The sequence below is a fragment of the Rosa rugosa genome, chromosome 2 (assembly GCF_958449725.1).
Source record: "Rosa rugosa chromosome 2, drRosRugo1.1, whole genome shotgun sequence".
Lineage (NCBI taxonomy): Eukaryota > Viridiplantae > Streptophyta > Magnoliopsida > Rosales > Rosaceae > Rosa > Rosa rugosa.
This window is the reverse complement of record NC_084821.1, coordinates 26,259,685-26,331,773: the sequence shown is the minus strand read 5'-3', so window position 1 is coordinate 26,331,773 and position 72,089 is coordinate 26,259,685. Positions and strand designations below refer to the sequence as shown.

Genomic DNA, 72,089 nt, shown 5'->3' with positions numbered 1-72,089 from the left:
CCTATCAAAGGAAACACACAACGTCAGAGGGACAGACCGAGCTGGTCGGTCTATACCTCTCCGATGCTTAAGTGAAGTTATGTATGTAATTTGACAGCGTAATAGTAAGAGACAAGAAGTTATTACCTTTAATGGAGGTGGTTGTTGACTTATATACTCTTGACAAGGGAAGAGGTTTCCCTTTTCTTCAATGTGGGATGTAATCCCTTAGGCACCAATGAGATATTTTTTAAACTTAAGGTATCGAAGTCACTAATGGGCCAAAGATTAGACATTTTTTGCATTTTTTTCCCTTATTTTTATGGTAGGCTTTGCCAAAATTATTGTAATCTTTCCCAAAAACTATTTGGAAACCTAGTTGATAGATGAGACGTCAGAAACCTTATTAGAAATGAGAAACCAATTTGAACTGGAAGAGGTTTCTGATGTAAGGACTGATTTCTATCACTGATTAAGATACGGTAAATTATTTATAGGGAAATGTCTCAAAAGTCTAATTCTACCACATTTGTTCCTCTTAAATTATACTTAAATAGGATTTTCCCAATATGTCTCTTTTTTTTTTTCAAAAGTATTTATTTTCTTTTCAATAATCTTAGAAGTCAGTGAGTATTAGAGATATTATATATTTTCAGGGATATTTCAACAACATATATTCCCCTCATATGATATATTGGTTGCTTTGAAAAGGGAGATGTCAGCCGATATTTAGAACCTCGATAATATGTATAAAATATGAAGAAAAAAACATTAAAAACATGTAAAATACATGTATTTGGCATATAAAAAAATTAATTAGTCCTTTTCAAAACTATGAAGTACAAAAATATTTCCAAAAACTGGGGTTGAGAAAAGCTGACGGAGGTCGTCATGATCGACCTAGTATTGGATCTAATTTTGGTCTGAGATCGGCGTCCAAGGCGATCCGGCCGGCGATGTCAGTGGGCGGCCAAGAAACGATGAAGCGACGTGATCCGCTGGCGATTGAGAGGCAGTTCCGACAGCACCGATGGACAGAGTCCGACCCGCACGATAGGCTTGCTGGAGATGTGGGTTGTTGGGCCTGCCTTAGGCTACTGGGCCATCTTTGGTGGGCTGGTCTCTTTTTTTATTTAAGTATTAAGTATATTTACTTTTATTTATGTTGTTTTACTACTTTAATTCGACGTGGCTTTATGCCGGCAATAAGTCCCTACCCTGTTATGGTAGGGCGACGTGGGCTTTGTCTCGGACTGCACACCTTGTGTGCCTTGTTTGCCCTAGTTAGGCAGCGGGTCCATTGCTTTGTCAAATTGTCCCAACCTCCTAGTGGCAGGATGAAACTAAGTGTCACCGGATGTACTTTCCGGTGGCAACATAGTGGGAAAGCTGATCTTATTAGTATATTATGGCTTCGAGTAAGCATTTACTTTCCGGTATGTCACCACCCTTGTAAAGTGAATAGAGTAGGCATACGTGCACTCTTCGCTAATTGGCAAGGGCGGACGGACATGGAAGGCTATATGGGCTCAAGCCTAGACAAGATTTTGGGCTAAAAACCCTTAGGTATATATATATCTCTACCTTTCAGCCCAAAGAAAAAAAAAATTATCCATCAAAGTGCCCAGATTCTGCCTAATGGGCTGAGATGGAGAGTTGGATCTGGGTGCAATATATAGGGCTTTTCAGCTTACTCTGCTACAGCGGACCGTTAGCAGGGTGCCGCGGTTTGTGGGCTTGAAGGACTCAGCGCCATGACAAGTGGTATCAGAGCGCGTGTATTCCCACTTCCCAGTTTCCCACAGCACTGACAGCAGCTCACAGGTTCACACAGTCACACTACCTTTCGCCTTCTCGTAAACGAGGTATGAAGCTCTATCGATCTCCCCTGTTTTGAATTTTTGATACATCTCTGTTCTTCACTTCTTCTTCCTGCTCTGTTTTTCCCAATGGGGTTTTCTCAAAGAAATCTCAGATCTCCTCTCGCCGATTCTATTTGCTCCCAGTGGCGGATGTAATTGACTAATTGTGAGTTGGGCTTTTCTGTATAAGTTGAGGATTGGGGGAGAGAGAGAGAGAGAGAGAGAGATTCCATGTTAGCTGAGGATCTTGAATTCTTTATCATGGTCGGTCAGTCGGTGGATAGCCTATGAGGCTATGATGATTGTATATTTAGTTAGAATTACCGACTGATGTCTTTGATGATAAATTACTGGCTAAAAAAAAAGAAAAAATAAAGTAACAATAAGTGAATGAGCTTTTGTTGGGCTTTGGGATTTCTTGATGCTTTCTTTGGCTTCTGATTATGTTGTGATTATTTTTTAGGGGAAATGATCATTTACCCAATTTCAGCTTAAAAATTGCCCACTTGCACAACGAAGAGTTTAAAAACCCCATTTACCCAAAACACTCTAAGGGATTATTTCCCTATTACCCAATTAATTCTTTTTTTATTCTTTTTATTTATTTTTGGGACTTTTTTGCCCTCTCCTTCTTTCTCACTTAGAGAGAGAAGTCGTTGGTTACCTTGCCGGACTCCGGTGACTAGTGGCCGGCCTCGGACTCCGGTGACCGGAATCCGGCCACTGGTGACCAGAATCCGGAGACCGGTGACAGGAATCCGGCGACCGGAGACCGGAATCCGGCCACCGGGGACAGGAATCCGGCGGCCGGTCCTTTCTAATACCCAGTAACCATATTATTGCCCCCCAGTAATCATATTATTGCCTCCCAAAAAACATATTATTGCCTCCCAAAAATCATATTATTGCCTCCAATAATCATGTTATTGTCGTCCAGTGAATTGTATGAACTCCCAAAACCAAAATGAATACACTACAGGCACAATTGATCAATTTATAATCATATTATTGACTCCCAATAATCATATTAGTGTCTCCCAATAATCATATTATTGCCCCTAATACAAAGTCCAATGTCTCTACTGTCTCCCAATAGACCACCAAAAATGCACCATTTTGTAGGATTCACAGATAATTTGACTTTAATACACAGAAAACAACAGGTAACTTATCAAAACACCACACTATAGTGATCTCTGTCCCTCGTATCAAAATCTAATGGGGGCCAATAATGTGTCTACTACCCCCCAGTAGACCATCAAACAAACCCCACAGTTACATTGCAATCTCAGGATACCGAAAAAAAAAAAAAAAGTGCTCTGGGCACCCAGAAATTGCTCTGGGCACCTATTAACGTGTGAGGCCGGCTGGTTTTTTCGCCGGTGCTTCCCTGCGGCGGGTTGGGGTCTCTTTGTTTCGGATTGGGCTTCCCCTGTGGATACCCATGCTTCTCCAGCCTGATTCCGGCACGATTCCGACCGGACCGCCTTCATCTTCTCCAGGTCCTATTCTCCAGTCACTCACCTGCAGCCCATCACCTGCAGCGCATCTCCGACCGGTCCCATCTCCGCCTTCGTCTTCCCCAGTTCCTCTTCTCCAGTTGCTCACCTGCAGCCCATCTCCGACCGGTCTCAGTTTGGTGAGGTTACGGCACCGCAGCCGGATGGGAGCTTCAGATCGGGGATCCGTGATTGAGGATGGACGGCACCAAATCAGTGATCGGCACCAGAACGGTGTTCGGTGATTGGCAGAGGTCAACGAAGATGGGGCTTGGGATGTGCTAGCCGGCGCCGAGATCGAGGTCGACGAAGATTGGCGTGGTCGCCACTGCCGGCTGGAGAGAGAGAGAGAGAGTGGAGGTGGAGATCGGGGGGAGACCGAGAGAGTTTGTGAAGGAGAGAGAGACTGAGAGGAGAGGGATGGGTTTTAATTTAATTAGTAGGGGCTAAAATGTCAAACACTGTTAGATTGGGTAAATGGGGTTAAAAAACTCTTGGTGGAGTAAGTGGGCAATTTTTGGGCTAAAATTGGGTAAGTGGTCACGGCCCCTTTAAACTGGGTTCCAAACCTCAAAAAAAAAAAAATTTGTACACTTCTGATTAGCCTAGACAACAATTGGATCATGGATGGCGGAATTGGTGCAATTTAGAATACATACTCTATGTCGAGATTCGGTATTATTTCGGAATATTCTCCCTATGCTTATTGTAATTTGAGGTTCAGATATCATGTCCCCCCCCATGTATTCTGCAGTTTCATTAATGATCAATGCTTATAAGAGCAGCCGTATTGGCCCTCTTTCAAAAAAAAAAAAAAAATTCCAAAAACCATGTCAATACATATATTATTCCCGTATTATATAAAAATTACTAATAACATAGCTTACAATTTAACTCCCAAGTTAAAGATCAAAGTTTTGGCAATGCAAACTAGCTCACAAAAACAATCAATTATACCATTCAAAACTGCAAATTATGTCGCCTGGTGTAGAAATAAATTGGTAAAGAAAGTCGAACGAATTATTACAATATGTCTGTGCGCCTTTTTGCCCCTTTCTAATCCCTTTCGATATTACCTGACAAATGATGGAGAGCCTCTAAGGGAAACTTAAAAGAAAGGGCGTAAGTAGGGGCAGAGGGACTGATTCAGATTGCTTTTAGACCATGATCATCATTGGTCATAGTAAGTACCAACTGCTATGTGGTTCCTCCTACCGAGTACTTGCATGGATGACTGCACCTGGTTCTTCGAAATCTTCTCCAGAGATTAGTAGGTAGAAAACTACAGATGGCCATCCCCCAGAAGGTTGATCTTAAGTTCAATTCTCCTAGAAAGCTGACATGAAAGATAAGCCCACCATGGCTAATTTATCCGTATAAAAAAGCCTGCAAAAGTAGTATTAACCAACTTGGTATAAGATTCAATAAAACAAGACTATGAAAATCATCTCAACGTCATTACCTCAAGTCACACATTTCAAGTTCCTCAACGCCTTCTCATCCCAATGAACAGTTACCATATTTGCTAACTTGACAGCAATATTTTTGAGCCTATGGTAGGGAACGAAGGATACCAAGTGGCAGACCCGAACCACTAACCAGTGAGGATGCACCGGCCAACTTTCTTAACAAGTATAGATAGGTTACATTATCATCAACATCCAGCAGCTATTCAAGAATATCCCTCAGCTGCAAACAAATACTGCAGAATTACACTCTTGCCTTGATTTGCACAAGTAAAGAGGACACAGGCATGTTGTCTTTATTCATACTCTAATCAAGAAAGTTGGTCTTAATTGCACTCCAAAAATTCTATTGATATGTCTTACCTAAGAATTCACAAAACAAAACAGAGAAATGATGGAAAAGTTATGTCCTACCTAATAGGTAAGCTCATCTAGAGCCAGATTAGCAGCAATCGCCAGTTCTGTCGTACGTCCAGTCCAGAAACGAGCCATTACATTGCATAATCTAGATCAATCAGATATCAACGAAAAAACAAGAACTCAGAATCATGAAAGAAGTTACAGGTACAAAGATAAGCACATACTTAACGCACACTAAACACAGACACTACTCTACAATGAGAAACTTTAAAGTTATTTAGTCATACCATATTCACCTGTGTCAATATCAGTTTGCCCAGTCGGAAATCTTTCCCAAATGTTTGACTTTCACATGTGGAATTCACATGGAGCAACCATCTTTGAAGCTCTTCAACAAAGTTGGTTAACATTTTCCTCCAATGGATCCTGAAGTAGCGCCTATCCCATAACAAACTAGCAATCATCATCTGCAAAAGAGCCCCAACTCACAGTAAGTTGAAAACAATGCTTTTTTTTTTTTTTTTAATTCTTCCTCTAGAATGCTGAGTCGCCTTTTTAGGAAACGAACTTTCAATGCCCTGAATTCGAGACATATAAGCAGTTATTCCTTTGACTTAATTCCCCTTGAAAAAATAATAAAACCAATGTTCTCGTAGTAGTCTTAAAACTCAAGTATTACTTCCTCTCTTAAATCAGCAAATCTTTAACACCACAACAAAATAGAAACTTAATACTAATGTCTCTACAATTCAATATCTATGATTGCTCAAGATCAGACCAAATAAATTCAGAAGGAAAGGAAAGTAAAATAATTAATTTACAAAGAGCAAGATACTAAACCCTAAACCCTTTCAGCAGTGGTTATTGCTTTACTATGTTATCTACCCAGAATCAAACAAACCCAACATCAACGAACGAAACTAAAGACAAACAATTGCCAAACATTCAAATGCAAAACAAAAACCTGAAATCCAACAATGGAGAAAAGAAATAAGTACCCAAAATTCAAAACTATAGCCTAGACATGGCTGATATTGGTGGAAGGGTTTGAGAGAAAAGAGTCGAGAATGCGAATATCATGAGCACGAATCTGGGACGATGTGCATGATTGCTCCAATACTTATCTTGTTATGAAAATGATAAAGAAATGAGAAAACCAGAAAGGAAAAGCCAATATACTACTTGTACTCAAATACGCAACTGTTTGGTAAATACAGAATGCAACTACACCATTACTATTGAAAAACTATTCACATATTTCTTTTTGTATGAAGACAGAATCAAAATAGCTATATACAATGAACCTCCTCTTCAGCCTTGCACTGCCAGGCCCTGCAAGTGATCTAAAAATACTTGCAAGCTCAAATCATCAGTCAAGATAATATCCGAGCCATCCGTGTATGTTGAATTCTGGGTAACCGATGGATTCAACTTTGCAAGAAGAAACCTTGCCTGGCTACCATGCTGGTCACATTTAATGAGCTTCGGTGCAGGAACACGGTCAGCCACCAACTGCTGTGCATCAATTTCTGGGGCTTCCAACAGCTTCCTCAAATTCTCATGATTTGGATCCTTATCATAACCAAGCTTCCTCCATTGAGCAATCTTGGACCCATAGTGAATAACCACATGAAAGTAAGAATCAAAGAGCAAGATAACATCTGGAGAGATAGAGCGAACATCCAGGAGGACTGGAATGGGTGGACCGTCAAAGGAATATTGGAGAAGTGTAGGCTGGATCATGATAAGAGAACCCACCACGCCCTCACGGTTCAGCATCAGCCGAAAGAAAGCTGTCTCATCAGGACTACTATTAAAGACATCAATAAACTGAGACCTCCTCAAGTAATACATGAATTGGGGAAAAAGAGAGAAGTTGGATGCCAAGCGGAAAGAAGATGGATCTTCCTCCACATAGTCTCCAAATTTTGAAGCAAAATGGATCAACGTGTCATCCAGCCATCCAATAACATCTCGAGCAAAACAATTCTCAGCTCGGTGAATAGCAAGCCTGGCTATCACAGAAGCAGCTGTTTCTTGATCGAACCCAGCAGCAATTTCTGGTGAACGGTTACCAACCCATCTTCTTGCAGCAGTTGTCACCCGTTTCCGGATTCCCATGTTCCCATGTCGGTATCGTGTTATGAACTGTATAAAGAATGCCGAGCCAAGTTGAACTTTCTGCTCATCACTAACTTCAAAGAAAAAGGCGATGCATGTTTTATTGGTAATACTACCTAACTTCCATATATAGGTACCACCCTCACCAATCTCAGTGCTACTCACTAAATTGTTAACTTTCCGAAGAGATACACAAGGACCTAGGGCTCCACAGATTTTAACATCTTTAGTGGTCACTATCTCAATAGTTGCATCAAAATACATCTTCAAATACCCCTCTTCATCACGAGTAAAAATGTGCCGCAAACATTTTCTGAACTGATTCGACTCAAAGGACTCGCCTAGCATCATGAAACCACCCGATCTCTCAACAGGATCCTTAAGCTCTGCAGAGCCAGCTTGATCAAGAGAACAAGCAAACAAATCGAGGACAATAGATGCATCAGTTAACCTCTGTGACACTTGTCTGTAGAAGCTGCAAGATCTACTATAGTAAGGAGCATGACCATTGATGAGATCTCGGTGAGTTCTGATGGAATAACCAAGATCAGAGTCTACAATAATTCCTGGGCCTACAGTTGCAGGTCCAGATGTGAAGACCATGATTCTGGAGCCAGTGCTCACCAAGCATCCTTCCAAAAGTCCAAGTGCGGCTGAAATTGCTGCTCCTGTTGACCTTCCTGGGCGATGACCAGGCTTGACTGCCGAAGACTGGATTTCTTCAATTGCAGTTGAAATGTTGAACTCACACTCAGATACTGGTAGCAAGAACCCTTGCTTTTGGGAAAAAGGCATTTTTCCGAGTTGCTGCTGCCTAGGCCTATTAATGCCCAGAAATTGTTGAATCTAAGAGTTTAAGGGGGATAAGTTAGACTAAAATTACATTCTATAGGCAAACTAAGAAATTCATGAAAGCACTCTTAACACAACTCTATCTGGAAGAAGAAAAGCAGAAGTAAACTCAATCAGATGGCAAAGAAAACTCCTGGACCTAAACTAGCATACCAGCTGGGGATTCAACCTCTGAGCAAAACATACATAAAGTGCCGGGAGGAGGTTGACATTTGATCCATTTGCATTTGCTACACTCTTAATGTACCTGATTACCATGGTTGTATTCTCTTTTGAAAATGTGCCTCTTTTATCCCGTACTTTAGATTCATAGAAACTCAATCTTTTGTCATCTAATAACTCGATAGCATTGTTTCCCAATTGGTTTTGTAAGAGTAAACATCTATCAGGTCATTTATCTATTAAAGCGAACGAAAACGAAAACTGAAGGAGTGCCTGTATCATCCTTTCTGCCGACAAAATATTCCTCCTCTCTCTTAGTGCCGATTCCTATAGGTCACACTATCTGAGCCAAACATGTAGATTTAGAGTTTTCGACTTTTCACGGATATTCAAAAACCTGGAAGCCTGATATCTATAGAGTTACAAAACCACATAATCAGTTGAAACACAACTGCATTCTCTAAGTAAACTCAGATCTATAGGATGAGGACTTTTAGGGTTTGAAAATGCCTGAGGTGGAAAACCTATTTAGTGTATCAACCATTTGCCTTCAAATTTAATCTCCAAATTATACATTGTATAATTTCTACCTAAAGCAACCCATTCATAATACAACAAATACATTCTATAGAGCAGATAAAGAAAGCAGAGAGAACTAACCTGAAGCGATGAGAGCTGCCGATCTCCGTGAAGCACAACGACTCTGGAGCACTCGGAAAACTCGAGATCATGAAGGCGCACCATGGAATCAAACGTGACTAAACCCACCAGAGCAGTCTCCGGCAGTTGCTCCAGCACAAGCAGCAGCTCATTCTTCAGAGCCGCCAGCTCATCCCGGGGCGTGGCCACGTCGACGACCAACACAAACGCGGGTCGGATCCCTCGCGAATCGTCCGACCCGGAGTTTGGCGACGACGACACCATCGAGGACAGCGAGGACGAGGACGAGAGGCCGCCGTTGGGCCAATTGTGGGCGGGGGCGGGACTCGGGGCGGTTCGGGCGTACTCGACGGCGCTGTAAGTGGGGAAGAGCTCGGCGGGGAGATTGGTGTCGCCGATGTTGGAGTAGGAGTGAGGGAAGGGGTTCTTGTGGAGGCACAAGGAGCAGAACCAGATGCGGGAGGTGTAGTCGACGCGCGCGTAGGGGTTCAAAACGGCGCCGCATTGGGAGCAGGTGACGGGGTCGTAGGGGAGGAGTGGGAGCTCGGCTTGTTGCATCAGCGGCGTGCACATGACGCTTAGGGGGATGACGAGAGCGGCTTGGTCGGCTTTGGAAGACGGCCAGGAGTTCCAGGACCATCGGAGGCCTTCTATGGCTTCCAATTCCACGAAATCCATGGCTTTTGAGGAAAGAGAGAGAGAGGAGGAGGACCTGGTTAAGGTCTCTACTGCTCTCTGAATTGGGGAAGAGTGACACTGCAGAGGCTTTCGAATTGGGTCTCCTCAAAACTATGTCGTTCTGATGATCTTTTTTTTTGTTTTTTTTTGGCAATTTCTAATGTAAAAGTGAAACTACCCGTCTTGCGAGATTTTTCACATATAAAAATACAAAATGTTTTCTTCATTTTGGTGAAATTGAAAGTTACCAAAATCGAACTGCCATTTAGCTATGAGAAGAATGTTGATTATATTGATAAATTAACATTTGTAAGTTTGAATTTTATTGACTTCTACGGATGGATAGGGGGTGGAAATCCAACTTGAAAATTTGGTAAAGAAAACTGTCAATATGTCTAAGGCTATGCAGCAGTGGAATAAGAATACTTGTGGCAATTATTAAGCGTGAATGCACTGTTACACTGTTCTAAGTACAGTGAACAGTCGTTGTTGTCCTCGGATTTCAAGGAAAATACGAAGCTGTTATTCAAGGGGTTGAAAAGTCGTTTTTAACCCTAGTAATCATAAAAGAAATAACATTGGGCCCACCATTCGCACTTGTATATGTTAAAGGAAGAAACTATTGCTTGTTAGAATTGGAGGGGTTTCCATGGCGAAGCGGAGGCCTGTAGGGCTGGATTGCTTATGGCAATACATCAGGGTTGGAAGCAGGTGGAACTGGAAACCGACTGCGCTATCCTAGTTACTGCCCTTAACCAGCAAATGGAGGATAACTCTGAGGTTAGTCGGATTCTCGATGATTGTAAGAATTATTTACATGATTTTGATTGGATTAGAGTTCGACATGTGTATCGTGAAGCAAATAGTGTGGCGAATAGGTTGGCACACTTTGCTAGTCTAGATCATGTTGTGGATCTTTGTTTAGATGAGGCTCCTGCTTTTATACAGGACGTTCTCTATGAGGATAATTGTAACGCAACTATGCTTGCTCGGGGTTCCGGTATTACGTCCCCCCCCGATGCAGCAAAATTTATTTAATAATATAAATAACGGGCGTGGGGCTGAGCCTCCCAGTTAGGCTGGGTTCCAAACCCCAATTCAAAAAAAAAAAAAAAAAATTGGAGGGGTTTAGAAATCAAGAGATAGATCTAATATAATCATTTTCTTGTCAAATTTGGAACTAATTCATTATAAAATATGAGATTTTCGAGGGAACAATAAAACATCTTTTGGTAGAAAAAGTTTAGAGATAGATGTCTTGTTTAGAAATCAAGAGATAGATCTAATATAATCATTTTCTTGTCAAATTTGGAACTAATTCATTATAAAATATGAGATTTTCAAGGGAACAATAAAACATCTTTTGGTAGAAAAAGTTTAGAGATAGATGGCTACAGGGAGAATATATAAATACTTAAAGTTTTTTCATTTAAATATATATTTAGCTGAAACAACCAAACCTAGAACGTGATGCACGCGCCTAGGAGTTTCTCTCAATCGTTTCGTGAGCTTGTCCGACGGCACGTCCCTGCGGCGTTGTCGTCGGACGGGTTGCTTCCTCTCTCGTCGTCCCTCTTCAACGTGCGAGCGTGCTTTCAGTTAGCAGGGAGTGGTGGTGTCTTGTTTTGTGGATGGTTTTGACGGATCTGATCTGGATCGCGGCTTCAGCTTTTGTTAGAATGATTCGACAACGGGGCTGGGTTGGAGGCGGGGTGGTGCAGGGTGGCCAGATCTGGACGAGATGGTCGGTGCATGGTGATGGCACAGTGTCGGCGAGGTTGGGCTCCTGGTTACGTTTGTTCAATCAGTGGTTGTGCTCGCAATCCAGATGCAAATTGGATGATGGGGTATGGCGATGATGGTAGGACAATGGAGACTGTCTGGCAGGGCTGGTGGTGGTTTGGAGGAGGCGCGACCAAATGGGTGACGTTACGGTGGTGGGGGATGTTGTTCTGTTGAGGATTGGCCGGCGATGCTTGGTTAATTACGGCGACAGTTTGGGCCTTAATCTGATTGTGGGCTCGGTCTGGGCCTGGGGCAATTCTCTAGGTCCATTAGGTGTTGTCATATGTTTTAAAGCTTTTAGTTTTTTGTTTGCTTGGCAGTTGGCGTGTTGTTGGTAATAAGACACTACAAAGGGTGTGGCAGAGACAGTCTTCTCTCTTGCCGTCTTGAAGGTCGTTCCTATTCTGAAGTTGGGTCAGCAGCGGTGGCGAAAATGTCTAGCTGTAGCATAGACAATCATCCTTGGCCTTCTAGTGGGTCGTTCCTGTCTGGGTTCAGGTCCAAGGAGATGGCGATTTGGAGCAGTTGAGGATTAACGGTGTTGACAATAGGGTGGTGATGGTGTTGGGTTTTCTTTAGTCCCAGGTCTGAATGTCCGGAAATCCTTTTGGTCGAGTTTAGGTCACAACGAGTGTCGACTTGGTCGATCAAAGCTGGTCAGGAGGATTCTGGTTGGTGAGTTAATGTTGACACAAGTGAGTCGTCTAGTTTAGAGTTCTTACTGGCTGGACGAGAGGTGAGATGTCAAGGATTCACTGCTCCTGTGCTTTTTGTCTTTGCCATACAGTTGTAGTGCAAGTTTGGAGTCAGTCATTATAGAGTTCCAGTGTGAAGTCTAGTGGTCATTTCTGTGTAAGAGATGTCGCCTAAAACTCGTTGTAAGCAGTTCATTATTAATGAAGTTCTTCTTTGATAAAAATAAAAATAAAAATATAAAAATAAAATAAAAAAACTATATATTTTGCTTTTTGAAATATTAGCAAATCCAACCTCCTAAATTATTTTTAGTAGACTCGCTATCTTAGCTTCTTAACTATTTTGGAGAGCAATTGCACCAGACTCCTAAGTGGCTCTACCTATCAAGCTCCTAAATATAGAGAGCAATGTGAGACTCTTAATTAATTTATTAACTTAAAATATTCATTTTAAGTTGTTTGTAATTTATCAATAATTTAAACTATTTTTTCATTCAAAAAATAAAGAAGTCTCCCATTTGTAAGTGGGAGGTCGTGAGTTTGACTCACAATAGGTTAGTTGTTATAACTGAGTTGTTGATTTGATTAAAAAAAAATTGAAAACTAGTTTTTTTTTTTTTTTTTTTTGAAAACGGGAAAAGGCTCCCGTTAAGTTTGAGTGGTAATTCTCCTCCCTATATTATTATTAATATTTGGACAGTAAATCAAGGGGGACATAGAGCCTGTACCTCATAATGAATTACAACCATCCTCCAAAATGACATCTTGAATAATATCACGAGTATTATCAACTCAAAACTAATTCATATAGAATGTTCTAGCAAAGTGTGCAAGCCTATGTGACACACCATTTGCTTCCCTATAAACATGTTTAAGTAAAAAAAAAAAATTAATTGGAAGCTTTTAAGTAATACCTACAATCATTCAAAATAACACCAACCTCAGACAAGTTATTGTCATCTTGTGCCAAGGCATTCAGTACTATAGCATTATCACCTTTGAACTCCACCTTCACCCCATTGTTGATGACAGGACCGCCCCGAATTTCACTCCAAAATCCGAAGTGGCCATGCGGGACCCATCTTAGAAGAAATTCTACCAAAAATTTGGCAAAACATCCCTTAAAAATGGACTACCCAAAACCTGTAGAAAAACATTTTCACTTCTAAACCATCCATCCTTATTCTCATGGAGCCACCCTGCTCCCCAAATCACAACATTCTCTAATTCACATTACACAATTCCCAACTTAATAACATTAATCCCACAAGTTATCAGAGCAATTCTAAAACAAAATGGTATACTAGAATAAAAAGTAAAGAGGGTAACGGATCGATAGATTCTACAATGCGGAAGCAGTGACAACTATGCCTCAACTCCATGTACGCCCGACCTCAACTAATCTAACCTGCAAACTGGGCATTTGAAACCGAAGGGCCCTGGGGAAAAGTATTGAAAAACACGTTAGTGTGAGTGGACAAAAATAAATAATTAAGATGATTTAAATGAAGCAAACTTGAATACTTTCCCACTTATTTAAATTTATAAAACCTCGATGCATGCAACGTTTATAAAACATATTTTTTTAAACTCAAAATCTCGTGGAAACATACCAGCCCCGCTGGTTAAGAGAAATCAGACTAGCCCCGCTAGTCAAGTAATAATAGGATATGGGGAACAAATATCACCATACGGGTAAATGAGCCCCTTAGGCTCTACCTACCCTCGACTGCCACTCACACATAGATTGTGTGAGGAGGAGAACTAATAACCTCGACTACCACTCACAGTACTATTTAGATGATCACGCATAAGAGCTTCTTCGCCAATTAGTAGTTCGATACGTCACCCTGTACAATTATAATCCGTAAACGAATAAATATAGGACTGAAAATTAAATAGGAATTGAATTTCTAATCCTCTCCTCTACGTCCAAAGCCTTCGATTCTCATTGGATTCCCTCCAAATTTCACCAATAATATCAATTTGTCAATTTATAATTTCTAGACAAATTCGAGAGAAATCCAACGATTAGATTCTGGTAAATTGATAACCGAAATTCTACATCTTCGGAAATTCATAATCGATACAAAACTTCTCCAATCTTTACCAATGAAAACTCTACATCAATTATGTGCTTTAATTAGCTAAAAGTAGAATTTAAGTTACTGTTCACGCGCCGCACTGTTCACGCGGCGGCACTGTACATGCTGCGGCCAACTCCTCCTCCAGCCACCAAATTTCATCCACAACATCATCTCAACATTCTAAGCATCTTTCATAACTACAACATTGATCAATTTTGAGTGTATAGGGTCGATTTTTTCCTGAAAACCGAAAAAAAAACCCTCAATTTTGCTCAAATCTCTGATTCTCCTTCCACAGCTCAAATTTGATGATGAAACTTGGTAGGTTGGTAGAGCATGGCAAGATGAACAAAGCCCAGTTAGCCTTAACATCCGATTTGGCCGGAGTTGGCAGGAATTTGAAGAAATAGCCGAAAAACCCAATTTGCTACAGTAAACTTCTTGGCTTCGATTCGTCGTCTAAGGTGCATGATAGGATGCAAGGCATATATTGATGGAAAGCTTGTTTCAAGACGAAGAGATTTGTACTAATTTTATGGCCATAGGTGGTCGGAAGAAACGGTAGTGACGTCGGGAAGTTAAGTCGGCGGGAGGGGAAAAATCTGGAATTTTTTGGGTCTTACCCGAAATGGCAAATCAGACTTGCTATATATAGCATACAATGTCAACAAAATTACCAAACTGCCAGTGACTTGAAACCCCTGTAACGTGTTTGTTATAACTCCGATTTTGTCGTACCACATGTTTACAAACCCGGTTTAATGTCCTCTACAACTTTCATGAAGAAAATTTCCTCAAATTTTTACCCGAACAAAAAATCAACTTTTAGGACCCCCCTAAAAGTGCCAGAACGACCTTAAAAGTAAAAGTAATTGTCGTTTACCGTTCAAATAATTAGTAAATCGATAAATTAAGATACGGGATATAACAATCTCCCCTCCTTATAAAAATTTCGTCCTCGAAATTTCATACTGTCGAAGTAAAAGTGGAACACATATACTCGTTTGAAATACAACATTCTTAAAAGAAGTAGGACGCCAATTACAACAAAGTGAGGATGATAGTGAACTTGTTTCGTATGTTCAACACCTGTACAAATTAACTTCAAGACTGATCCAAGAATTTGCCACTTAAAACTTAGAAGGAACAGTCCCTAAAGTAAAGTCTGGTCCTCACTATAATCTGTCGATTCTCACAGTGTTTCCTGGTGCATTCACTGTCACAGACTGACAGGAGGCTAATTTACTCCAAATCATTATTAAAGGTCCTTAATAATTGACTGAGAAAATGGTCGAAGCATTAGATTCAAGCAATGACCTAATCCACAATCAGGAAAAATATCTTTCATGGCCTCCAAAAGACTTATCGAAGCAAGACATCATTTAATGTTAACCCTAAAACTTATCAACTCTTCCTTGGATTAAGTTTTCTTTCACCACCTTAAGTCAACTACTTTAGTAACTAATAAGTTCTTCAACAATCTCAACTACACAAGCAATTAAAAACATGCTTATATCCCAGAATTATTAACACTAAGATCGACACACTTTGCCTTACTTAACAATGTAGTACTGCATACTCGTAAATACATGAATTTCAGCATCAAGAAATTCATGTCAACTATTAGTTCAGATGACGCAAGGTATCGACGTCACAAACCATTCAGTTGGAATAGAAGTATTCATAACCTTCTCATAAAGGTCACATGGTGAAAATCCACCCAGTTTGCCAGCAACATTGTGACAATGCATCGACCCCTCACGTAAAACATTTTTAAATAAAACAAGAGTTTAAGGAAAATCCAACCACTATTAAAACACCACAACATGGTTACCCATAACCATCAAATCCAAAGTAAATATTTTTCCTTAGTTACCACAAAACAACACTCTTTTGCCTGTTTGTATTTAAATTTCTGATCAAATGTCATTCACGTAGAGGTCCCACAGTTGCCAAGTGTATCGCATAATAGCCTCGGTCAATCTCTATAAGTCCTAATCATGTAACTTCTTTGGCCTGCCACAAGGCAACACCCTTCGGATACTACTCACCCCCCTATGCTCATATTCTTGTACAAAGACTGCTATCATAATGTTTCACTCTTTTCTTCATGTTCCTTGATTGTAATATTCCAACAGTCAACATCAAATTATAAAGTACTTAAATATAGTCAACTCTCCTTCCTTGATTCAAAATCAACACCACCAAGCAACAAATGTTTTACTGAGCTGGGGAGAAGGTAGCTAAAGATCTGCTCTCCAAACAATATTTAATTAACATGGTTACAGCTACATCAACAATCTCAATTACCATACTACATGAACAATTATTGCACAGAAATTCCTCAAATCTCATCTTGCCAAAAAGTAAGCTCACCACACAATTTAAACCATAGAAAACTTAGAGCAATTTCACCATAATTTTCTCTGGAAGGAATTTCAAACTATACAAGAAACAACGAGATCGAAATTTTTAGCGTTGACCACCCCTTCTCTAAATACTCACAAGTCAAGATAAGAAAGTCTAAATAGAGAGATTCCACTTAAACTAGAAAGTACACTCAAAGGTTTTCCATCTTTCGAAGTAGGTTGCCCAATTTCCTCTTAAATGAAAATGGCAGCTTATCAAAGTTGATCAACTGTTCTGCAAACTATTGTGGACATAGAATCACTCAAACCAAAGTCACACGAAACGCGGAACGCTGCGGTACGCTAGTCTTCAAGGTACGCGGTACGCTAAGATATATTAGCTAATTTTAATTAAAATAAATTACTTATGATAAATAAAATTATAAAAAATAATAAAGAGATAACCATACCATAAATAAAAATCTCAAGAAAAATTATAAAATAAAAATAAATTGTCACTACTATTCAAAAATTAATTGAGTTTTTCAATCCAACAAAGAAAAATAATGCTTAAAAGTAATTTTTTTTTTCAATGGCTGGAACCTAGTGGGAGGCTTGGCCATCACGCCTGTCTAAGTTCTTATTTTGAAGTGCCGCTTGAGTCTCTTGCTCTTGCAAATCTAGATATATGAGTTTGATGTGTTCCTGGCCGAATCGGTTGTGTATTGAGAATGGGTGGACCAGGTCTGCTTGAAGTATTCTTGGTACGCGATGATTCTTCCTCATCAACATAGTCTTCGTCTAACATTCTCCATCGCAAGTCCTCCAATCTCATTGGCGAATCATCTACTTCCGTTGATTCTGGATTAATGTCCCATCTCTTATAAGTTCCATTATTGTAGCCTTCGGAGAAACGTGAAAGCAAACGAATATTGGAATGAATAAAAACTAATTTATCAGCTCTTTCAGCATTCAACCTATTTCTCTTGACACTGTGAATGTATGAATACGTACTCCAATTCCTTTCAGCAGATGAATTTGATATTGGTTGAGCTAGTACCTGTTTATTTGTGATATCGTGTGAAACAAAACATACATATATCAAGTTAGTAATTAAACTAATTAATATACTTGGTAAAATGGAATTCCTTTCAGAAGATGGTGCCTTATAACCCCTGGGTCCATTATTTATAGCTGAAATCATCTCATGAAATTGGGGATTTCTTAACACATTAAATGGAATTCCATTAGCACACAATCCTCTCATCACCTTCATATCAACACTATTTTTGTCCATAATCTTGAACATATCATCAAGAGCACCTGCAGTGGATTTTTGCGGTTGTTGCCTCAAGATTGTTGAGCTTTTCAAAGATGAAGAAACCCCTTTTTTTTCAGCTTCCATAACCATTTTGTGAACCCTCTCATATTCCTCCCGATTATTAATCAATCATTGACATCGACGAATCTCTGATTTTTTCCCAGGGAGATTACCAAAAAAGTGGTAGTGAATGCGAGTATATGAACTCTTAAACTCACTATTACAATGTTTGCAGGTCCATGTCTTTGTTCCACCCGAATTTTTTCCTTGCGCTCCAGCTGTGATAACAACTTCATTGAGTAATGGTTTTATGTTAGAATTCATCGGAATTTCTTGAGATTCTTGAGTTTGTTCATGGCTGTTTCTACTCGATGATTGGTCTGTATTACTCGATTGAGTTTCTTCGACAATATTATTGTCTTCATGCTCACCAACATCACCTTCATAATTTTCTTCTAAAATTGGTTCTTGACGGGATGGTTTTCTTTTTCCAAACGCCATAATTGAGTTGAGCTAAAATAATAGAGTTCTGTATTGTGCTTTGTAGTCTGTATGTACCATTATGAATGCATGTAGCTTATATAGAGTTTGTTTTCAACTTTGGAATTAGGATTCCTTATCAATCAGGAGATAGGATTCCTAATACTGATCCCTTACCCCTTATTTTACCTATATACCCCTTATTAATATACTAGGAGAAACACTTTACATATGAGGATAAATAAGTAAACTAACAAATAACAGAAAATAAATAACAAAGAAACTGCTTTTATTTTTTTATTTTTTATTGGAGAATCTTGGAGACTTGCGTGAACAATCAACAATGAGATTATCTCTAATTAGAGATGATGAGTTGACGACTGACGACAGAATCCTAGAGATTCAATTAAGATTTTGTAATCCAAAATCCAAATCGAAGATTACGGTGGCGTTTGACGATGCGGTGCAGCTGAGTTCGACTTCCTTAGACTTAGACCGGAAACTCTGCAGCGCCGGCGACGAACTGAATCTGCGGCTCTGCAGTCTGCACAATGAAAATCACACAAATTCCTACACCCACCTCTAGTCGCATTCCTATTCAGTCTGCCCAATGAAAATCACACAAATTCAACTCCCCTAACATCTCTGTGGCCTCCCGCACCAACAACCTCACCTCCTCTGCCCAGAAAGAATCAGTGGAATGTTTCCCCAGCATCATCTTCCTCCGCAGCTCCTCATTGAGATTCACAGCGGAACGCTATGTTTGGCGATCCGGATCGCGAACGCCCCGCGATTGGGTTCGTACGATCCGAAACGCGGGTCGCCGGCAGGTGCAGCGTTTCCGGTGACTTTGACTCAAACTATCATTGTCCAAATCCATAAGATCGATAAGGATGAAACATCAAGGAACAAAACTAGACACATTTCTTCTTCTGCTAGGATTTCACACTTCCCAAAAAAAATCTGAGTAGAAACACTATAGGTATACAAAATCTCATTTCTAATAAACAGGTTCTGCTGTAAGTGAATTCTGATATTGGCGTACTTCATCGGTTATTGTGCAAACTAAAGAGCACAAAATTAAAAAAAAATTCTCAAGCATATGTGAAACATGTTTGTCTAATTTCCTGCAAAGTTTAGGCTCCATATTCCTGCTGATTAAGGAACTATGAATTTCCAAAGTCAACCTATAGTAATTTCTTTCTGCTCTGACTCTCCCGCATTCCAATCAATACTCCAAAATTTCTAACATTCCAAATGAAAAATTCTTTTACAGGAGAATACTAGACATAAAGAAGTATAACCCCACAAAATTTCTGAGTTTATGCTCTCCTGAGGTGAGAATTATAAATCCTCAAAGTCAATTGATATCTCTGACATAAAACTGTTTGGTATGAAATGAGAAAAGCTTGGGAAGAAATTTGGCAACCTAAGATTTTTCCCGATCAATTTAACTTTTTGGGTCCACCCCTATGGATGCCAATAATTTCATGTCAAACTCAAAAACAAGCTACAATACATTTCATCCAATAAAATTAGAAAGCTAGTCAAGCCGTGACTTAAATTAATTACAGAGCCAACTAAAAAAAAACTTATTTCTGTAAAGTTACTCCACTAATTACTATTATAAGATCACAACTCATCTATCTAGCAACAGCTCCATCACGAACTTATCACAATTCAACCTTCAACGCTCCACTATTCAAAACTCGAATCATACTTCATATTACATAGTAATTCCGCTTGAATTACTCTATATATCCAACAATGTCTCAACCTAAAATCTCTAAAAATTTCATTCAACCACATCATCGAAACGAATAACTAAAGACACTCACTTGCACAAAATCGCATACGAAGAGTTAATTCTAACTCTCCTAATTAAAAATATTGACCAAGGTCATAACTTTGTTGTAAAACTTTAAATTATCCTTCTGATTCCTTGAATTTCTACCACATATCAACTTCAAAAGACAACTCTTTGTCCGTCTTTCTATACATTACCATCCAAAATTTAAGAAGACCCATTTTATAGATCAGTGTACTTGGAATCAATTCCCTTCACCTCACAGAAAATTTTGCCTATACACCTTGGTCAGCTCAACAACCCAAAAATGACAAATTTAAAAAAAAATTTATTCTACTCACAACTTCATCACTTCCACTTCTCGCTTACCATCATCAGTGATCAAAGTCACTTGAAAACACCGCATCTAGCCATAACAACTCAAGATATTTATTCAATTTTCCTTTGTTGTCTACCGAAAGGTAATACGTTCATGACTCCAACATAAAGTGTCCAATTCAAGAAATTTCAATCTGGATTTCTCGGCAATTAATTTCCAACACTGAGATTCACAAAGAATCTCCAACAACTTTCAGTAATCTTTCCAATGTTACTTAACAACCGATCAAATCACAAGACACATTTACTGAACCTTGGTTCAAAATCAGAACCACCATTATTACCAATTCCATTTCCACCAACAATCCTGATTTCAAAACAATTATAGTATATAGAGATAGCCCAAAACTATGGTTGCCCACCTCTAACAATTAAGCACAAAATCAAACTTCAGTCTCACACCTTAAACCATGTCCCAACAAGCCTGTTGGCATTGAAGAAGAAATAATCACAATATTTCCTCGAATCACATTCCGTAGCACTACTCAAACATGTAGAGTACTCTTACTCTACCATCACCAGAGACAGGTGCAACACATGTTAACAATCCGATACGCAGTGGAATCCTTATGAGGTCAGTGTACATGAGGCATAGTACTTGAAGGAAAAACCAACTAGACATCTACCTTACACACTTGATGAGTACATCAGCACCAAAGAGCATATGATGCGGAACCGCTGCAGTCGGGCCATCGCTCGGGAGATACTGAGAAACATCAAGCATGCAAGGTAACAAAATAGGAATGAGTCTACAGAATCTGACAACCTACTGCTCTGATACCAAGTTGACAGGACCCGCCCCGAATTTCACTCCAAAATCCGAAGTGGCCCTGCGGGTCCCATCTTAGAAGAAATTCTACCAAAAATTTGGCAAAACATCCCTTAAAAATGGACTACCCAAAACCTGTAGAAAAACATTTTCACTTCTAAACCATCCATCCTTATTCTCATGGAGCCACCCTGCTCCCCAAATCACAACATTCTCTAATTCACATTACACAATTCCCAACTTAATAACATTAATCCCACAAGTTATCAGAGCAATTCTAAAACAAAATGGTATACTAGAATAAAAAGTAAAGAGGGTAACGGATCGATAGATTCTACAATGCGGAAGCAGTGACAACTATGCCTCAACTCCATGTACGCCCGACCTCAACTAATCTAACCTGCAAACTGGGCATTTGAAACCGAAGGGCCCTGGGGAAAAGTATTGAAAAACACGTTAGTGTGAGTGGACAAAAATAAATAATTAAGATGATTTAAATGAAGCAAACTTGAATACTTTCCCACTTATTTAAATTTATAAAACCTCGATGCATGCAACGTTTATAAAACATATTTTTTTAAACTCAAAATCTCGTGGAAACATACCAGCCCCGCTGGTTAAGAGAAATCAGACTAGCCCCGCTAGTCAAGTAATAATAGGATATGAGGAAGAAATATCACCATACGAGTAAATGAACCCCTTAGGCTCTACCTACCCTCGACTGCCACTCACACATAGATTGTGTGAGGAGGAGAACTAATAACCTCGACTACCACTCACAGTACTATTTAGACGATCACGCATAAGGGCTTCTTCGCCAATTAGTAGTTCGATATGTCACCCTGTACAATTATAATCCGTAAACGAATAAATATAGGACTGAAAATTAAATAGGAATTGAATTTCTAATCCTCTCCTCTACGTCCAAAGCCTTCGATTCTCATTGGATTCCCTCCAAATTTCACCAATAATATCAATTTGTCAATTTATAATTTCTAGACAAATTCGAGAGAAATCCAACGATTGGATTCTGGTAAATTGATAATCAAAATTCTACATCTTCGGAAATTCATAATCGATTCAAAACTTCTCCAATCTTTACCAATGAAAACTCTACATCAATTATGTGCTTTAATTAGCTAAAAGTAGAATTTAAGTTACTGTTCACGTGCCGCCACTGTTCACGCGGCGGCACTGTACATGCTGCGGCCAACTCCTCTTACAGCCACCAAATTTCATCCACAGCATCATCTCAACATTCTAAACATCTTTCATAACTACAACATTGATCAATTTTGAGTGTATAGGGTCGATTTTTACCTGAAAACCGAAAAAAAAAAACCCTCAATTTTGCTCAAATCTCTGATTCTCCTTCCACAGCTCAAATTTGATGATGAAATTTGGTAGGTTGGTAGAGTATGGCAAGATGAACAAAGCCCAGTTAACCTCAACATCCGATTTGGCCGGAGTTGGCCGGAATTTGAAGAAATAGCCGAAAAACCCAATTTGCTACAGTAAACTTCTTGGCTTCGATTCGTCATCTATGGTGCATGATAGGATGCAAGGCATATATTGATGGGAAGCTTGTTTCAAGACGAAGAGATATGTACTAATTTTATGGCCATAGGTGGTCGGAAGAAACGGTAGTGACGTTGGGAAGTTAGGTCAGCGGGAAATTTTTGGGTCTTACCCAAAATGGCAAGTCAGACTTGCTATATATAGCATACAATGTCAGCAAAATTACCAAACTGCCACTGACTTGAAACCCCTGTAACGTGTTTGTTATAACTCCGATTTTGGCGTACCACATGTTTACAAATCCGGTTTAATGTCCTCTACAACTTTCATGAAGAAAATTTCCTCAAATTTTTACCCGAACAAAAAATCAACTTTTAGGGCCCCCCTAAAAGTGCCAAAACGACCTTAAAAGTAAAAGTAATTGTCGTTTACCGTTCAAATAATTAGTAAATCGATGAATTAAGATACGAGATATAACAGTTGATGTGTGACTATAAGTAAGCCAGCGCGTATAGCTTCCGCCTCTATATGCAAAGCAGATTGCACATGAGGGATATGTCCAGACAAAACCGCTACACAGCTCCCCAAATCACCCCTGGCAATGACACCGATACCTCCCCTCCCAGAACCAGCTTGAAATGTACCATCAATATTTACTTTGAGCTTGCCACATGGGGGACATACCCATTTTGTCCTCATATGCATAAAACCTTGCATTGCCTTAGGATGTGTTAGTGTGTGATTCCGGATGGGTCCGGAATGGGATGGTTTTGTTAGAGTATGCTTCCACTGGGATCTGCAGACAGAGATAAAGACTATTAAAAGGGAGTTCAGAGTGGTCGAAACTTCACTCATCTGATGCCTAAGTCAAATGCTAATATAGTGGAAACTAACTCAAAAATTAGTGAGAGTAGGAAAATGAATGTTACCCCGAGCATGGAGACGAGACTCCCTTTATATAGGTGGTGGAATGCATCGGGGCCATGCCAGCTATTGACTTCGGAGGATCGCATCTGTCCACGTGTCCAAATGCGCATTCCAATTTCTTTCATACCTTGAGGAGAAACAAGGTTGTCCTAATATTTTTAAAGCTAACTTTTAGAGATTTTGTGTATTATTCTTTTTTTTTTTGGTCAAAGTGATAATAATCATTAATAAACCCAAAGGGATAAAACCCTAAGAGAGAGCCCAAAGCTCTGAATTACAAGCTAACCAAGAGTAGGAAAATTATACTTCATATCTAATTCCATATGAATCTGGTCATAAGAAGGTAACCCTAAAAACTTAAAAAGAAAATATCCTAAATTGATATCACTGCAGCAGCCACCTCAACCATATTTCACGCCGACGAACTGCCGCATAATCATCGACCAAGATGTCTCCACAAGAGCCCAAATCAAGGGATATAATCCGAGAAACCGATGTCAATATAAGCCCAGAAAGCAAATCCAAACATACCCAAAATACATGATGATACGGAGGAGGAGCCAATAACGCAGACTGACCTTCACCACTCCACCAGAACCCAACGATTCGAGAGAGTACCACTGCCACCAAAGGGGGACAAAAGTCATCAACAAAGAAAAAATACAATGGATAATGGGGGGTGAAACACCCACGCGTGAGCACCCATACTCCTCTTGGTAAGTGATTTTCACTTTATAGAGGTAGCCATGAGAAACTCCATGAAAGTCAGTGGTAGAGGGAGGAGAGTTGGTGTGTAATATTGGGTGGGAGGAATTGTGGGGGCTGATCTCAGATTTGAAGAATTTCCGAGCTAATTGACAAGAAATTGAAATAACAAAGTAAGAGGAGGAGGAAGACCCTCTAGATCTGAACACAGCCAGCATAAACCCCACAAGAGGGTGTGTAATCTGGACAAGACCAGCAGTAGATCTGGACACAGCTAGCATAATCACCACAAGAGGGTGTATAATCTGGACAAAGCCAACAAAAACTCCACAAAAGGATGGAAAGGATGCGCCGACGAACTGCCGCACCCAGATCCAAAACCAAGCCAGAGACTGGCCTCGTTTCGATCTCAGTCGCCACAGCACAAATCGTCGTATCTGATTCGACCGCTGGAAAGAGCCATCTCGCCGCAGCTCCACAGCCCCCGTCGTCCTGGATCCGAGAGGGACAAATCGAGATATGTCGGCCCAACCCGAGATCAAAGAACCGTCCCTCTTCCTTGGACTGCGCCACTGCCCTGAAGGCCCGCTGCTATGCAGCATCAACATCCTATCCCGGGCCGAAATGTCGAGAGTTTTCTCTTTTTCGTATCGCGTGGGGTGCGTTCTACAGAAATAGATTTTAAACAATTGAGATGAATGAGATTTTGTGTATTAGACCCATAGACAATCAACCATTTTATTGGTTAAGAACCTCTATTATTGATAGAATCACTACTTGGAAATTCATCCAAGCATGCCGAAAAGAGGCAAACTCATCATTAACACTTCGTCTCTCCTCTTCATTAGCGAAGTATTTCTTGAGACATTTTTTCTTTCCTTTGAAATTTCACTATCTTGGTGTGGAAGAAGACGACTAGGAGCTCCATGAAAACATTCTATGTTATAATACCTATAAGTTCCATATGAATAATAATTAGAAAAAATTAACAATTTGTAGCTGCAAGTAAAAATGTAAAACTAAATCTCAAATAAATATCTCAAACTTACCTTGGATTAATTAAATGTGTCATGCAATGATGAAGTGAGCAACTTTTAGTCCATTAACCCACCAAAATAATATACACATCATAAAATTGTGAGTGCTCTCCATGTTTGTACGTTGTCTTCTTGTCTATAGATAACAGTTTTTACTTGCTCAATCATAGTGTCTCACCACTCATAAGTCTTGTGAAGACATGGCTCATCCGTGCCACTCCTCCTAAGCATCTCATACATGGGTAATGTGAAAGCAAGTATATATATTAATCAATCTTTGACCAAGCATCATCATCTAAAATCATGTCTTTCACATCTCCCTTGTTTTTGCCACATCATCATTTCTATAAGCATTTCATTAATCACTTATCACCATTCGTTTTAGACCTTGTTTTATCTTTTTAAATCTCTTAAGCATCACGACAAACAAAGCACATCATGTATCAATAATAGATATCACATTCAAGTTGGAATGCTCATTAAACATAACCAACCTTATACCAAGGTTCATAATAAAAATAAATAAATTATGAACCACACATCATCAGCAACTTTTGTAACCTAATTACATACTTCTTAAGCAACTTTAATAGAAGCAATTGCACTTGATATATAGATGTTCTTCAAAGCAAAATTAATTGTATGGACAACATAAGGTGTCCAAAAAATATGGAAATCTTGCATTAATAAAACTCCAGCAATTTTGCAATTGCTAGCAATATCAATTATTACTTAGACAACATAGGATGAGATATTTTTACAAAATGTACAACTTAATGCTCTGCTCATTCAACAATATTATGTGAACTATGTTCATAAGAGTCATTGGTTCATTGCATGGTATCTTCTTAAACATGTAATAAGTAGATAATGAAAGTATTACAAGGGAACGAAAGTCGACATTACAATCTATTTAGAATGGACAATGAAGTATTTTATCATTTATGTAGTGATTTGGAATTTAAATTTAGAGTGTTGGATTAAAACAGAACAAATCATATTGACGTTGTGGGAATGTTATTGCATATGCTAGGACATTGATATGGAAATAGGTCAGCAAAAGAACGGTTTCAACATTCAGGTGAAACCATTAGTAGAAATTTGAACAAGCACTAGATTTTTATAGTGAGCCTGGTAAAGAAATTATCAAACCGTTGGATCCTGAAATCATCACCAAAAGCTATGAGAATACTAGTATTTTCCTCTGCCACCTGAAACGTTGATCAAGCAGTAACTCATCCACATAGAAGATTAACTCCAGATCACTAAAATCTAACTGCTAATCATCAAGCGATAACTCATTGAGAGAGAACATTTCGGATTGAATTTGACAAGCCATCTTCTTCTTCTTCTTATCAAGATCCGTTTTTTGCTTTTTCAAATATTTTATCTTTCTCACATTACTCCGCACCAGCCTTATCATTATTGATCTTACTACTCTCACCAATTAATGGAAAGAAACAGACTTTGGGAGTAAAGAGATGGAATATTGCAGGATCACAAGACATACTAATATGCTACACAGATACAGTAAGCGTATCAACTCCTTATAAGGTCTTTTCTTTATTTTACTAATAATAATATTTCAATTTTGTATCAATGACGAGATAATACAGTTTTCCGCCACAAAACTTGACTTCTTGTATATATTTTCGCTTCAAAAAAAAAAAAAAACGCATAAGTTTATGATGGTCAATTAAACGAACGGTGGATGTTGGTGTGGCTTTCTTATTTTGGGCAAAATCACATTCTCATGAGTTGAATTCGTATTTAAAATCAGTCGAATTTGACAATTTGTCACCGAAATTGACGCACTCTAGAGTTTATTAGACTCCTAGACATGCATTTCAACCCAACAATAATTGATATAAGCATCCATAACATAAAATTGCATCATTACATTAAATTAAACATCCATTACATAAATTTTGGGCTAATACACACAACTCTAACTCCTAACAAAAAAATTACTCATAGCCTATAATTATAAACATCAAAGCTACAAAATTCAAAAACAAAAAATTATAGAAGTGTAGGAGAAAACAAGGGTAGCGACAATTAGTTAGGAAGCTAACATAACTATCCTTAAATTACAACTCCCACAAATACCTAAATCTTGAATCTTGTATCCCTTGATGATTACTTAAAACTTGTGTGAGAAATTTGATAAATTCTCAAGAGAAACATAAAAGAAAAGATGAAAAATGGAGGGAAGGAGAAGGCAGCAGTCCTCCCCAAGGCTGTGTTGCGATTGTTGAAAGAATGAGTCTCGGTGTAAGAAGAGATAATATATATATGGGTGAGTGTACGTGGTTAGCTGGTCTTTGTTATGAGAGAGAGAGAGAGAGAGAGGAGAGAGAGAATCAATAAATATGATAATTGCAAGTGTGGGGGTGACTGCTAGCAAGAGAGAAGCATAAAAAAGAATCGCGTGGCACGCGTGAAGAGAATGAAAGAGAAAGGAGAATAGGCTAAGACTGTACGTACTTAGTGGTGTTGACTTAATTAAGTGGTTAATTAACCACATATATTCATGTTGCAGCACTTCCAATTAAACCTAATATATAAATAGTTTAATTCCTTTCAATTTTATTTTGTTTCATTTATTCAAGTTTCGTCATTTTTAATGATATGCTCGTGATTGACTTTTCGTCTTTTTGTTGAAAACTTTCATTTACTTCAATTATAATTGGCTCGAGCATTAACTTAATTCACGTGTTTAGAATGTAATTACGCGCATAAAAATATATGTAATCAATATTCAATCAATTATGCACACAATAGTCATTAATAAAGCAAATATGTGTAATCTCTCCAATCCTTACTTCATCCATCATTCAGATCATCCAGGTATGGTTTTGATTTCCAAACCACTGAATGGAGATAATTATCCAACTTGGTTGCGAGCAATAACTATCGCTCTAAATGCCAAGAACAAGTTAGGCTTTGTCAATGGCACTATCAAGCCTCCTTCGACAGAAACTCATCCAGATGATTATGATACATGGTCTCGGTCTAAGTTGCACTAAGAAGCTGGTGTGCTTTAATTGTATAGTCCAACTAGGGACACCTTCTGTGACTTTAAGTTGTGCGGTCCAATAATGTATCAGGAAAGAGTTTATACTAAGTTTGTAAGTGTAGTTTATCGAAGCCTATTCCATGCACCTATAGTGCATAAACATTAGCAGGGTGTAGATTAAGTGTCTCTCAATCAAAGGCAAAAGTTTGTTGGTAAACAATTAGTTGGTTAACGGTGCTGATGAGAGATTTGTGTACTACCCACAATGACCTCGTTTTCCTCTGCTCTTTCGCCACCTCCGGCCATGGAATTGGTCTCAAAAGAAACATATGGTCCCGTCTAGCTACTGGTCGAGCTCAATCACCCACGACAGTGTATCGAAGAGCAGAACCGAAATCCATCCATACAGGTTGCATAAGGTTCTTCCACCTACGGCCACCTCGAGCTCAGTCACCATTCATCTTTTCCTTACAGTTCCAACGTTACCAATGATGCACATAAAAAATCTGTGGAGGGAGAAAGCATACTAAAAAAAATATTATCTATAATCCTTTCTAGGTACATTACTTATTCATCATCCATATGTGAACAAAGCTCCTATTATAAAAGTCATAAGCGAGAGATGAAACCAACTCCAGTACTGGTTTCACCCCTTTCGGTGATGGTTGGCCAGTGACGCCAACTATAACTAATGTTTGAGAATAAACAGTAATTTTTTTGATAACTAACAGTAAATAGCCGTATCTGTCATGTGCTATAGTGTATACTAGCAAATTCACCCGCGTGATGTTGCGGTTTATTTTTTTTTCCAAGTTTTATATATAATAGATGAATACTCGCAATCTAAAAAATATCGACGCTACTTAGAATATAATTTGTTTTGTTGTTAATAATAGATTAGCAACAAATAACTTTTTTTTCATAATTTGTAGAAATTTACAAATACAAAATAGAATTGTTCTCCCATAAAAAAATATTAAAAAAAAAACTGAAAGGATATGGCAAAATTGAAAAAAAAGAAAAAAGAAAGAAAAGACAGATTGTAACTGTTCTATGAACAGTGATGAAACAGTGGATCCACATGAATAGTAGTTTTGAATAGCGTGTGGATTGTTCTATAAACAATGCTTATGAACAGTAAGTGAACTGTTCAAGGAACAGTCACGGGTTTTAGATTATAGTATAATAACTAGCGATGATACGCGCGCTTTGCTGTGGGATTTGTCGTTACCAACAATTTACAATAATAGCATATGAATGAAAAGCACTTGATTCTTGATTAAAATGATAAAATAAGATTATAAGAGACATAGTTTCTTCTCTCTAAAATTGTTTGAGTTTACGTTATTGCACTTTACCCCAGTTTCTTCCCCACAGTAAGATCGAAGTCTGTATACAATTCTTCATTGTTCATTATGAAGCAATGGTATTATCATTATCTGTCCAATATCTTCATTTACAAAGACTGATACTTTTTTCATTAGAATCAATCCATTTTTACTTTTCTACGTACCAACACACTGTTTGATTTACCTCAATGATTTCACCTACAACTTAAACCAATCATAATTAAAGAAGACAAAATTCAAAAGAATGAGGAGAAAACCAATGACCATTTGAAAATTTTGCTCTCTCTTTACATCAAATTTTATTCAAACAATACATTACTAAAATAATGAGTACACAGATACAAAACAAAAACCAAGGAACTTCCCAAAATACATAAGCTGAGATAAACTTTAAAGCCTCTAAGAGCAAGTTCACCCGTTGGGTCACCTACTATTCATTGCTTTTTAGTGTATATTTTCATTCTCTGGGTCACGAAATACATTGTGCCCATGATCCAAGGCAAGAAATACACTGTGCAGGTCACCATGGTGACCCAGAATACTGTACAGGGTGACCCAGGGCACGAAATACACTGTGCTCGTGACCCAGAGGGTGAAATAACACATAAAAAGCAGTGAATAGTAGGTGACCTGGTGACCCAACGAGTGAACTTGCTCTAAAAGAAGAACGGAGCAATAATTTTTCCTTTTTTTGTTCTTGTCAGGATTTCTTCTGCAACCTTTATTTTCAATTTAGGTGGTTTAATTAGATATATTTATAATTAAATTAATTTGTTAGGTGTATTAAGAAATCTGGTGAGTACAATTAGAAACACCAATTATATGTATTTTTTTCTTTTTCTCAATCGTCGGGGCCCCGATATTTGTAGATTGAATGTTGCACAAGCCAGCTACAAGGCTTCAAAAAAAAAAAAAAAAAAAAAAACAAAAAAAGCTATAAGACATAGCTGAGAGTCTGCAAAAATAGTATTACCAGCAAATTTGTGTGTCGTGCGGTGAAAGAAATGGCGGAAACATCATCGTCGGTATCGTCTTCCAAATCGGATGAAGAGAAAGAAGAGATGCTCGACCGGTTGCTCACCCGCCTCGCTCTCTGCGACGACTCCAAACTCCAACCTCTACTCTCCAAGCTCCTCCCCTATACTATTTCCTCCCTTTCTTCCAACTCCTCCGCCGTCCGGAACAAGGTCACCTCTCTCTCTCTCTCTAATTGGTTTCTAACGCAAGCTCTGTTTGTCTAGGGTTTTAATCTTCAATTTCAAAGCTAAAATTGTACTAGACTTGGATTGTGGACTTGAAATTGGGGTTTTTCTAACAGGTGCTAGAAATACTTAGTCATGTGAACAAGCGAGTGAAGCATCAACCTGAGATTGGTCTGCCCTTGACTGAATTATGGACTATATACTCGCAAGCTCATTCTGCTCCAATGGTCAGGAATTTCTGCATTCTCTACCTCGAGATGGCAATGGATCGTGCCGATAGAAAGGTTTCTCTCCTTGCTCCTTCCTTTGGGCTGTTCTTATGTTCATTAGTTAGTGTCGACAAAATCGAATGATATCTCATGTTTCTGTTGTAGGAAAAAGAAAATTTGTCACCCATGCTTCTGTTAGGGGTTTCCAAGCTTCCTCAACAGCACCAAGAAATTATACTCAGACTTGTTGTAAAGGTATCTCACAGTTTTATATGTTTTTTTTTCTATCCCTTGTAGCACAATTTTTATTTTTTTTATTTTTGACCTCTGTACTGTAATTTTAGAGAGATATACTGTCATAGGTTAGGCTTAAGAAGAAACAAGAGGCTTAGATATACAATACGTGGAGGTTATAAAGTATATATATATGGCCATTTTGTCAACCAAGTCTTAGAGTAGTGAAGTCTATTTTTATGTTGGCTGAAATCATAGATTGGCATAAAGAAACATTTAGTGTTGGTATATGTCCAACCAAGTGTTAGAGAAGTGAGTTTGCGCCCCTTCCTCTATTGGGTTGGGTTATTCAATAGTGACCAAAGAATATGTCCAATCTTTTGGCTGAGACATGTTTTATCCATGTAGTTTGACTATGTTTGTACATTGGATTCTATAGTTTAAGTTTAATTCTCATATCCTTATAGTTTCTAATAGGTCAAATTCGTCCACAACAGATATAATTTCAGTTATGTTAACTGAACCGATGTGCCACTCAAAGATGTGGATAAGGGCTAGATAGATCTGGGGGAGAATATAGGAATGACAGTTTGATTTCGCTGATTTCGCTAATAGAAAAGTGATGGCTCATTGCATTGTGTTAACAGAGATTGATGAGTACCAATTTGACATGATTGGAACTTGGAAGTAATGATAACCCTGTTGAGTTTTAAAGTGTAGGAGATAGGGCCAAATTTTGTAAAAGAAAAAAAAAAAAAAACAAAGTGAATTTGGCCTAAACAATTGTTGCTTCACAGCTTAATAGCCTAAATATTTACTATAGATGGTAAACCAACAACTCAACAGTTGAAAAACTTGCTGTTCCAATCACTTTCCAACCTGGATTAAAGGAGATGAGAACTCAAGCGTGCTCGAAAGTTCTCATGCAAATCCTTTCACAGCTACCTAATTAGTGAATAGTGATGGCTCAGATCTGGTCTGTGCTCTGGCAAACTTTCTTTGGAAAGCTAAGGTTCCTCCTAAGGTAAAGATTTTGGGATGGCTTGTTGTGCATGGGAGGTATACTTGTAATGCTCTTCAAGGGAAGAGACCAGGCTGTTGTTTCTCTCCACACCGGTGTATTCTATGCAATGCTCAAGGGGAGAGTGTGATCATGTTTTCGTGCATTGTGAACATTGTGAAGTGGCTACTTCTTTATGGAAAAAGTTGTTTAGGGAGGCTGGGAGGATTTATTTGTTAAGGGAAAGCCTTCTGCATTTGGCAAAGGAAAAACATGCTAAATCCTTTGGGGATGCACGGTGGTATGGATGGAAAGAAATAAAAGGATTTTTGAAGCATATGGTGGCGTGGATGGAAGATCTGTGGGAGAGAGCCAAATTCTGGGCTGTCTATGGGCCTCAATATTACACTTTCCTCTATTATTCTAAATAGCAAGCTGTTGTGGTCTTGCATTCTCAGACTTCGCTGTTTTAATGACAGCTGAGATGTTTAGTCTAATGCTCTTGCTATCCTCCTTAGTGTTTTCTGTGGACTTCCTGTCCGCTCCTTTGTATTATGCTTTTTGTTTCTTCAATAAAAAGCTGTTCCTTTAAAAACAAAAAAGATGGTTAACCAAGAAAGCTGGGCATGGTATCTGAGTCAAACCTCTGCAAAGGAAATCTTACAATAAGTGTTGAAATGCATGGGTTCTTTTTGACATGAATATTTATAACTGTGTTCTCACTTGATTTCAGGTCATTGGTGAATGTCACACAAGCGGAATAGATGGAGAAGTTGCTGCAAAGTATGGACTGATAAACGATTCTCAAGACAGAAACGTTTTTATCGAATTTTGCCTTCATACAATCTTATATCAGCCGTCATCTCAAAGGTCTAGTGGAGCTATATAAATCTCAAAGCAGTTCTCTTTAAACAACATTCTTTTTGCAATATCAAACTAAAAATTGTTCATGCCTCTTCAAAACAGAGAATGCCCGCCAGGACTTTCAATTGCTCAAGCCAACCGCGTAACAGCTAGACAATCATTGAACAATGATATGCTTCTAACAAGAAAGGTAGGTTTAGTACAGGCTGAAAACCTTTGTTCTGTGATACTAATTATTATCATATAGACATTATAGATGGTTTATCTAATGCTACATTTACTTACGGGACAAATGGGTAGGAAGACATTATGCAATATGTCTGGTCTTGTTTTTTATTGTTTGGTTAGAGAGAGAATGGAAGAAAGAAAATGTTGGGAAAGTGTTTTTCCCTTATTTGGATGAGAGTTAGGGCAGAAAGAAACCCCTACCATTTTCCCTAAATTTGTAATTCTTAAATGGCTATGTTGGCAAAAAATTTAAGCATTATAAACTTTTTTGTTTCTTTCCACTCCCAAATTGGGGGTTTAAGGATCTTTTGGGTGAAAGAAAAAGGTCTACCTCCCGTTTCGTCTCCTCATCTTCCAAACCGATGAAAGACCTCACATGCTTCAATCTCAAGGAGATTGGAACTTGTTGTATACTCCATAGGGATCTCCTCAGCTGTTGAGTAATCTTTTCTAGGCTTTTGGGGAAAGGCAAGAGAGATACGGAGAGCTTGCTGTTGGCATTATTTATGTAGTTATCTAGTTTCTTGATTTTTCTCGATTGGAAATGAAAAGCGCGGGAGTGGAAGAGCTTTAGGATCGAGTGCCGTTACTGGTTTTAAGGGTTGCTCCCTTATATTATACTGATTTGGCTGTTATGAAGTGAGAATTGTTTCTCTTGTTATTCTAGCTCTTAGTCTCTATCACTTTTTGTAGATTCTTTCACACAGCCCTTGTCTATGGACTAGTTATCTGCCCTTGGTCTATCTCTATTATATACTAAACTCATCATGTCTTCTGAAAAAAAGAAGAAGAAGAAGAAAAGAAACAAAGATAACTTCTCTTTTACCTACAGAAGTGTTAATTTAACAGTAGAACTTTTTATTGCTATTAGTCCTCGCATATTACTCATGGTGTGTGTTAATATTTTCTTTTACCTACAGAAGTGTTAATTTAACAGTAGAACTTTTTATTGCTATTAGTCCTCGCATATTACTCATGGTGCGTGTTAATATTTTCTTTTACCTACAGAAGTGTTAATTTAACAGTAGAACTTTTTATTGCTATTAGTCCTTGCATATTACTCATGGTGCGTGTTAATATTTTCTCGTAGCAGTCTTATTTTAAGAGTAAACATATATTGGGTAATAGGACATATTAGTCACTTTGTTGTCTGCAAGCAGTTAGGGATCTTGAATGTTGTTGAGGCCATGGTGCTGGCCCCTGAGCTCGTTTATCCTTTGTACCTGACTGCCTCCATAGATTGGTATATACTAATTTTCCCATTATATGTAATCTTAATATCATTTTAGTTAGTTTCCTTCATATTTTGATAGGTTGTTAATATTTGGATTTGTATTTGTTTATGATTGATTGAATCTAGTCAAGAGCTTGTCGTTAAGAGAGGAGAGGAGCTTGTAAAGAAGAAGGCTGCTGGAGCTAATTTAGATGATTCAGTCCTCATAAACAGACTTTTTTTGTTATTTAATGGTATGGGTATAAAGTTCTTTTGTTTTGTTTTAATTGGTTTACATGTGCTGATTGCCATTTATAATTTTGGATTTGATTTTCACTTTTCTGATTTTCTAAATTTTATTATACCATTGGTATCTGTTTATTGGCCTTATGTGGAGCTATGTTTGAGCTACTCTGCTGCTCATAGCCCTTTTATTTTATTTTATTTTTTTTATCAGAAACTAGCATAACAGGGTGACTTTTATGGTTAGTTAAAATTATAGCTCCAGTTGGGGCCAGTTTCTTGACTTTTCAGAATTCCGAAATAGTCCATTCCAGGCATTTTCTTATCATTAGAGTGCTGCTGTGTTTTAGCTCTTTTGTTTCTATTTTGCTTGCTGTTGTGATGTTTTTTGCTTTTTTGAGTTATAGTTTTCCCTACAAAGCTAGCAAATCAGTAGACTTCTTGTCACCTGGGATGTAATTATTCCTTCTATTTAGAAAAGCACAGATAGAGCGGTATCAGATACCACCAGCTAATCAATGAATGAGTATACTGCCGCGGAGAAGCGAATCATCCGCTACAGGAATGAATGAAAGAAGTATAGCCTATGTTTCTACATCTCATCTTGTCTTCGGAGGCAGGAAAGGGGGCATGGTTTTAGGGAGAGGTGCTTTGTTGGCTATTTTTTTGGGTCGTTGTATGGAGAGGAAAAAAAGGATCTTTGTGGAAGCTGGGGTGAGAATCAATTATGGGATATGGTTCGTTTTGGGCATCTCTTTGGGCTTTGCTCTCTTCAGGGTTCAGATATTATTGTAGTTATCAAAATGAAATTCAGTTTTTATTTTTAATTTTTTAATTTTTTTATACATTAGTTTTAGGACAAATCAAACACATTCCTGTTTTGGTTTATGTATTTGTCTTGAGGTTTTTGATAAATTTCTCATCCATTGTACTTGTATTCTAAACCTTGATTCTGTTTCTTTAATATACATGGATGGAGTTCAGGCCTTTTATCTATACTTTAGTTTTATTTACATCAGTCAAGTTAGATTGCTTTTTTTTTTTTTTTTTTTTTGATATACAGGCTAAAACGAATATTCATTTTCATGTACAATATCTTTTTATCGTATCTAACACATTTATATACCAATTAAATGCAGGAACTGCTACATCTCAAAATGTTGGTCCTGAATCTAGAGTCACTCCAGCAAGTCCTGCTTTGAAAGGAAAAATGATGTCTATTTTCTGCCGGTCTATTACAGCCGCTAACAGTTTCCCTTCAACCTTGCAGTGCATTTTTGGTTGCATATATGGTATGGAAATTGTCTTCTCAGGGTAAAAAAGATATTGAATTCCCATATTTTTGATCCATATTCTCATTTGCAACCAAAAGGTGTTAACGAGTGTTTCAGTGTGGTCCAAAGTTTTTTGATCATTCGTCAGATTAAATTGTTCTTCTGAGTTGGGTGAACGTCTATCTCATGCATATCTGGATGATTTTGCCCTTTTTTTGTTTAGAAATTACAACAATGCCTTTGAATTTGTAGCAGAGGAATCCAAAAATTGTAGGAACAGTGTCTAAATATCACAAATGGAAATTAGCTGCAACCATTCAGACTTTCTATCAGCTCGATGCCATCTCTGTACTCCAATCTGCAAGCTGCAAAAGTATTTATGTTTTATTTATATATATTATTTTAATGAAGCTAACCTTATTAAAAGGATAAACAAAGTCTCTTTAAGGCCCTCATCTATCCAAAAAAGAAGAAAGAAAAAGAAACAAAATATAACACATAGGACTAGAATTCCACTAATGCTAGTTAAGTGATCTTGACTGCATCTGAAGATAACATCTGCTGTAACCAACTTCCTCTTGACTGAATGTCAAGATGATATCAGCTGCAAACAATTTCCAACTTTGATCCATTTTATATCTCTTTTTTCTGGATATACTTGTCTTGATCATAATTATTTCTATTTTGTATGTCACCTATGTATTGCAATGTGATAGAAAGCCTTAATACTGATAGTTCTTTTTGTTATGTTGATTTTGAAACTTAATAGGAAGTGATACCACATCAAGGTTGAAGCAGTTGGGAATGGAATTCACTGTCTGGGTATTTAAACATGTAAGGATCTCATGATTTGGTGCATATCTTGTTTTCCCTCTGAAACTTTTTTTGAGGAGGTATGCTGAAGAAGGCGTCTCTAGGTTACAGTTTGACATGTTAGCTTTATGGTTGTCAGTAATTTAGCTATTCGGTTTTGAAATGAAAAATTGAGAAATCGAGAAGAAAAAGAATAAAACATATATGTTTTCCTATTAATTTTGGATTTGGATTTTGATCCACCAATTCAGTACCTGAATTATTTCACATGATGACATTATGGAAGTCTGATTTCGGCTTATTAGAAAAATTATTGGGGTTTATTAAGTTAGAGTTCGTGTTCAATTTGAGACAGTTGTCAAGGTCCTTATTTACATGCAAACTAATATAAAAACCTGTCAATTTTTTTGTTAGTTCTTATTTAATCACTCATTCTTTGTATTTCACCTCTATGTTTCTTTTTATCTTTTTTAATGTTGTTTCCTATTGGTCTTAACTCTTTAAGTTGAATTTTCTTGTCTAGTCACTTAACATTTATTTCTCTATTTTTTCTCTTTCTTTTAATTTATATGCGTGCAGTCCACAATCGATCAACTTAAACTTATGGGCCCTGTCATTCTGAGTGGAATACTGAAGTCACTTGACACTGCTTCAAGTTCAGAATCAGGTTATTCCATAAACCTGCAAGTTTCGTTTATTTGTATCTTTTACCATTATATTAAAGTGGTAGAATCTCACTCTGATATTGGTACCAAATTTACCCAGATGCTACTCATAGGGACTCCAGAACTTTCGCTTATCAAGCTATTGGATTGCTTGCACAGCGGATGCCTCAGCTTTTCAGGTTCAATTCCTTTGCTTTCTTTCTACTGGTTGGAAATTTCTGTACCATTTACTATTAGTCGATATCTAGTAAGTATGGGTGTTCAAATAAAAAATCTGTGTTCTTTTTCGAACTTATTGTGTAACAATATTTAATTTTGAATTTTCTTTTTTCAGAGATACGACTGACATGGCTGTGCGTCTTTTTGATGCATTGAAGGTAGAGACCCAATATTTTCGCCTCAGTATTCAAGAAGCAACAAATTCTCTTGCCACTGCGTATAAGGTATACTAGTTTCTCTCTTTCTGGTTGAAGTTATTTTCAGATGATCTTTCATTTTTAATTATGAAATAGTATGCTTTCAGTGATTGGAAAAAGTTTATGCCATGGACAAGTTATCCAACAGACTATATTTACAACTCGTCTACAACTACAAACTGATCTAAACATCAAATCATTATTTCATATTAGGAAACAACAATTCAGTTCAATGAAATTTGGTTATTTTTAAATAAAAAGAAAGATGAAACAATATAGCTTAAATAGAGGAGATACAAAACAGTGGAAAAGAAATCCACCAAGCTTACAATCAGAAAAGAGAGCGGGAAAGACTGAAACAAAAGAACCAAAAGTTTTACATTATTCTCCCTTGAGTTTGTAGCTTTTCATTAACCTTTCTTATTGTAAAAGTTGATTAGCTCTCGTATAGGAGTACTTATCTTCATGGCTTGTTATGCTTCCAATATATATATATATATATATATATATATATATATATATGAATGACACTTAAATTATTTTTTTATGTCCTTTGAACAACTACTGCAATGCATAATACAAGTTAGTGATCCTGGTAATTATCTAACCTACAGGGAGCCCCCTCAACAGTACTAAAGGATCTGGAGACTCTTTTGCTCAAGTATACTCAAGAGGTATCTTACTCTGGCATGTTGGTGGAATCGATCTCTTTTCTAAATTTCTGGGATTAGAATATTCTTCATGGGGGTTTCATAATACTTTTCCTAATCCAGTTCTAATTTACTTTTGCTCACCAGGAACAAAGTGAAGTAAGATTCTGCGCTATAAGATGGGCGACTTCTTTATTTGACTTACAACATTGTCCAAGCCGGTATATCTGTATGCTTGGGGCTGCTGATATTAAATTGGATATAAGGTAATGAAATCTTCTATTCTTGGTAACTCTAGAATAAGCATAAACTTGCTTATGCTTTTTATTTTATCTTTACTATCCACACCCCTGCTGAATCATCTTCTCCCAATCTTACTGGAGCCAAGCCAAAACCGCTAGGCATGACAAGAAATACCATAAGCTATGCTCACTTTGGAGTGGCTTCGTCCTTGCCTAGGTTGCATTGGACTTCGGATACTATTCGCTTGAAGGATTTGGTTTCCTAGTTATCTACACTAATACAGTACAAATCCTGAGTTTGTTGTTATAGGCTTCACCAAATTATGAAATGTCTGTATCACCCTGCAGAATAAAAAGTCCCAACTCATAAGGAGGCCATGTAATAGGGTCATTATCATAAAATAATAACAAACGGATTAAATATGTACAGAGACGAAGCAGTAGGTGAGAACAGATTTCCCACGATAAATCCAACCTGACCAACAGCTTATTTATCAGTTATTTATTCCCACTCCAACTTCTGTTTCTCATCCGTTTACCAAATTCTTTCATTTCATTGTGGATGTAAGCGAGTAAGTGATAACTGGATACAGGATGTTTATTTATATCATTTTATAGGAAGCAGAGCGTTTTATTAAATGGAAAGGTAAGTACAGTCTTGAAAATTGCTTCCCCATCTGAGCCTCCTATTCGTGTTACTGCTGCTGTGTTGGACTACTTGTCTAACCTTTATTGGCTAAGATCATATTCTATTTATAGTTCCCATCTGTTTTTGGGCCATGTGCTCTAATCCAACAAAAACAGAAAGTTAGTACATTGACAGTGGCCCAGAAATCCAACACTGGATCCTCAAACTACAGAAGTCATCATCCGACTAACAACAATGTCCCTAGACCTAAAATTGTTGGACAGCTGCATACCTTTCTAAGATTGTTGAACTTCAGGGATGACTCGTTCTCAGCAATTGCATATATGGGAGGGGCTCTGTTCTTCTAGCTCTTTAGTCCGAATGTCCCATCTTGCTTTTATCGGGCTTAGTTGTTCTTGCTGTTTGGGTTTTCAGTTGGTTCTGTTTTTTCCTCGCTTCTCATTAGGTTCTTATCCACCTTGTTTGTATCTTGTTTTAGTTTAATTGTATCTTTGTTTCTGTAAAAGAAAGGGAAAATAATATATGTACATGCATACGTATACACATTTCTATAAACCTTTTATTCATAGAATAACTATTGCCATCCTCTTTATTGCATTTTTTTCTTTGTAATATCCTTGTATAGATATATTTATTATGGGAACCCTAAAGTATTAACTTTTATGAAGGGAGATTGCATTTGAAGGCCTTTTTCCTATGAAAGATGATGGGTCAAGTATGAGTAAGATACAAGAGCTACATTACCCCAAACTTGGAGACATGTTAGATTATATTCTTTCACAGCAGCCAAACTTGTCAGAACCAGCTGAGATGCGGGAGCAGAAGCTTCAGTTTCCCTCAAAAACGTATCTAGTTATTATTGAATTTTTGTTGAAGTGCTTTGAGTCAGAATTGGAGCATAACAATTCAATTAAAGGATCAACTCAGTTTCACTCGTCTGTAGAAGCAATGTGCTTACTTCTGGAACATGCTATGGCATATGAAGGGTCCGTTGAGTTGCATGCCAAGGCTTCCAATGCATTGATTGCAATTGGATCTCATATTCCAGAGGTCATGATCATGACTCATGACTGCATTTTATCTTATTTCCTATTTTCCTGATCTCTTCATGTGCACATCTGACAAATCATAGTTCTTTACAGCTTGTAGCTTCACGTTATGCAAAAAAAGTTCAATGGCTAAAACAATTATTGAGTCATATTGACTTAGATACCCGTGAAGCTGCAGCACGTTTACTTGGTATTGCTTCCTCCGTTCTTCCTCCAGCTGCTTCATGTGATCTTATTTCTGAAATAATTGCCTCAGTAAGGGGAATACATAAGTTAAGGTTGGTTGCATCTATCTTTTACAAAAAATAATGTTTACCTGCTTGAGATTAGCAAAATTGTCTTCTAGTTTTACATTTTGCTTTTATAATGACATAACTTCTCATTTTATGACTTGGTTTAATATTACCAGGTTTGAGGTTCAACACGGAGCATTATGTGCATTAGGTTATGTAACTGCAAATTGTATCTCTAGAAAACCAGCTGTAAGTTATATAAATGATGCTGTTCCCTCTAATTCTATATTTTAGTTATTTGGGTGATACTCGAGCTTTCCTTTATAATATCTATATGAGGCCTGCTCAGCTAAGGGACATTTTTTGAGGGACTGTGAGGGACAAGTGAATCTGATGGATGAAAATAAATGTACAGTTTTAAGTTGTTATAATTTCAGCTTTTAAATTTAATATGTGGTTGAGATGTCCCTCACAGTTCATTAAAACTGTCTCTTAGGTGGGCAGGATTGTATTATTACATATCCTAATAAACAAAGAAAATAAGGAAGGTCTTGAATACACAGGAGAAGACTACTCTCAAACATAAAGTAGTTCAGAAAGAAAAATTTGTTCTTTTTTTTATTTTTTATTTTTTTATGTTTTAATTTTTTTCTGTTAGGAAAAGAAATCTGGCCTTGATAGATTTTCTGTTTGTTTCTTTTGTTTTGTTCAGTTGTTTTGCTGAATAGTATATAAGTATGCCAAGTCCATCCTTTGTTTCCAGATGTTCAGTCATCAAGCCTATCTAGTAGTTGCTCTCTGTGTAAGGAAACCAAAATTGTGTGTGTGCTGGCAGGGTTTAGGATACCCAAGTGGGCTAGCTGGCCCATATTGACTTGGGCTAGCGGTTGCAACGTATAGAATTATAATTCCCTTGGTAATTAGTATGTAAGCTATGTTACGTTCTTTTGGTTTTGTCTGCTATTTACCAAATAAATTTTTTGTCTTCAGTTACTGCTCATTTGTTTTCTTTTTCTTCTTCCTTTCTATAACTATAAAAGTCTTCAGTTTGCTTGTGTTCAAATTTGAACTTGTTTTGTTCGCTGTTTTATGTGCTTATGTCTGACTACGTCTATATTTCTGCAGATCCCAGAGGCATTATTTCAAACTACCCTAAAGTTACTTGTCGATGTTGTTAATTCTGAGACTGCGACACTAGCATCAGTAGCGGTCCAAGCGTTAGGTCATATTGGACTGATCATTGCATTGCCTTCACTTATTATTGAGTCTTGTTCAGGTAACCCACTTGTTTTTTCTCTTATCATGTATTATCTCTACCATTAGATACAGATCTTTATTACTCATGAATTGAACTGCAGTTGATATTCTGGTGCTTTTACAAGAAAGATTGAGAAAGCTACTTAAGGGTGATGATACCAAAGCAATTCAGAAAATTATTATATCCATTGGCCACATCTGTGTCAAGGAAACATCATCCGCGTGTCTTAATATTGCTCTGGAGTTAATATTCAGTCTTTCCCGATCTAAGGTTTGTACAAACTAATTCTTATATTTCTTATACACTAATTTTCTTATTAGGTAAGCTCTCCACCAGTAAGAAGGGAATTCAGTTCCTATTTTCCTAAACCGACTTGGATAACAAGATAAGAATCAAGAGTGCTTTTGAATTAATTATTGAAGCTTGTTAGGTTGGTTCTGGTTACTTAGTTTAGGAAATCTAATAATGATGTGGGGATATGTTGTGGGTACGTCAACTATTAACTAAAGAAAAAAAGAAAAATTCTAAGCAAAGTTAAGTTTGCCAGTGAGGAAATATATGTTAAGCATCTGGAGTCAATTATACTTAGTAAGGTAGTGCACATATAGAAAACATGGAAATGGTCGTCTTATCCATGTTTGTTATTCACTAGTCAATAATTGCATACTTAGAAATTACCAAGGGTTTAAATATGTCCACCATTACTCAGTCAACAGCTCCTGAAAAAGTCTGGTAGTGGATGAAAATTAACAAAGGCTGGTGCGCTGATTTCCTAGGTGGAAGTACTGAGTTGCAACCGCATACAAAAGTAAAATTTCTAATCCTTGCAACTGTTGATTAACACAGGTTGAGGATATCCTCTTTGCAGCTGGCGAGGCACTGTCGTTTTTGTGGGGTGGTGTTCCGGTGACTGCTGATTTGATTCTCAGAACTAATTATTCACTCTCCATGGCTTCTAAGTTTCTCATGGGAGATGCGAGTTTATCTCTCTCAAAACATAGCCCCATGGAAATGAATGAAGCTAATAAAGATCGTGATGACATGGTTCGAGAAGCAATTACTAAAAAGCTTTTTGACGATCTTCTATACAGTACAAGAAAAGAAGATCGCTGTGCTGGAACTGTATGGCTATTATCAATTACCATGTATTGTGGCCATCAACCAGCTATTCAGAAAATGCTGCCAGAAATTCAGGTTTTTGCTTGGAGAATTTCAGTCATCATTTAGCCATTCATATCTTTTTGATTCACCTTCTCACAGGATTCAATTTAAAGAGTTATCTTCTCATACATTACAATACTCAAATGAAAGTGCTTTAATCATAGTCATCAGGGTATTTTAATCGCGGATGTAATGGGTCCATGGTCAAATATGGAATCAGCACTGTTTTCATATTCCAAATTTTTTTGTAAGAAGAAATAAAGTTCTGTTAGAACAAGTGAGCTACAAAAAAAAGTTGGTTGTGGATAAGGAATTCTCAAATTCAAGACTGATTGGAAAATATCGTCATGGTGGTTGTCTTTATAACTGCAAGGATTTAAGATTTTACAGTTGATTAGAACACAAGATCTTAAACTACTCAAGGAAAAATGATCTTTATGTTGATCAATGAGAATATGACATTTGGTAGTGCAGTATCCTTACTTTTATGTCATTGAGTTAAACCCTCTTTCTATGTTTAAATTCCTTCTGACATGTTCGTCATTTATAGAATATACTGTTGCTTCACCATGAAACTCATCTTTGTTTAATTCTTCATTTCCTCATACTATGAAAAAGTAAATTATTGTTATGATTTTATGGACATACATATCTAGTCTCATTCATTTATTAAAATCACTCATGTCTACCCTGAAGCTTATGGTTATGGGGAGGAAATTTATACAGATCAGTCATTTCTGATGAATATTTAAATTGACATGTGATGGATGTTGTAACTTGATGTATGAGATTATAAATTTTTGTGTGCATGTAGGAGGCTTTTTCACACCTTCTTGGTGAACAGAATGAACTCACGCAGGAGCTGGCCTCACAAGGGATGAGCGTTGTGTATGAAATTGGTGATGCATCAATGAAAGGAAACTTGGTAAATGCACTTGTAAACACTCTGACAGGTTCCGGGAAGAAAAAAAGAGCTATAAAGGTCAGTATATACATCTCTTTCTGTCTGTCTCTTTCTGTCAATCTGCAATACTTTGTATTCTTAGGCGTTTAGATTTTTGTTATTTAGCTTGCTGAAGACTCTGAAGTTTTTCAAGAGGGAGTTATTGGTGAAGGTCTTAGTGGAGGCAAACTCAGTACATACAAGGAGCTGTGCAATGTAGCGAATGAGATGGGACAACCAGATCTGATTTATAAGTTTATGGATCTGGCTAATTATCAAACTTCTCTGAATTCAAAGAGGGGTGCTGCCTTTGGTTTTTCAAAGATAGCAAAGCAAGCAGGAGATGCTCTGAAGCCACACTTGCGGTCCTTAATTCCAAGGCTTGTTCGTTATCAGTATGATCCTGACAAAAATGTGCAGGTATGAGATAAGTCGGTATTCTTCCTAAAGTATGAAAGCTATGGATTCTTAACAGTGACAACTCTATAACTTCTAACTCATCTGTGGTATCTGTTTCTCAATGTCAAATGATTATTAATGTGTCTTTCCTATATTCTTCAGTTAGTTGTATTTCATCCTTCATCTTTCCTTCTATTACGAGTTGTCACAGGTTGAAAGTATCCATCTTTGTATTAACTTTCTGTTCATACTTTCATACGATGTATCTAGGATGCTATGTCACACATATGGAAGTCACTGGTGGAAGATTCAAAGAAAACCATTGATGAACACTTGGACCTCATTATTGATGACTTGTTAATACAATGTGGATCTAGGCTTTGGCGCACACGAGAGGCATCCTGTCTTGCCCTTGCAGATATCATCCAGGGCCGGAAGTTTGATCAGGTGATATAGATATCGTTTATATAGTGCAAATTGAAGTAGGTGGAATTAGGTGTTAGGACTTTTTTTTTTTTTTTTTTTTTTTAAGTTACATTGCTTACATGTTTAAGATATAGATAACTCAGAGATCTTCTCCTGCACGAAGTTGTGCAAGCCCGACTTTACGGCACCATTTTTTCAATATCTCTCACCTACTGATAGGGTGATCCTCTGTGTGAAGTCCTGCTTGTGCAACTTTGGTCAATGAATTATACATTTATTTGTTTTCCTTGCTGTGGTCTAATTTATCAACTTATATAAGGTTACCTCATGGATTTTATTTTTTATTTTTCTCTCAACAATAAGAGATTAAACTTTGAACACTGGACATATATACAAAAGAAAAAGAGTGTTCTTAGAGACTTGGCGGGACTTTAGAAAAATTTGTTAGTTGTATAGGTGTGTGCTCACAGACTTCCCGAACATGGCCTGTGTCTGTCCTGATCTAGTATTTATTTTTGCCATATTTTGAGTTTTGCCCCCTCAGTTCATACCTATATGTAGGTGCTAGTCTTCTCATAGCATTGGGAGTTAGTAAAAACTTTCATATTTCTATCCACTCATTTTCTGTCATTGTTATTTATGTTGAGTGAGTACGCTGGTGATCAGCATAATTCCATATATACATCATTTGTTCTCTGTTTGTTCCTATATTGATAAAATCTTAATATGGTTTTTGTTGGCTCTATTTCTTTCTATTTTGTGGGGTTAAAAGGTTGGGAAGCATTTAAGGAAGTTATGGTCAGCAGCATTCCGTGCCATGGATGATATTAAAGAGACTGTTCGAAATTCTGGCGACAAGTTATGCCGTGTTTTAACTTCATTGACGGTGAGGCTTTCTGATGTCACCCTAACTGATGTATCAGATGCAAGCCAAACAATGGATCTTGTTCTGCCTCTTTTGCTTACAGAAGGCATACTAAGTAAAGTTGATAGTATTCGAAAGGCATCTATAGAGGTTGTTATGAAGCTTGCAAAGGTTAGTATTGTTCTTCTGCTTTATAGAAAAATAACTATTCACCTGTTAGCATTGCTTTATGATCAGTTAAGAAATATTTGGACTGCACACAAAGTTGTGTTCTCTAACAATGGCATTGCTTTTTTTCTCTCTTTAGTTTTATTTTGTTTAACTTTGGTTTAGGAAACGGACCAACTTTATTTGCTCAATCGTCAGCAATCCAAACAAGTCTTTTCCTATAGAAAAATAAAACAAGAAGTTAGCAGAGGCCCACTTAGAGAATACTCATACAAAGAAAAACAAGTAACAGAAAAAAATACATGAGAAATAGACTACCCCTACTGTGGAAGTTAGAAACAACCGCAGTAGAACCTAAGTAACAGCAGAGCCTTAGATAGTCAGACTTCCACATGATATGCAAGGAATGAAAGGTCCAAAAGCTATAAACACTTCTCAAGGGAAGTCGAGTATTTATTAAATACATTATGGAGTTGTCTTATAGGGGAATGCCATATGGAACCCCAGCATAATATAATGCTTTCCATTTTACCAAGTAACAATACCTAACTAGCTGAACATTCCATGATATGATAAACTTCCAATTTCATTACATTTTGTTGAGGTGTGTTAACTGTACAGCTGGCTCCTTCAGGAAGGGTAAATGGTTTTGTTACTAATTCCATTTAAGGGAACATAATTCTTTTTTCCTGTTCTATTCTTGTGGCATGTCTAGCTACTACTATTTAGTCATTATAAGCACAGTTGACCACAGTACCTATCTGAACATGGTAGTGGTACCTAGGTGAATCTTTGCCAATGTGGACCAAAAAGCTGGTTAGACCTTAACTTGGTTAGCTCCTTGAGCCTGGATATATATGTTTTTTTCTTCCTCTGTTTGAGATTTAAAAATAGTTCTGTTGTTCATGCTTACCTAATTTGAATCTTATACAATGGAAAAAAAAAAAAAGGGTTCTGTTAGCATCTCTAACACATTGTGTGTGTGTGTGTGTATTCAACCTTAAATGGTCAATCTTCTCTTGTTTGAATTAGAATTCAATTGTTATTGACAACCATCGTTTATCTTTTGATTTGTTTCAGGGGGCTGGCATTGCAATTCGTCCACATTTATCTGATCTAGTTTGTTGCATGCTGGAAAGTTTATCGAGCCTTGAGGACCAAGGGCTTAATTACGTGGAGGTAGGCAAGATTTTATTTGTAAGTTGTGTTTAGAATTTAGCTCATTCTGTCTTCTTATAGCTTTGTTCAATTTCATTTTCCACTTCCAGTTGCATGCAGCAAATGCTGGGATACAGACAGAGAAGCTCGAAAGTTTGAGAATTTCGATTGCAAAAGGCTCTCCCATGTGGGAAACTCTTGATCTCTGCATAAAAGTTGTGGATGCAGGATCATTAGATCAATTGGTTCCTCGTCTTGGTCAATTGGTTCGATCTGGGGTTGGTCTCAATACAAGGTATATAATTTTGCAACTTAATGTAGCACAACATAAGGAACAGACAATTAGGAACATATATGATTTATCTGCACTCCAATCACTTTCTCATGGTTTTTCTTTTCTAAAAATTAATTATCGGATGACTGGATCTTTTCTTTCTTTTCTCCTGCTGATAAGAAACATGCTTAAATAAGAGGAAATAAAAACTTATATTTCTACATTCTAAACACTGTGAACTGGTGGAGTTAGAAATATCACTTCTGCATTTGTCATCAGCGCCACTAAATTCCCAAAACAAATCATGGATCTGTATATGGGAACTTCTGCACTGGATTGGAGTTTAAGAGGATTATGATTTACCATGTCTGCAAACTAGGCTTGCATCAAGTTCTTGATCTTCTGTTCACTCATTTCTCAATAATATTGAGGCCTGAGTAGTACCTATCGGATGATACTATAAACTAGACTTTTCTCCCTTCATTAGGACCATGCTACCAGGCATGATTTTGATGCTTCTGCCTGGTATGGAACACTAATAGCCCTGTGGTTCAAGGATATTCAATTGTTCTGTAGCTGTGGGAGATATGCCCACATTAGCCAAAGTACGCACGACATGTGTTCTGTAGCTTTGGGAGATATGCCACATCATCCCAAGTTGGCATGACACTATCCAACATTGCCACACCAGCCTAAGTACGCATGACACCATCCAACATCTTGATTTTAACTGCCCCCATACCCATGATGTCAATTATAAAGCTGTCAGGCATATACCCATGTGCTCCAGTTGAACTATCCAAGCCTTCATCATCCTCGTTTAAAGTCGAAAAATTTTGCTTTTATGCAACTCCACTTTGGTGGGTTGGGGGGAATGACTATGGGTGGGGAAAGCTCTTCCATTCTGGCTCATGGTTTCTCTTTGCTATATGGTTCATCCGGGGAGAGATCGAGCTTGGTGGGAATGACATATGTAACCATGCTGACCCATAAACACGTTCTTCAAAGCACAATTATGTTTCAATTTGTACGCCTATGGATGTAAATATAAACATAACAGCCAAACACACAGGGAGACTAGGGAGACAATGAAAGGACATATAACAAGGAAAATGGATTATGTTTCATATTGGTAACCTTGCCGACTAGGGACCCATATATACACTACCCATAGCACAAATTGTTTATGCCTATGATTATGAACATGAGCCAGACTGCAGAACACAAAAGGAGACAATGAGAGGACATATGGTAAGGAACGTGAGAGGTGTCTGATACTCCAGAGTGTGAGACGCGATAAGAACTGGTGATGAAATATATAATTATAATATATACATGGTAGCACTCTCCAGCATAATGTTACTTTTACTTCTGAACTTTTCTTGATGAACATAAAATCTCTGGATTAAATTTTGTTGTCTAACCTAATTATATTTCTTACAAGTGTTAAACTCCTTATGTTTACCACGTTCCCAAAGTATTAAGCCTTTTTAGCTGTAACAACTTGTTTGTATTATTGCACTCCCTCTGACAGCTTGGCCTCTTCCTAGTTCCCAATGTTAGAGGGTGCCCATCATATTTCAGTTAATATTGGGAAGTTGCATTTTCGTAGGATCTATTGCTTCCGCACATGTTTAGTTTTATTAGTACCTTACACTGGTTCGCAAAAGCTTATCTTGTTAAAATGTTTCCCAACATTGTCATGAGAGTTAACAACAGGCAATAAGAGCTGAGCTTACATTGTTCTCTTCGATAACTTTGTAGTCTATTCCTAAGAATTTAAGTATTTTCCAGTTCTAGTTCAAAAGAAGTCCCTCCTACACAACCTAACATTAATGACATGAGGAATACTCTATTAACGACTTATTGTATATATGGTGCAGGGTTGGTGTTGCCAGCTTTATTACCTTACTAGTTCAAGAAGTTGGTGTTGAAATCAAACCATATACGAGCAAGCTACTGAGGCTGTTGTTTCCAGTTGTGAAGGACGAAAAAAGTGCTGCATCAAAACGAGCCTTTGCTGATGCATGTGCAGTACTTTTAAAACATACAGTAGCCTCTCAGGCCGAAAAGTTGATCGATGACACTGCAGCTTTGCATATTGGTGACCGAAATGCTCAAGTGGCGTGTGCGGTTTTATTGAAAAGCTATTCATCCAAGGCCTCAGACATTTTGGATGGATATCTTGCAGCTATACTTCCAGTAATTTTTATCTCAAGGTGTGGATATTACTGGTTCCTTTTATTACTGTTACAAGTCCAGAAAGAATATTTTCTCATTTTTTTATGTGAAGGTTTCATCATTTTATTTATTAACATATGCCATATGAGTTTTGAGTACAGTGCTGAGTTATCTTAGTAGGCATGACAGCTAAGCTATTACTTCAGTAAATTGTTAACATGCCTTTCATTTTTGTATATGTTTTGTTAGACATTGAACATGCTGACTCTTGTCCTTAGAGACTTTCTAAAGATTATGAAATTTGGACTGTAACAGGAATTTATCAAATGGCTAGTTGAAGTTTAGTTGAAATCTCCTATGGCATTAGCTTTATTTGTTTATGTTTCCTTAATAGCCAACTGGGTATACCTCTATGAATGAAATTCTGGTAGTTTATGTTGAAACATATTATTGTTCATATATTGTTGATTCGCCTTATAAACTGACATGTTTGTGAACAGATTTGACGATGACAAGTATGTTTCTGGCCTGTTTCAAGAGTTGTGGGAAGAGCATACAAGTAGTGAACGTGTAGCCCTCCAGTTATACTTGGCAGAAATTGTTTCTCTTATTTGTGAGAGCATTGCAACATCTTCTTGGGCAAGTAAAAAGAAGGTAGATTTTATTGCTTTGTTTTTACCCTGCCATCACTTTCTCTGTTTAGAAATTGCATTTTAATTAGTTTTATAATTCAAATATTGATATACATATTTGATGTCTCATTTTTCAACTTGCAGTCAGCCCAGGCCATTTCCAAACTCAGTGAAGTTTTGGGTGAATCTCTGGCTTCTTACTATAATGTCTTGCTCAAATCTCTTATGAAAGAGATTCCTGGTCGGTTATGGGAGGTAGAGAACAGATTCATTTATTTAAATAAGCAAGATGTTTTACTGACTGCTCTTTTCCACTTCTAGCCATAGCAGAGTATTTACTTAAAGTAATAGTTCTTTCCGCTGGTGTGGGCAGGGAAAGGAAGCTCTATTGTATTCAATTGCTGCACTTTCTGTGTCTTGTCATAAAGCAATTTCAACTGATGATCCTCATACTCTGAATGAAGTTTTGAGGGTATTATCTTCAGCATGCACGAAAAAGGCAAAGAAATATCGTGAAGCAGCTCTATCCTGTCTTGAACAGGTAATACTCCATTCTGGATCCGTGGTACCTATTTTTTTTTCTTTGCGTTCCCCAGACTAGGTGCACACTTCGTGCTGTTGGCCTTGCTTCTAATGCATGAACAAATTTAGATAATCTATTGGTCTATACTCCTAATTTATAACAATATCTTAATTTCTTGATGGTTGTGGAAGAGTTGGATGTCGGGATGTTACTAATGTAAGGAAGGAACATTATAAGTAAATAATTTTTTTATTTATTTATTATTATTTTTTTTTACGGGAACTTGTTCAAGTTGGACCCTGTGCAGAACAGCGGTGTGGTTTTAGTTTTGTTTTAGCAGATATTAGAAGTGCAGCCATACCAAAGAGTTGTTGGTCTAGCGATCAGGCCCTTGGTTTGCTCCCAAGTGGTCTGGGGTTCGATCCTCTCCCAAGGTACCCACCTAGCAATTGCTAGAGTTTCCAGTTCCCCAAATGTTGTGGGGTCAGGCGGGGGACCTAGGGAATAGTCGGGTCAAAGACTCGGATACCCTAGTCTCAAAAAAAAAAAAAAAAAAAAAAAAAAAAAGAAGTGCAGCCATCTTATTTTAGCAGGGATGTTTCTCTCCTGGACAGGATGGTTTCACTTTGGCCTGGTTTGAGATTGTTGGTGTGCGATCAACAAGAACTTGCTAGGGTCTTAACTGAATTGTATGGTAATGGTTTTGCTAACGCCTGCCTTGAAAGATTCACCTGAGATTGAAAGATTTATTTTTTGATTCACCTGAGATTGAAAGATTTTATTCCCGTTTAGTTATAAGATTTCAATGACACTGTCTAAAGATCGAGGGGGTGCATGGCTTTGACTATATCAAATTTTATTCAATGAAGGTATCCGTCAATTGGACTGGGCTTTAATTGCAAATGAAGTAGTTGAGGAGCTTTTAGGGAGAACAAGGAATTGTGATTTTTCAGATCTATTTTGAGGAAACTTCTGCCCATTTTGATTGGTCTTTTCTGGATGACGTGATGAAAGTGAAATAGTTTGTTTAGAAATGGAGGAATTTCCTTGCGGGTTTTCCTAGCTTCATTAACTTTTGAATGTTGAGCAATGGAAGACGGCTGGTAGATTTAGTACCTCTAGGGAATAGGGTATTGAGATAGGGTATCATAGATTTTATCTCCCTGTTCCATTTCTCGAGTCGTTTATGTCTGGTTTATTCTAAAAGCTAGGCAGTGTGGTTTGGTTGAGGTTTTCCTGATAGGTAAGCATGTTGCACAGGCATCTCGTCTTAAGTTTGCGTCTTGTACCATGTCCTTCAGTTCCAAGCAAGGAATTTTTTTGGTCATGCTGTTGAAATTGTTCGTTTTATTCTAATTTCTGGCGCAAAGATCAACAAGACAGTATTCTCGTGAGCCGGCAATCATATTTTACATCATTTCTTATTGTCATGATATCTTGCATTTTATCGGAAAAGGAAAAACAGAATGAGAAAACCATGTTATTTTGCAAATGATTTGCATTACTTTTCGTATTGTGTAAACAAGTTATAATACTTGTTGTCTTTTTGATGCCTTTTTTTAATTTTTTTTTTTTTTTTATCGATAAGGTAAAGTCAAGTTGTGTATTGGACCATATTCCTGTTGGTTTCAAGCACAAATTTTGTCATGCGGCTGTGCTTGTTTTGTTTTAGACTAATTTCTGGCCTGAAGATCAACTTGACTGTATTTTCATGGGCAACCTTATTGTACAACCTTACTATTATTTATTTTTGTTGATAGTGCTTTATCTTGCAAAATTTTTATAAACAGTGAACATATTAAGTGCCTAAATCCTGATGTGATATTCATCATCTCTAAACACTGCCTCACATGCAACCTGGAGAACGTATAATCGCTTGTCAGGATTTCCAAGTTTTGCACAAGAACTTTTGAGATTTCGAGCCTCTCTAGCATTGCTGGTTGGCTCCGGGTCAGATGCTGTAATGTTAACATGGTATCAAATCAAGCTATTCATTAGAACCACTCTGAGCCCGGGTTGGAATCATGATCGGGAGATTCATGCTGAGCCAGATGAATTTGATGAGGGAATTGGTCCTGTGTTCTCATTGTCACCCAATATCGATTCATGTGTGTGGCCCCACCTGGTTTGCATATACTTTGTGTTTTGAAGAATATAGAACCCCCTATTTGTTGTCTCAGGTCAGCAAATTTTTCTATTCTGATAAGGCAAGGTGACCCCTTATCACCTTTTCTTTTTACCCTAGTGGTGGATGTTCTGGATAGACTTATGGAGAGAGCAAGAGATTGTAGACTAATTGAAGGCCTGGTAGTCGGGAGGGAAGAGGTTGAAATCACTCATCTGCAATTCGCTGATGATACAATTTTCTTTTTGAAGGATGATGACCAGAATTGGAATAATTTAAACATGGTCCTAGAAAGTTTCTGTTTGTTTTCAGGGCTGAAAATCAATAAATCAAAATGCTCTGTAGTTGGAATAAATACTGAGGCTGGGAGATTAGAAAGGATGGCTGATGATCAAGGCTGTGAGATTGGAGTTTGGCCTATGAAATACCTGGGCCTTCCCTTAGGTGGTAACCCACAGCAAGCTTCATTTTGGAACCCAGTTGTAGAGAAAATTGAGAAGAGATTGGAGGGTAGGAAAAAAGTTTTTTTGTCGAGAGGCAGTAGGCTGACATTGATTCAAGCAGTTCTAAGCAGACTCCCAACATACTATTTATCTCTATTCCAAATTCCGGTGGGAGTGGCAAAGAGATTAGAATCCCTTCTGAAATTTTTTTTCTGGGATGGAGTCGGAGAGGGTAAGAAGAACCATCTAGTTCGTTGGGAGATAGTGTCGAAAAGCAAAGAAAGAGGAGGGCTGGGAATCGGGAATCTACTAGCAAAAAATAAGTCTTTCCTAGGGAAATGGCTTTGGAGATTTCCTTTGGAGAGAGAGTCCTTATGGCATGTTGTAATAAGGAGCAAATATGGATATGATGTGAATTGGTGGGACACAAAGCCAAGTTTGGGTGGATCAAGTAGAAGTCCTTGGAAGGATATTTCAGCAGGAATAAGCCAATATTCTCTCTGTCATAAACTAATTGTGGGCAATGGCAAAAGAGTGAGGTTCTGGGAAGACTCTTGGCTAGAGGATCAACCCTTAAAATTCTACTTTCCAAGGTTGTTCAGACTATCAAGACACACCAACTATTCAGTGGAAAGGTTAGCTATCCCTCTCAATTTTCCGATGAGCTGGGATTTTGGGTTCAGAAGAAACTTAAATGATCAAGAGATTGAGGAGTTTGCCTCGCTGATGGTTAAGCTAGAAAATGTCCGATTAGTGGAGTCCAAACCAGATGAAAGGAGGTGGAAGCTTGAGCCTAATGGGAAATTCTCTTGCAAATCTTTCCATAGCTTCTTAATTAGTGGTGGATCAGATCCAATTTTTCCTCCTGCAAAGTTTATTTGGAAGGTCAAGGTCCCTACTAAGGTGAAGATTTTGGGATGGCTTGTGGTACTGGGGAAGACAAATACATGTGATGTTCTTCAAAGGAGAAGACCAGGAAGTTGTTTTTCTCCTCACTGGTGCATTTTATGCAAAACTCAAGGGGAAAGTGCTGATCATGTCTTCGTGCATTGTGAAGTGGCTAATTTCTTATGGAAAAAATTATTTTGGGAGGCAAGAGTGGACTGGACTGGACAACTCCAGTAGAGAGAAATGACTTGCTAAGAGAAAACCCCATAGCGTTTGGTAAAGGTAAAAAGGCCAGAACCCTTTGGGGTTGTGGGGTGCTAGCTGTAGTTTGGGTGGTCTGGATGGAAAGAAATAAAAGATTATTTGAAAACTATGGAGGGGTGGAGAAGGAAGACCTGTGGGAGAGAGTCAAGTTCTGGGCATCCTTATGGGTTTCTATTTCTAAGGAATTCAAGGATTATAATCTTTCTTCCATTATACTTAACTGGCAAGCAGCTGTAGTATAAGCCCCTAAGCCTTGATTAGTATTATTAGACGAGATGCTAGGCCTATAGCCCTAGCTGCCCTCTTTAGATCATTAAAGCGGACTCCTTGTCCGCCTCCCTGTATCTCGATTTTTGCTTTTTTAATAAAAAGCTGTTTCTTCTAAAAAAAAAAAGAATATAGAACTCCCTATTTGGGAGCTCTAACCATTTAGGGTATAATAACATACATAATATTGTCGTTCTTTACCCATTGCCAATAATTTGGTGTAAACAAGATCTGGTATTGGTTGAATTTTCAAAGAAATCGAATGTCTGATGAATTTGAAATCTGATTTATTTTCCAGAGTGATTAATTTAGTCAACCCGAGTATCCTTTCTGATGATATTCTAATTCCAGTCTTTCCCATGTTCTGTCAAACTAGTTGATTGTACAGCTTTCAGACTTTCCGTCTGCAGTGTACTGTGCGGTCCCCAGAATTACCGTTTAGTTGTATGGCTGCGTTCATATTCTTTCTTTAACTCTTTGGCGGGCCTTGGTGGAAAATATTCTGTTTCTGCTTCCCATAAATTTAAGCAAAGTTCTTAACACATGTCTGTTAACATAGTTTTCCTTCTTGTGTCTGCTTTCAGGTTGTAAAAGCCTTTGGTAATCAAGAGTTCTTTAATGAGGCATTTCCATTGTTATACGATATGTGTAATGCTTCCACTCTCGGTGTTTCTGGGAAAGCAACTTTGGCTGGCAATGGTGCTAAAGCAGGTTGGTATAACTCGTCCTCATCTTATGCAAGGATAACCATGGAGTTCACCTTTGACTTTCTGATACATTTTATGAAAGAACTTAGATATACAACATATTGGAAAAGTGTCTGGGGAAAATCGTCAATGATTATTCCCCACTGTCCACACTCTTAGAGGTCTCCAAGAGAAAATAAGCATCAACATGCCTCTGCATGTATATAGTCAACTTTATTCTATGGAAACATTCTAGTAAAAATTCCTTGCAGTCATGCTTTTTATACTGCAGTTCCTTGAACTTTATATCTTTATATTGGATGTTAAGCTTTAATTTGTAAGATTAGCAGTATGAACGTATCTTTCTTTGCAGAAGAGGATCAAATTGAGCAGGTTCCTGTTTCACATGAGAAAATCTTGGACTGCATGACCGCTTGCATTCATGTGGCTAATATAAAAGATATTCTTGAAAAACAGAAGAACTTGATGCATGTGTTGACTACTGCTCTGTCACCTGGATTTCCATGGACAGGTACCCTCTTGTGGTGTGGCCCTCTTTTGTTTTGTTTTTTTAATTATCTTTACAAGACTAAACCTTTGGTATTTGATTTTCGTGGCAGTCAAAATATCTGCCCTTTCATTGATAAAGGAACTTGTTTCAAGTGTCCAGAAGGTTCTGGGTGACTCCAAAGAAACTTATGCTCATGCCAACATAATTTTGTTAGTTCAGGAGGTAGGCGAGATTATTCATCCTTTATATATCTCCATGCAATATGTAAACTCTTATTTTATTTATTTATTCATCTATTTTTTCTCACTGCTTCTGTTCAGTTGTTTCACTCAGTGGCACCTCAAGTTGTCGAATGCATAAGCACAATTAAAGTTGGGCAGGTTTGTGACCTTTTTCCTCTGTTGGTATCTTGTGCACATTACATTCGGTATCCTGTTGTCCATTGCTTTAAAGTAAATATCAGGAAATCAAAAGTAATGGATCCCCATGTGTAGTAAACATATGTAAAGATTATGCCCTACCCACCACTTTATTAAATTAGACTGTGGATTGACCTTATTTTTCATTCTTAATTTTGCTAATCTTTTATTGGACTGGAAAATACAAAAGCTATCTAAATCTGAGAACCCTACTAAAGTTAACTTTGTTTTTTTGGTACAATGGGGGGAGACGAAACGTTCTACATTCATTTTTTTTGTTAGAATTTTTTTCAAATGTATTTATTTTTCATATAAATTCAATGAAAAATAGTAAATTTGTTTGCAAAACCTTACCAACCGCCCTCTTGCATATCTTCTTTTTCTTTTCAACCATTGCATTTTTATTTGTTTTCCACCTTTCTCTTGCTACTTTGGACTGTCTCAATGATTCTTTTTTAATTTTTTTACTGTCCTTTACTTGTAAGTTAATGAATATTAATTTAGCAACTAATAATTACCCGAGATTTAGATGATTTCCGAAAAACTTTTGCCTTTAGTAAGACGTAATTTTGACCTGAAAAGATACTACTTGGCTTTAGTTATTAATGTATGTTGCATTTTGTGTCCTCATTTATAGGTTCATGTAACTGCTTCAGAGTGCCTTCTAGTGATCATCACGCTTTATGGAGACCTTCGGTCAATTGACTCGACTAATGTACAATTTGAGGGTACGCTTCTGCATCTGTACGAAGTGGAGAAAAATGGCGAAGCAAAGTCCTTGTTGAAAAAATGTATGGATACCCTTGAAAACTTAAAACTAGAATGCCCGAGATAACTGAATTTTTATGCAAGTAGTCTAAGCCAAATTCGTGATACCATTAATTTTCATAGAACCAAATCTCATGTATGAATAGCATTACATTGCAACTATAGAGAAACGTTAACAATCAATCTACATTCTCGTACTTGTGGATCTATTTCATGCACCTTTTTAATTTTTCTATTCTTATTCAGCTTTATTTGGCCAAATGTCTTGACTATTATTCTTTCGCAATTCTCTCTCATTCGCCATTTCAAATATCAAAAAGCAACTAAAATTAAGAAAATCAATTTTCAATTCCTAAGATAAGCAACTGATGATAAAAGTTGAATTTCAGTAGTTACAAAATTCAGAAAAGAAAATTAAGAAGGAATTAGAATGAGTGAAACTCACCGTCCTCATCGACTCTCTCAAGATGAAATTAGGTCTGGGCATTTTAGCCCGAAAACCCGGACTGAATCGATCCGGACCGTCAGGTCCGGGCCGGGCTTTGAGGAAAAAAATATAGAAAAAATTAAAACCCGGACCATTTGCATTTAAACGGGCCGGTCCCGGGCCCTGATATTCATAAGCCCCAAAGCCCGAAGAAAGGCCCGAAGAAATATAGCCCTATATTACCCTATATTGACTAAGACCCTTGACTTCAGTCAGCCTTCAAAAATTCGCAGCCTTCTTCAATTCTTCTGCAACCCCGACCCTTTCCCAAACTCAACCCCGACCTGCAGCCTTCGTTTCAGAAACCCAGCATCCTAGTAGCTCGAACCCAGCAATCGATTCCTAGAGTTTCCCTTAGCCCTCAAGCACAAAGTCCTAGCATTCGCGATTTAGAATACCGATTTCCCGATTTCCAGAAACCCAGTAATCGGTAGCATCTGCAGCCTTCGAGTTCTTCGATTCCTGGCCTTCTTCAATTACTAACTCGATTCCTTAGCCCTCAATCGATTCATAGCTTTCCCGATTTCCAGAAACCCAGCAATCCCTAGCCCTCAATCCATTCATAGCTTACCCGATTTCGAATTCGAACAAGTACCTAGCTTTCCCAATTTCCCGATTTCCAGAAACCCAGCAATCCCTAGCCTTCAATACCTTCTGGCCTTATTCGATTACTAACTCAGTCTACAACTTCTCTGGTTGTTGGCAACCTCTGCTATTAAAGGTTGATGTTAAAGGTTTAGATGAGATTGGGGTGGAGGTCATAACTCGTTGAGCAAGGTATCCATTTAGTTAGTGGTGTATGTAAGTTTTCCCATAGTTAATTTCTTTGTATTCTGCTACATGGAAAATTTGGGTTGGCAAATATTGGTTCTGTTATTCCATAAATGGTAATTGTATTTTGCAAATTTTAAATAGAATTGCCATGGTTTCCGTGTGCGCATTGATATGAAGCATTAAGAAATCTGAATGGAAGAATAACCTCTCTTCTGGAGCAATTGATGCCTGTCCTTTCAAGATTATGCTCTCAAAGATATGTTTGGGATGGTGATATGGCAAACTTGTGTTTGATTAACTTGGTTGTCTGGAAGTTAAGTGACGATGGACACACATAGCAAATTTACATTGTCTATTCTTCCTCAAGCTTCCTCTTTCATTCCACCAGCATATGCTGTTTTGTGTTTTTGACATCAGTAGTTGACTTCATCTGTTTGTATCTCAGTTATACCCTATTCTGTTTCTATGTTCTGACAGGATCGTATCATTGCTCGTCTCCAACAACCATATTCACTCGATTGTATTCCAGTGGAAGCAGAGTATCAGGTAAATTGCTCATATCTCTTATGTTTGATTAAAATTTCTATCTTCATTTGAAGTTTCGAACTGCGAATTTATATGTCTTTACCTGTATTGTACATCCTTCACTACGATTATACAGGATCAATCTTATTTATTTGGTCCAGTCTAAACAGCCTTTGTTCAAAATTCTTCTTTATAGGGTATTTTCATCAAATTCACTGTTCTAATAAATCAATTATATGTCATAACTCTAGTCATGAAATATATGAACAATATTTATTTAGCTTTTGAGAAATATCAATCTTTGAAAACAGTTAAAGGTTAATTTCCTGACAATGAAGATGATTTTGTTGGAAATCTCATTATGTTGAAGAAGACTTTTCTTAATGCTTCTTTTGGAACCATGAAAAGGTTCAGTCATGAGTTTACCAGAATATTGCTTTCAGTATCTTGGTTGATTCCAATTTTGTGTTTCTGGGTACAAGGATTCGATTTTGATAATGCCCGAAGCAGCTGCAGTTATTGGGGACGAGTTGGTTGTATTTAAAGTTTTAAACGTTGAAATTTCATTTGTTTGTAAAATGATGAGAATAAGAAACAACTTTTAGAAGAACTCATAAATCCAAGTTCTACATTACTTTGGGAACTACAAGTGAAAACCAATAATCAGAGGCGTCCACGTAAAGAAGATACTTCGACTCGTCAGTTGCTTTCTGCCTATGAGTATATATGAATGCATCATTCGGCCATGAGAGTCATTCATTGGCTCCTACACTTGTTTCTGAGCCTCTTAGAAAGAAATTGAAGAACCTTTCAAAGAATCAATAAGAAGCAGAGACCAAAAGGTCACAAGTACGCATGAAAAGGAAAAGTAAAGAGTTAAAAATTCAACTGCATTCTGTATGTGGTTTATTGCACGTTGCTTACTAAACTAGTTATTTTTATTATTCAAGTGCCTAAACAACATTTGCTCGGTGATAACACATAGATTGAGTATGAATATACAACACTGTTTATTTTTATGTATCAACAATACAGTTTGGTTTAAATATCTTGATTAGGGCTGGGCATATGTCGGGACGGGTCGGTTTGAGGCCCAAATCGATCTCGACCCGAAATTGTCGGTTGTGGACTTTTTAAAACCGAAACCGGATTTACGAAGTAATGGGCCGAATCTTCGGTTGGGCCGAAAAATAGGGTCGACCCGGTTCGGTTTCGGGTTGGGCCGTTTTAGAGTTTTTGTCCCATTTTTGAGGCCTAATTCTTTAATATTTCAGTTTACCTGCTTTTGTAGGACTTTTTTTGGGTCAAGGCCCAATTTTAAGCCTTTGTTCAACACCTGAACTTTCAAAACAGAAATCAAACATCCAAAACGCAAGCTAATCAAACTAATAAACTATCAAAGACTCAAAAGTGCAGCAAACTGTGAAGACTAAAAGTGTAGCATTACTTAGTTACAGACCAATAAAAGTCCATCAGCCATACTAATAAAAGTCCATCACCGTCAGTTTCAGTCCTAATAAAAGTCCATCACAAACAGCAAATAACAGTCTTTGATTTAAGCAAATAAAAATGCAGCAACTACAAGTCTTCAACAAGCAGCTCTTTTCACCCATCATATAGTCTCTTCGGGTAGCTCACCAACATTTGTTACACTAGAATCTGCATCATATCCAATATCCCAAATTTCAAATTTTCAACAAAATCACAAACATGCAAAATGAAACAAAACAAAAAATTTTACCTGCTTCCATCTTTTCCAGCTCCGCATACTGCTCCATTTCGTCCCTCATAGGCTCCTTGAACAATGGCTTGCTTGTAGCCCTTAACCAGTCACTTGAACAAACAAGCGCCTCAGCCATTTTCGGGGTCAAACTTGCCCTAAATGGATCCAGAATCCTCTTTCCAAGACTGAAGGCGCTTTCACTAGCGACTGTTGATGCAGGTACAACCATAACATCCCTTGCAATCTGCGACAGAATGGGAAATCTAGAACAATTCTCTTTCCACCAATCCAGCACTTGGAAGCTTGTATTTGAAGGGTCCTCATATGGCTCCAGCAAGTATTTATCAACTTCATTCTTGATCTCGACAACATCCTTTTCCTGCCTAAGCTTCATGAACTCATTCATGCTTGCAGCATAGCTGTCCTCTTCAATCAAACTTGCATTTCCAGCATCAAACTTTGGTTGAGTTGCAGAAAAAGACGCTTGTGTAGTTGTGTTGCCTCCGGATCATTTTCTGCATACTCAAGGAAGAGGTGCAGAAACATGCTCTTCACTTCAGTCACCATCACATCCACCATGGACTTGTCTTGCTGCAATTTTGGAAAAAAATATTCCAAGTACAGCAGCTTGTACCTACAAAACAGAAAATAATGTAAAGCTCCTTTTGTCAACCAATACTGCAAACTACTACTTGTCAACGAACTACTTTAAAGGCGGTGATGTCAAAAACAGAAGCAATGGATTTTAGTGCAGCAATGACAAAAACAAAGCAGCAGTATTTTAGTACGAAACAGTTAGTTCAAGTGTAGCAATACCCACATAGCAAATAAAAAAAAAAACAGAACCTTGGATCCAACACCACAGCTATCAAAAGAATCTTGTTCAGCTCCTCAATCCTTCCCCAATATTTGTCGAACTTCTTCTTCATTGAATTCCCAATGGATCATCCCCTTGTAAAAATAATTAGTTATATAGTTTTATAAAATTGAAATTTGACAATTACATAAACAGAAAATTTAACAAGTAACAAAACAGAAATCAAGGAAGTATTTTACCTTTAATACACTTGTCCAACTCTCCTATGATGGTGCACATCCAAAGCAAAGGCTGGTTTGCGGTAACAACTTGTGTCCCACTAAACTTGAGTGTTGCATTGTAAAATATTTTCAAAAACTTGACCAGCCTTGCAGCCTTATCCCAATCAAGACCAACTGGAGGTCCATCTCTTTTCTTCCCACAAACCCTCTCACTGAAATAGGATTCAAACTGTGAATCCTCATCCTCCAACCTAAGGTTTCTGATACTTTATAGCTATGTCTAGCATGAAATAAGTCGAGTTCCATCTCGTGCACACATCTAAAGGCACTATTCCACCCTTGTGGTCAACTTTTTCTTGAGCTGAACACTTTCAGAACTTTTCCAATCTAGCTGGACTTGACCTAATGTACTTAACGCAATTCCGAATCCCATCAATTGAGGAATCCAACTTCTCCATTCCATCCTTAACAATTAAGTTAAGGATGTGGCATCAGCACCTCAGATGTAAAAACTGCCCCCTCAAGACTAGCTCTTTCCAATTTCCTATCTTTTCTCTCATGTAATCTAAAGCCACTTGATTAGGTGAAGCATTATCGACGACAATACAAAAAACTTTCTCTATTTCCCACCCAATTAAACAAGTCTCAACTAGCTGCCCTATTGTCTTGCCTATCACACAAAAATTAAGGATTCTTTTGTGCAAAACTCATTCATCATCAATAAAGTGAGCTGTGAGAACCATATAGTTGATATTTTGGACAGAAGTCCAAGTATCAGTGGTTAGGGATACTCTCTGACCATAAGTGGCTAAAATATTTTTAATCCTAGTCTTCTCCGATTGATAGAGATCCCAGATATCTCTAGCAATTGACCTACGGGACAACAGCTTAAACTGTGGCTGACAACTCTTCATGAAATCAATGAATCCCTGCCCTACAACAAAGCTAAAGGGCAGTTCATCCCTAATTACCATCCTAGCACAAGCTAGCCTCGCCACATCATTGTCAAAACATCTTGCAACTAACTTCCCCCCATTATCTACCGAATCAAACACTAAATTTTTCTGTTTTTTAGCGGGAATGTAAAGGGGACACTTCTTACACTGATATAGCACATGATTTTTCATCGAACTCGTGCCGTTGAACTTCGTGTGGCATAAGTAAGTCTGCAGAAAGTAGTTGCATTTGGCCTTCGGCTTTGCCAACTTTGAACCATCAAGATTCATCAGCTACGTGAAGTGATCCCATACCACGCTTTTGTTCTTCCTTTTCGTAGCAGACTGAACCTGAGCCGCATCTGAAGAAGGGGTTGCAGCTCCAACTGGAGGTGGAAGTGCAGGGGGAAGTCGGGGAACCGTGGCACTAGATGCAGGGGTATCAGCAGCAATAGTGCCAATGCTGCTCCAGTGACCTCAGTCCTGACGAGCGGTGGTTGAGCCTCAATTGATTCATCCATCATCAACAATTCTGCAAGTAAATCAATAGATCAGTTCCAAATCAAAACAATGAGACTGCTTAAACAGATCGTTTTACAAACACAAACAAAGTCAGTTCCAAATCAACGTCACAAACCCATCACATAAACAGATCGTTCTACTCATAAACAAAGTAACATGCTAACATAAACACATAAACACTGCAACAATTGAAATTTGAAAACATAAAACCCTAAATTGAAACCCTAAATTTGAAATTAGTCAATCGTTTGGGCTATCACATACATCTTCATACTCTTTTCATACATCTTCATAATCTTTCCAGAAAACATGAAATTAAAAAAAAAAAAAAAAATTGAAGATGAGACTCTCACTGAAATCTGGATTGAGACGTTGTCGAGAGAGGTTGAGTGGAGGCGCGAGAGGATGAGACGTTGAGTGAGAGTGCGGCTTGAGTGCAGGCGAGAGAGCTTGAGTGAGAGTGAGACGAAGAGAGGTCTCTCTCTTTAGAGAGGAAGAGCGGCTGTTTTTGGATGAGAAATGAGAAATGGCTGAAATGTCGAATAGAGAAAGGGATTAGGGTTTTCTCTTAAGTTGGGTGATCCAGTGTGCAAGGGAACATCGTTAGGATTGTGTTCCTTGAGTAATATTAGGACAGGTATTAAAAAAATAAAAATAAAATATATTTATATATTATCAGTTCGGATAAGTTTAAACTGGTCGGTTTAAGAAACAAAACCGAGTCCGACCCGGTTCACCTCCGATTCGGTCCGGTTCTCTGCATTTTTGGTGTTAAAGGCTTCGGTTCGGTTACCAAACCAGAAAAACCGGTCCGGTTCGGCCGGTTTTTACCTGCAAATCGGTTTTATGCCCAGGCCTCTTGATATAGATAGAAACTATGGTGAACAGTGAACAGAGTAGCTAGCCGTACCTTTATTATAACAAAATGAGTGCATATGGGCTTTGGACTTTTTCCTTATTCCTCGAGTAAGTTTCAAGCTTTTCCATTCATTTAGGAAGTTGCCTTGGGCAATATAAATCCTTCAAAGATTTATTAATCAATATGCTTATAAATACACTTTATTTTTTTGGATATGCAGCACTGTGCCATTTAGATCATTGTAATATACCACGACAACAACATGCTATATGTCTCTCTTCAATATACTATGTAACACTGTACTTATGAATGATATTCATAATCCCATGTCTATAAAAAGACAATGGTTCATGATAATCCCATTTTATGTCAATGAATACCCTTTTTTACTTTTAGGGTTTTCGAGGTCCATAATGTTTCATCATGTTTGAAATATTATTGGAATTTTCTCTTTCCAATGTGGCCAACTTTGTTGTCAAAACACGTTGTTTCATGTCAACTGCTTAGCCTTTCAAGCTAATTCCTACCGTGGAATTGCCACATGGATCTCATTGCTCCATGGGGTGCACACATTAACTTCATTTATTTACCTTTAATCATCCTTTCCTTTCTCATTTTCTTCATGTCTTCTCCTGTGTTCTAATTAGCTACATAATTGCTTCATATTCTAAGAATGCACAATATCACTAAAAGATCGGAATTAGAAGCAAGAAATTTAAAAAATCTATGTAGAAAACTAACATTTGAAGCTAAGAGATCATTTGATTGATATGAATGGAAAATGTCTAAGTACTTGATGTCATAACGAGCACACATGTAAAGATTTAGATGCACATTAACTAGCGCAATAGCTGATGTTTTAGATGCACTTTAACAAATGCAATAGATTCATTCACTAATTATTAACTATTGGCTACTTTTCATTTGGTTGACTTCGTTCTTGACTTTCTTCCATCCTTTGGAACAAGTCCACCAGTTGGATTTCTGGGTTAGGGTCTCTGTTCACTACTTTTTGATGTTTGTTTTCACCCATTAGGTTAGGTTTTTGGGGCAAGACACTGTTTATTTACTTATTCTATTAATATAACATTATACCCGTGCGATGTCCAGAGTAACATAGCGTGAATGAAGAGAATAATAAGTAAGGAAACTGAGCGCAACAATTTTTGGATTATTATTATGTTTTTGATCCACTCATTTTTTGTCTTTTCTAAGTTACTTTTTATTTAAATTCCAAAAAAAAAAAATCCTTTTTTTTCATAACAAATGGGGCCTAAAAGGCCCAAACATAAACAAATAAAAGACTAACTAGATCTCCTAGTTCTAGCAATAGTAGTGACATCATCCAAAAAAGCTTGAGGAGCATAAATAGGAGGGTCTTCAAAAAAAATGAGACCAAGATCATGGTTGATACTATTTTTAGCCGAAGCATCAACAGTCATGTTGCATTCTTGAAAAATGTGTGAGCTGAGCATTTTGCATACAAGATATCAGACAATTTTCCACAAAAATGGTGACGAAAGGTATAACTTGTACAAATCTTTTCATTTTCCGATTCGATCCTATCCATTCGTTCATAGAGCTATTTACTTGATCGCAGACATTTCTGGAACACTTCTAACAGGAGGACAAATAGTCAATTTTGAAAGAACTTATTGTCAACCCCTTTGGGTAGGATGGCGGAACGAACCAGAATCATTTTTTTTTGAAGGTCATGTCATAGACTAATCTTACAACTGAATATTGAAAGAGTAAATATTCGCCCGCGAATTTTTTCTTTTTTAGAAAAAAGCAAAGAGCCAAGGGGATGAAGAGAAAGGTCAATCTGCTGAATTAATTGGACAAAGATAGCAGATTCTAACTCAACTTCTAAATTTAAAATACGAAGACTTGAGCCTAATGTTAAGACAATAGTAGATACCTAAAATTTCAGCATCAAAGATTTCACCCGTTCCTAATTAAGTTAATCTGAAAACCAGCAATCCAATTCCCAACATGATCTCTAATTACTCCCCTAGCACAAATTTTCCCAGAATTAGCAACTCCATCAATATTAAGCTTGCAAAAATTCACAAGAGGCTTTTTCCAAGAAAGCATAGTGTAATTATACATACTAGAACCCTTAGCCTTGAATTGAGCACTCTTCCATTGCTCACTGCTCACTATAGTCCAAAATAATTTTCTCAGGACATATACAGATAGAGAAGGAAAGATCAAGTATCTGTTTGTTTCTCCACTTCCAAATAAACCAGCACACAAATACAAAAATGTAGGGGGTATTTTTTCTTGTTTTCTTTATGGTGCGTTTGAATGAGAAAATTGTGAAATTCGTAAAAATTTATAAATGATGGAATCTACAACTCTATTAATAAAAAAATTTCATAAATTGCAATTTCTATTGCTTGGTTGTATCTATTTAGGAATTAGAATGCGTTATTAAGAAAGTTCAAAACAAATAAAAAATAAAATAAAAAAAGTCTAGCTTGTTTTGGAAATAAAAATTGAATATGCAAAGGAATTCAGAAATGACATCTATTTTGGTAGAAATTGAAGTGAGGAATTTAGACAATGAATTCTTTTTTTTTTTCATAGAGAAATTTAAAATTTTCAATTTGATAATGCCAAACGAGGGAATTGACTTCTAAGGATTATGAACTCCTTAATTTCAATTAAATTTCATCATTTTTTCACTCATCCAAACACACTTTGGAGGTCTTTTAAAAAAAAAACACACTTTGGAGGTTAAAATTGAATTTGTTCCCTTGGCTTAAATTCCTTTGGTTTAAGAATGTCCCTTAGAGTGATGTTCACTTTAAGATGCACTTTAAATCAAGGGAATTTAAACCAAGGATAATACACTTTAATTAAGATGCAGGAATTTAAGGTTGGGAAACCATGTTGATTTCGATATATCACTAGTCACCACCCTTCTCTTCATCCCCTTCGGTGGTGACTAGTGATATATCAAAATCAACATGGTTTCCTAGCCTTAAATTCCTGCATCTTAAGGTGTATTATCCTGATATGGAACAAATGAAGAATCTCTTATCTTTCTTCCCTGTGCTTAAAACATTGATAATTGATGGGATCGGGAATAACAGGGTCACTACTCTAGAAAATTCTTATACTTATACTTTCCAGGTTGATAGGCCTAAAATAAGATTTCAATTTACACTCTCGTTGTAGTCTTTTGATTGTAGTAGAATGGTAAAGCAATCGTTCTATGCCAAAGATTTGAAGGACACTTCTAACTTTTCACGTTGTACCTATAAAACACATACAAACAAATAAAACGTTAGTAAACAAATTAAAAATTAAAACAAACTCGAAATAAAACACAAAGATAACGTCTAAACTAAAACACAAACGAAAACCAAACTAAAGTAAGGAAAACACATGAAAAAACAAAAGAAAGCAACGAAATCTTGGGGTTTTTTTATGTTTAGAAAAGGAAAACAATTAAAATAAAAGCTCTAGATTTATTCTGAAGATGAACGAATGAGATGAACAAGTTAAGAACAATTAGTGTCCACCACCGTTTTTCACATATTCCAAATATCTCATCAGCCTTCTAAAATGTTCCAGTTATTTATAGACAAGTAATAGTCACAAAATCAACTGTAAAATAACACCAAAACTGAGCTTAAAAAGAAGGAGCATATACCTCTTTTTAGGCCTCATCATATGGCCCTTGGGCCCTAAGCCCGCCCAGCCCTTCCATTAGGGCGGGCCGGCCCGACCCTTTTTTATTTAGGGTAGGGTATGGGTCACACAAATAAAGCCCGGCCCTACCCTACGACCCGGCCCGATTGAGCCCGTAAGGGCTAGGCTCGGCCCGGCCCTAACCCGGCCCTAAAATTTATATTTTATTTTTGTTATTTTCTATTACATGTGTTATATGTATAAAACTATGGAAGTGTAGAAAATTATTTCAATCTACCATATTAGGAAATGAGTCTTTTAAATTGAGCCATATTTTAAGAAGAAAAAAATAATTTTTTTTTAAGAAATAACCGTTAATTCGGCAAAAACGCCGCCGTTTTAATATAATCTTATGGGTATTTTAATATTTACCAATAATTACTGTTAACTAATTAACTGTAATAATTACAAAGTTATTATTTCAAATTGGACAATATATTCATGTAATACCAATTTTGAAATAAATCAAGTAATCAACATAACTAAAAATAATCAATTGGTCGAGTTGAAACCATTTTACCAATGTAATATTAACTTCTTAATGAGCAAAATGGGGGACGAAATGGAATTTTTTAAAATTCACCGCTGGATGTTATTTGCATATGAATATATGTTAGTGGTAGAAATTTCAGTAATTTCTGCCTTGGTTTGGACCTCGATCTACCCGGTCAACTCAATACCCTAAATAGAACATAAAACAAATATGCTCTTAACCGGTCCTTGGCAATTCACTTTTTTCGATCTTTCAGCTCCCACACTCTCATGGGTAGGGGGTCTACTTATGGATGTCAAAATTCCGTAACGTTTGTCCGCGCATGGTGCCGCTCCCCTTAGGGAAGTTTGCTTGTGCAAAGCGTTGATCGCTCCGTTAGGTGCCTTATTCACGGCGGATCGGCCTAATTTCTTTACACAATACCTATCACTATTGTATAAAATATAAGAATTTTCCGATTGATCGATTTTCATTTCAAAATTTTTGGATCGCACATAATCCTTATATGCCTATTAATGTAGTATAACTAGTTTATTAGGCTTGTTACCCTCCATGAGCAAAATGGGGGACGAAAAGGAATTTTTAAAAATGAACCGCTGGATGTTGTTTTCATATGAATATATGTTAGTGGTAGAAATTTCAACAATTTCCACATTCGGTTGGACCTCGATCTACCCGGCAACTCAATACCCTAAATAGAACATAAAACAAATATGCTCTTAACCGGTCCTTGGCAATTCACTTTTTTCGATCTTTCAGATCCCACACTCTCATTGGTAGGGGGTTTACTTACGGATGTCAAAATTCCGCAATGTTTGTCCGCGCATGGTGCCGCTCCCCTTAGGGAAGTTTGCTTGTGCAAAGCGTTGACCGCTCCGTTAGGTGCCTTATTCACGGCGGATCGGCCTAATTTCTTTACACAATACCTATCACTATTGTATAAACATATGAGAATTTTCCGATTGATCGATTTTCATTTCAAAATTTTTGGATCTCACATAATCCTTATATGTCTTGTAATGTAGTATAACTAGTTTATTAGGCTTGTTACCCTCCATGAGCAAAATGGGGGACGAAATGGAATTTTTTAAAATGAACCGCTGGATGTTGTTTGCATATGAATATATGTTAGTGGTAGAAATTTCAACAATTTCCGCATTCGGTTGGACCTCGATCTACCCGGTCAACTCAATACCCTAAATAGAACATAAAACAAATATGCTCTTAACCGGTCCTTGGCAATTCACTTTTTTCGATCTTTCAGCTCCCACACTCTCATGAGTAGGGGGTCTACTTACGGATGTCAAAATTCCGCGACGTTTGTCCGCGCATGGTGCCGCTCCCCTTAGGGAAGTTTGCTTGTGCAAAGCGTTGACCGCTACGTTGGGCGCATTATTCATGGCAGATCGGCCTAATTTTTTTACACAATACCTATCAATGTTGTATAAACATATGAGAATTTTCAGATTGGTCGATTTCCATTTCAAAATTTTTGGATCGCACATAATCCTTATATGCCTATTAATGTAGTATAACTCGTTTATTAGGCTTGTTATCCTCCATGAGCAAAATGGGGGACGAAATGGAATTTTTTAAAATGCACCGTTGGATGTCGTCCGTATATGAATATATGGTAGTGGTAAAAATTTCAGTGACTTCCACCTTCGGTGTGTGTATTAAATATGTTCAATAAAAAACAATGAGTCTTTTATTACCAATATATACCATTAAGCAATATTTTGAGAAGAAAAAAATAATGTTTTTTTTTTGTTAAACAAAATAAGGCCCTTTTTTGGCCCATTTTGGCCCTATTTGAGGGCCGGCCCGACCCGGCCCTTTCGGCCCTAACGGATCGGGCTTTTCGGGCGGGTAAGGGTTAACATATTTAAGCCCTGGCCCGACCCTACCCGGCCCTAAATTTTGTTGACTTTGACTAGGCCCGGCCCGACCCGACCCTAAGCCCTAAAATTTAGGGTAGGGCCGGCCCTAGCCCGGCCCATGATGACCCCTACCTGTACATACTAGGGAGGTCTCAACTAAGTTTGGCACTATCGGCTGGGCCCCATCGGTACTCCCATGTACTATGCCATGGGCCGGGTTCACGACCCACCATGGCGGGGCTCATTTGGGATGCCACCCCGGGCACCCAGGGCCCTGGACAAGGCCAGCACAGCCCAACTATTTACACAACAGGACTGATATGGCATCAGAATAACAACTAGTGTCCCACATCGAAGATGGGGGAGACTTCCTTCACATGCTCGAGTATAAAGGCATTAGCACAACCACCTTTTACGGGTAATAACTCCTTTGTCCACTATTTACTTACTATACATCTATATTAGCTTCTCACTCAAGCATCGGAGAGGTGTAAACCGTCCGGTACGGTTTACTCCTCTAAGCGTGTGTTCTTGGTACAGGATTTAGGAGGTGCATCGGTACCCCAGACGGTATAGCATTCTGTGTGAGGTACCCGGAGAAAGCCACCAGAAACATTGGCGCGCCAGATAGGGGAGTATCATGACTGAGCCGGAAGGAACGGCAGGAGAGGGTAGAAGTGTCGCCCGGGCACTGATATTCTCTCCGGGTACTTCATCAGCAGAAGCGCCAGGTGTTGAAGAAATTCATGGTCTCGGATCCTTGGACCCGCATGTCCCGGACCAAGTGTCTCCGGTATCGGAATTGGAATCCATGCGGGCGGAGATAGCAGCGTTCAGGGAACAATCCAGGATCGATCGGGAACAACAGAGTACTGATAGGGAAGCAAACCGCCTTACGCAACAGAAGATGCAGGATCTGGAAGATGAAAACACAGCGCTGGCCCGAGCACTGGACCAGAGGCACCAGCACAACGAGGCGCTCACCCAGGCCCTGGCTAGGGCATCCCAACCAGCAACAGGCGTGAACGCTGCCCAGCGGGTAATCCAAGTACCGGTAGACTTGTTCCCGGAAAGCTTGAGGCATCTACCACCACCACCATTACCACATCCAGTACCGAATATCCCCCCGGTAACCGACGCAAACACGGCATTACTTGTGCAAATGAGCAACTCTTTGCATGCTCTGCAGGCAAGGGTGCAGGCTACAGAAAACAGGGACACTTGGAGGACCATGACCACCTACGAGGACCGCCCGGGTCCTTTCACCCAACAGGTTAGAGGAGCCATTCGAGCGGCTATGTCGAAGCCACTAAAGATTGACTACACGGGAGTTGGAGACCCCTACCAGCATCTACAGGCTTTCCGCTCGCAAACAAGCGCCAAGGGATACACGGATGAGGTGTGTTGTAATATGTTCCAGGAAACCTTGTCAGGGGAAGCTTTGAGTTGGTTCTACGAACTGCCGGTCGGTTCCGTAGGGAATTTCAAGGAGTTAGCTGACAAGTTTGTAGCTCGATTTATCTTACGCACCGATGGGATGCACACACCAAAGGGCCTGTTAAAGGTCCAGCAGGGAGAGAATGAAACTTTGAAGTCTTTTGTAAATCGGTGGCAGGCGGCTACCGCCAAGTGTCGGGACCTTAATAAGGAACTGGCCGAGCTGGCTTTCAGGAGAGGCTTAAGGCGCGGAGAATTTCTCTATGGGATTAACCATAATCCTCCAGCCAACTACGACGAGCTGATG

At 37.9% G+C, this 72,089-nt stretch overlaps 2 protein-coding genes and 1 long non-coding RNA gene across 8 annotated transcripts; 2 read left to right on the top strand and 1 right to left on the bottom strand.

The window, feature by feature from the left end:
- Positions 1-4,182: 4,182 nt before the first annotated feature.
- Positions 4,183-9,732, bottom strand: LOC133731614 (protein transport protein SEC23 G). 5 transcript variants are annotated; one of them, XR_009856734.1, is made up of 6 exons: positions 8,962-9,732; positions 6,619-8,133; positions 5,454-5,633; positions 5,221-5,311; positions 4,803-5,029; positions 4,183-4,726 (listed from the first exon to the last, which is right to left on the bottom strand). XR_009856734.1 is itself a non-coding variant. In XM_062158989.1 (3 exons), the coding sequence occupies exons 1-2, from the start codon at positions 9,637-9,639 to the stop codon at positions 6,478-6,480; spliced, it is 2,334 nt and encodes a 777-aa protein (XP_062014973.1). In that variant the 5' UTR covers positions 9,640-9,731; the 3' UTR covers positions 5,495-5,633; positions 6,464-6,477. The 5 variants fall into 5 exon arrangements, 3 of the variants coding, with proteins under 3 accessions (XP_062014973.1, XP_062014974.1, XP_062014972.1); XR_009856735.1 differs by having other exon boundaries at positions 5,463-5,633; XM_062158989.1 differs by lacking the exons at positions 4,183-4,726; positions 4,803-5,029; positions 5,221-5,311 and having other exon boundaries at positions 5,495-5,633; positions 6,464-8,133; positions 8,962-9,731.
- Positions 9,733-30,797: 21,065 nt separating this feature from the next.
- Positions 30,798-57,619, top strand: LOC133729229 (uncharacterized). Of its 2 annotated transcripts, XM_062156719.1 has the most exons (35): positions 30,798-31,051; positions 31,183-31,350; positions 31,441-31,530; positions 33,243-33,379; positions 33,476-33,563; positions 34,762-34,844; positions 34,962-35,068; positions 36,197-36,349; positions 37,101-37,165; positions 37,724-37,811; positions 37,910-37,988; positions 38,144-38,252; positions 38,840-38,899; positions 39,023-39,141; positions 40,435-40,816; positions 40,909-41,093; positions 41,225-41,297; positions 42,174-42,324; positions 42,407-42,576; positions 43,153-43,500; positions 44,282-44,449; positions 44,537-44,830; positions 45,080-45,256; positions 46,008-46,271; positions 47,349-47,447; positions 47,537-47,721; positions 49,584-49,919; positions 50,382-50,535; positions 50,658-50,768; positions 50,887-51,054; positions 55,608-55,734; positions 56,083-56,241; positions 56,330-56,442; positions 56,541-56,600; positions 57,277-57,619. In XM_062156719.1, exons 1-35 carry the CDS (start codon positions 30,869-30,871, stop codon positions 57,472-57,474), a joined length of 5,451 nt encoding a protein of 1,816 aa, XP_062012703.1. In that variant the 5' UTR covers positions 30,798-30,868; the 3' UTR covers positions 57,475-57,619. The 2 variants fall into 2 exon arrangements, with proteins under 2 accessions (XP_062012703.1, XP_062012704.1); XM_062156720.1 differs by lacking the exons at positions 30,798-31,051; positions 31,183-31,350; positions 31,441-31,530; ... (1 more) ...; positions 34,762-34,844; positions 34,962-35,068.
- A 488-nt stretch (positions 57,620-58,107) lies between these two features.
- LOC133734643 (uncharacterized) lies at positions 58,108-60,212 on the top strand. Its single transcript, XR_009858441.1, has 3 exons — positions 58,108-58,671; positions 59,146-59,214; positions 59,676-60,212. It is a non-coding gene; the product is annotated as an uncharacterized LOC133734643 (long non-coding RNA).
- Positions 60,213-72,089: the final 11,877 nt, after the last annotated feature.

What these genes read in the sequence shown, in the direction of transcription:
- LOC133731614 (XM_062158989.1), bottom strand. Translation starts at nt 9,639, where the DNA reads ATGGATTTCGTGGAATTGGAAGCCATAGAAGGCCTCCGATGGTCCTGG. An exon ending in GGCAGCTCTCATCGCTTCAG is followed by an intron (nt 8,134 to 8,961) that starts GTTAGTTCTCTC and finishes TTAAACTCTTAG; the next exon opens with ATTCAACAATTTCTGGGCAT.
- LOC133729229 (XM_062156719.1), top strand. Translation starts at nt 30,869, where the DNA reads ATGGCGGAAACATCATCGTCGGTATCGTCTTCCAAATCGGATGAAGAG. An exon ending in CGGATGCCTCAGCTTTTCAG is followed by an intron (nt 37,989 to 38,143) that starts GTTCAATTCCTT and finishes TTCTTTTTTCAG; the next exon opens with AGATACGACTGACATGGCTG. An exon ending in TTGTTATGAAGCTTGCAAAG is followed by an intron (nt 46,272 to 47,348) that starts GTTAGTATTGTT and finishes GATTTGTTTCAG; the next exon opens with GGGGCTGGCATTGCAATTCG.